The 72,089-nt window shown below is 36.0% G+C and overlaps 4 protein-coding genes across 4 annotated transcripts in view; 2 read left to right on the forward strand and 2 right to left on the reverse strand.

Moving 5' to 3' along the window:
- The first annotated feature begins 2,693 nt into the window (after positions 1 to 2,693).
- Positions 2,694 to 5,951, forward strand: LOC117330994 (golgin subfamily A member 8S-like). The gene is made up of 7 exons (XM_033889588.1): positions 2,694 to 2,771; positions 3,001 to 3,391; positions 3,889 to 3,911; positions 4,098 to 4,690; positions 4,808 to 4,831; positions 5,123 to 5,146; positions 5,326 to 5,951. Exons 2-7 carry the CDS (start codon positions 3,100 to 3,102, stop codon positions 5,366 to 5,368), a joined length of 999 nt encoding a protein of 332 aa, XP_033745479.1. The 5' UTR covers positions 2,694 to 2,771; positions 3,001 to 3,099; the 3' UTR covers positions 5,369 to 5,951.
- A 15,407-nt stretch (positions 5,952 to 21,358) lies between these two features.
- Positions 21,359 to 46,821, reverse strand: LOC117331416 (amidase-like). The gene is made up of 11 exons (XM_033890120.1): positions 46,711 to 46,821; positions 46,160 to 46,267; positions 45,187 to 45,301; positions 44,647 to 44,819; positions 44,144 to 44,283; positions 43,193 to 43,393; positions 42,668 to 42,742; positions 41,714 to 41,870; positions 40,881 to 40,943; positions 30,811 to 31,098; positions 21,359 to 21,675 (listed from the first exon to the last, which is right to left on the reverse strand). Exons 1-11 carry the CDS (start codon positions 46,721 to 46,723, stop codon positions 21,488 to 21,490), a joined length of 1,521 nt encoding a protein of 506 aa, XP_033746011.1. The 5' UTR covers positions 46,724 to 46,821; the 3' UTR covers positions 21,359 to 21,487.
- Positions 46,822 to 49,753: 2,932 nt separating this feature from the next.
- On the reverse strand, positions 49,754 to 55,678 carry LOC117331417 (prostaglandin reductase 1-like). Its single transcript, XM_033890121.1, has 9 exons — positions 55,500 to 55,678; positions 53,185 to 53,230; positions 52,740 to 52,799; positions 52,247 to 52,417; positions 51,738 to 51,855; positions 51,389 to 51,541; positions 51,065 to 51,170; positions 50,219 to 50,337; positions 49,754 to 50,008 (listed from the first exon to the last, which is right to left on the reverse strand). Exons 1-9 carry the CDS (start codon positions 55,606 to 55,608, stop codon positions 49,898 to 49,900), a joined length of 993 nt encoding a protein of 330 aa, XP_033746012.1. The 5' UTR covers positions 55,609 to 55,678; the 3' UTR covers positions 49,754 to 49,897.
- A 9,836-nt stretch (positions 55,679 to 65,514) lies between these two features.
- Positions 65,515 to 72,089, forward strand: part of LOC117331418 — a 21,520-nt gene continuing 14,945 nt past the window's right edge. The window contains exon 1 of the mRNA XM_033890122.1: positions 65,515 to 65,718. The gene's annotated coding sequence lies outside the window, so the exon portion shown is untranslated. The remainder of the gene's footprint in view (positions 65,719 to 72,089) is intronic.

A 72,089-nucleotide genomic window follows, 5' to 3' on the forward strand; every position in this document is an offset into this window, starting at 1 on the left:
CAACTATTTCCACGTTCTATGACTTGTCAGTGATGTTAGGGACACCACACAGCTATTTCGTTGGTTAGGACTCGTCGGTGATGTTAGGGACATCACACAACTATTTCCACGTTCTATGACTCGTCAGTGATGTTAGGGACATCACACAGCTATTTCGTCGTTCTAGGACTCGTCAGTGATGTTTGGGCATCACACAGCTATTTCCACGTTCTATGACTCGTCAGTAATGTTAGGGACATCACACAGCTATTTCGTCGTTCTAGGACTCGTCAGTGATGTTAGTGACTTCACATAGCTATTTCGTCATTCTAGGACTCGTCAGTGATGTTAGGGACATCACATAGCTATTTCGTCGTTCTATGACCAGTCAGTGATGTTAGGGACATCACACAGCTATTTGGTCGTTCTATGACTCGTCAGTGATGTTAGGGACATAACATAGCTATTTCGTCGTTCTATGACCAGTCAGTGATGTTAGGGACATCACACAGCTATTTCGTCGTTCTAGGACTCGTCAGTGATGTTAGTGACTTCACATAGCTATTTCGTCGTTCTATGACCAGTCAGTGATGTTAGGGACATAACACAGCTATTTCGTCATTCTAGGACTCGTCAGTGATGTTAGGGACATCACATAGTTATATCGTCATTCTAGGACTCGTCAGTGATGTTAGGGACATCACATAGCTATTTCGTCGTTCTATGACCAGTCAGTGATGTTAGGGACATCACACAGCTATTTGGTCGTTCTATGACTCGTCAGTGATGTTAGGGACATCACACAGCTATTTCGTCATTCTAAGACTCGGTTCATCATCACCTATACATCATTGGCTTACCTACTTACTTCATCATGTCAGAATTTTGCGACGAAACATTGGCTCTGTGGGTGGTATATTGAATCCTTTTAACATCGATAACAATTCTAAGTTGTTATGTATTAGAGAGTTTCGTTAAAGCGGCTATACATGTATAAATCACTGTAGGAAAATATTATCAGATCGGCGTTATATTTTAAAAAGATATTTCCTACAACTAAGAGAGTGTCCCTTAATTACAAAAATTAAAAGTATTTAGTAAATTCCCAAGTCAGTGATTACTGTATAGACTCGTGTATCGCTATATCTGTAGCTCATGTCACTATGTACAAGAAGAAATCATCGTTTAACTAGTAACAATTCTAAAGTTATAGTCGATTTAGCGAACACAATGTGACCATTATCAATATATCAATAGGTCAGCCGACATTGTGTTAATTTGGCAACATTAGTAATTAATACTCATTGTTTTGTAAAGTCAGCTCTAAGGTCTAACTTGAGGGGCCCAGTTTGTGTGTTAAATAACCCAGTTCCGTGTACTGTTGTAGAGGGAAAATGGACGCCCTGAAATACAGTATACAACGTATTACTTCTAATATAGATAAATACTATATAAAATACATGGACAGTAGAGACAAATTCGTATGCCTAGATTATAATATTTACTAACTTATCATCGTATACGCTCATAATACCTACGACTTATCTATCTGAAAATACCCTCCACATTCAGGCGAAGTTACTGTGTAAAATTGCCAAACCTGAATAGCGTATCAACCCACCGATCTGCTCTCTACCGAAATTACAACCCCGAATTATATCTAACACTACGAAACTATACCCCCTCCCCCTTTCATATCTATATATTATGTCTATATATATTTAACAATAAAAAACAATTAAAGGACCAATCATTTCAAAGGATTCACACACACACACACACACGGGGGGCAATGATCAAAACAGTAGAAGCTATGAACAGGTATGCGAAGACAATAATATTGAGCACTCGGAGACAAACGACCAGCCTGCTGTCAGTACCAGGCATTTAACCTTCGTGGGATTCAAACTCTCGACCCAGAGGTGAAGGGTTAGTGAAAAAATGAGGGGACACTGTAACTACTCGGCCACCGCGGACCCACAACGTTTGAAATGCATTTCAACCAATATAGAGTGGTATGCTATTGTCCTTATGTATCATACATCAGATAAAAATTCAGAATGACTATGCATTTTGTAGAACAGTTTGATAGGTTAGAAGGGAATAATTAGCAATATAAGATGATGTAATTTATAAAAAGTACTAGCATTTCTATTAAAGGCATTGTCCAATAAAAATGTCTCCTGCTATCGATACCAGGAGGTCTTTTATGAGCTATTGTCTTTATACTGCACTGACCTAATTAATCAAGGCCATTTAACATACTGGGGATTCACCTCACACTCATGTGTGACGACCTTTCGTAGAGAAGTGTACGACCAAGTTTCTGACCAAGTTTCTGACTGAGTATATACAAGAGTGATGTTCAGTTGTCTGTGTGACGTTCCTACCAGTCTATCAAATCAGGTCTGAAAAGACTTTGAGCCACTACGATCAATCTTCCACTGTTGATACTAAAATGATTTGAAAAGCCATCGCATATCATTATGAATATCATAAAACACAGAGTCCAAACTACTACAGTGTCAACACACGCTCAATAAGGAACCGATGTGACTCCGCTATCAAATGGCCGCTATCTAGCCAATCAATCTTGATTAAGGAATACTATTTAAATAGAGCTGGTTACGATCTAATTGTTGGGATTGAATTAGGCATAATATATCCGTGTAATTAATCTACATTTGAAGTATCATAGTTTATACGCAAGTATATAATTTGAACGAAGGAAGCCATTTGAAAGCCAGCTTAGTACATGAAATGCTACATAACAAGTTAGAAGTAACAAAAAGGTACGTTTGTAATTAGTAAGTAATAACTTTATATAAATGTCAAACTGAATAATGCATTTGAAGACTGATTCGTTATCACTTTGATATTCTTATCGTGTGTGATAGAAAGTAATAACATATTATTTAGATACATAACATGTTACTATTATAAATTGATATCTGTATTTCGATATTGTCAATATATAAACAAATTGCAAATATTGTAACCATTAATGATTATACATTTTAGCTATTAGAAGGATTGTACGACAGACACTTACAGGTTTAGAAACCTTACTAAACTGGCTCCAAGTTCTAACCAAAGACATTTCGAAGAACAAAGGCCAAAATGTCGAGTCAGCTGAAAGCTCAGACGGATATCAAAATTACAACGTCCGCCATGCAGAGGAACTGGAAGTTGTTGAAACAGATTCACGTGAATGACATCCTTGACACGATGATAGAAGAATCTCTGATAACCATTGATGCCAGCAGAAATGTATTAGGGAAGGAAACAGAGAGCCAGCAAGCGGAAGCACTCCTTTATCTAGTATTTCGTAAATCACAGCCTTACCTGGACGCTTTTATGGCGATTCTTGCTGGCAATGGATACGATTTTATCGTCCAAAAACTTCAGGAAGGTAATGTTAACACTTTTTACTGTTTTTAATTTTGATGTTTCAAATGTGTCGTTTATTCAGCAATGTTTAATATTCATATATGTGTATATATCCAAAAATATAATATGGATATTCAAGATTCATAAACAACGGATTTAAAAATATTGTTTACTTTGTTGAGTCTTATTGCAGCGTATTTTTGAAGATGTCTTCGTAAAACTGCAACTATTGCATAAACAGGGCGTATTACATGAGTGACTATGTAATATGGAACCGTTAGGCTGATATCATATAATATTATTAACGAGTTTAATTAATTATATATTATACAGCCACATGTGTAAGATTTTGTTAATCACAAAACTTGTATTTATCATATATGCGACGTCATATATTCATTATGATGTCATAAACTATTTATGGGTAGAACATACCATTAATGTGATAAATGCGGTTCTTGGTGCATAAAAATATATTTCAATGCTATGCATATCAAACCTGTCTCCTTTATTCTACAGATCAGGCTGCTGAAGCTTCAAACGTAAGTTACATTTATACATAAAATAGTCTTTTAATAATCATATTAGGTAAAATTCGGTTAATTATTGATATGATCAATACTTTGACTTTTTAAGATTTTCATTTGAGAATAAATGGGTTAACTTTCATTGTTTTCATTGCCTTTATCAGGATTAATGATGTTTTTATTGATCACTTTTTGTAACAGTTATTGGATTCAACATTGGATGACCGTCGACCTAAAACATCCGGGCATCCATTGCGAAGGAGTGATAGTGGGCCTTTTTCTGTCCAACGACAGCTTAGTGATGCCGTTCAATCCGACAAAGAAAACTCTACCAGAAAACAAATCATAGACGAATTGAAAAATGAACTGCAACAACAACAAATGGAATTGATGCAAAAACAATTCGAATTATTTAAACAGCATCAGTCAGAGGTGACAGGAAGGCAAACGCTGGAATTGCGAAAGCACAATACAGATATCATTAAAGCAGAGTTTTCTAAACTGAAACAAAGCGAAGATCAGCAGAAGGAAAACGAAGCCAAAATAGAAAGGTTGGAAACACAGCTTAAAGCCTTACAGAGCAAGCTTGAACAGGAACGCACTAAAACAAAGAAAGAAACAAAAAACTTGAATGATAAAATCATAGAGCTTCAAAGGCAGAGAGATGAATTGAAAGTGGAGTTAACACGGGCAAAAAGAGAATACACCGACTCACTGAAAAAAGTCAAACAAGAGAATTTGTATCTTCGAAACCAAATAAGGCATGACAAAAGTAGCCAAAACCGAGATAACAGGTAAATTTAAGATTATTTATGCTAGAATCTTGAACCCAACACTGCAGTTAATCTGATAAAATTTATTTACCACGTAATTTGTAAACTTATTTATTTTTCACACGTTTGTCTTTTCAGTAATCAGAAGATAATAAAAAATCCGTAAGTAATAGAACATTTTTTCTTAATCTCAATTTGTATCTTGTTAATTCAAACAAATATCAGTGGTTATCATGTTGTATGAGAGAATGATCAGAGACTTAAACATGTTACGTATTACGTTATAGTAAAACGGACCAGTTGATCAAGCTATTATAACGCATATCAATGTGGTGTTTAAATTGGAACTAATTTCTTAACTTTTTAAATTGAAGAAACACTCACTCCTGTATTTGTGAAACATGTATTTCTTCAACTTGCTTTATGTGTAAAGCTTCCATACTTTTCTTACAGATTCACCACCCCTTTGAACCCAAAGTAAGTAGAAAAGATTTTGAGACTTTGTTTGGAGTTGGACTTTTAATAAATCAAAATCACTTTTGTTTTTCAAGAGAAACGCCCATTTCACAAAAGAAAATAATTTGAATATGCTGTCAACGTATTTATATTAAGAATATCTGACATCATAACAACGATGTTTTATTTAAAATTTACAGGTTGGCCCAAGCACTGGAGGATGTACGAAATAGGAGAAGGTGAATCGTAGGTTCCGAGATCAACATCATCTATACACATTGTACAATAGTTATCATTAAGTTATTAAAACACAAGGATCTTATACCACACAACAAAATTATATTTTACCACTGGTTTTTCTGTAGATAGCTAACATTCGTAATCAGGAATGTGATGTCTTAATTAGGTTTCAGTTTTGTTGTTCCGTTTGTTCAATTGATAGCTTGATGTTTTACTTACTAGTAATATCGTTGGAAAGTATAGTGTTATAAGAATGAAATATAAGAGATGACTGACAAATATGGACAATGGTGCAAGAAGAAAGATCATTCTGCTTTCAAAGAATGAATGTCATTGGAATTATGATTACAAGTTCCACAGCATTATATGTGACGTTGTTTTCTATTAAACAATGTAGTTTTCATTACAGACCATACATGGATTAAATACACTGTGAACTGTTGTTTGAAGTCGCTGGCGTGCTGGTCGTCGGTGAAGCGTACCTGTACTAGGGGAGACAACTTTGATAGACCATTATGTAAACAAATTGTCGACTGAAGAAATTTTGCGGCAGTTATGAGTCTTACTTTAATAAAATTGCCTTTTTGTTCATGCTTTATTTTATTTAAGGTATAAGCTTTCACATATCAAGTAAATATTACAGACCGCCAAAGATTATTGGATATTACAAATAGTATATATTAAAGCTACCTTACAACACTTCCTATCTACATAAATATCCCAACGTACGTTTGCTTTCATAAGCGCTTCTTAAGAGTCAATGAAGTACACTTTTTTTATTTAGTTTAACAACGTAGTGGGTTTCTACAAAATGTATCGCATTTCAATGTTTATCCTCCGTGTTCAATTGCGTAGGTCATTTAAAAGCACATAAAGGTCATCGTGTATTCTATCAATAACCTGCCATTTCAGAAATATCATTAAAGCTATCGGTGCCAGTAAAAAAGCGCCCATTTGAAATTTTGACACGGGATATCTCAGAAACAATTTTTAAATACTGAAACTATATTGGTGTTCAGATCTCAGTTGGAATCTTTTTAACTTAACTGTCAGCTTTAATAAACGTCACCGTCGAATGGGGCTAGATGATATTAGGAGAATTTAATGGACCGGGGATTACTTGTACGACACTTACATTTGTACTGTGATGTACTAGTATAGCAAATATACATTATGTACTGTGGCTTACTTGTATAACACATATACATTATGTACTGTGGCTTACTTGTATAACACATATACATTATGTACTGTGACTTACTTCTATAACACATATACATTATGTACTGTGACTTACTTGTATAACACATATACATTATGTACTGTGGCTTACTTCTATAACACATATACATTATGTACTGTGGCTTACTTGTATAACACATATACATTATGTACTGTGGCTTACTTCTATAACACATATACATTATGTACTGTGACACACTTGTATAACACATATACATTATGTACTGTGGCTTACTTGTATAACACATATACATTATGTACTGTGACTCACTTGTATAACACATATACATTATGTACTGTGACTCACTTGTATAACACATATACATTATGTACTGTGACTTACTTGTATAACACATATACATTATGTACTGTGGCTTACTTGTATAACACATATACATTATGTACTGTGGCTTACTTGTATAACACATATACATTATGTACTGTGACTCACTTGTATAACACATATAAATTATGTACTGTGACTTACTTGTTTAACACATATAGATTATGTACTGTGGCCTACTTCTATAACACATATAGATTATGTACTGTGGCCTACTTCTATAACACATATACATTATGTACTGTGACTCACTTGTATAACACATATACATTATGTACTGTGGCCTACTTCTATAACACACATACATTATGTACTGTGACTCACTTGTATAACACATATACATTATGTACTGTGGCCTACTTCTATAACACACATACATTATGTACTGTGACTTACTTGTATAACACATATACATTATGTACTGTGGCTTACTTGTATAACACATATACATTATGCACTGTGGCTTACTTGTATAACACATATACATTATGCACTGTGGCTTACTTGTATAACACACATACAGTGTGTACTGTGGCTTAACCTTGTATAACACATATACATTATGTAGTGTGCTTACTTGTATAACACACATACAGTGTGTACTGTGGCTTAACCTTGTATAACACATATACATTATGCACTGTGGCTTACTTGTATAACACATATACATTATGTACTGTGGCTTAACCTTGTATAACACATATACATTATGTACTGTGGCTCACTTGTATAACACACATACAGTGTGTACTGTGGCTTAACCTTGTATAACACATATACATTATGTACTGTGGCTTACTTGTATAACACACATACAGTGTGTACTGTGGCTTAACCTTGTATAACACATATACATTATGTACTGTGGCTTAACCTTGTATAACACATATACATTATGTACTGTGGCTCACTTGTATAACACACATACAGTGTGTACTGTGGCTTAACCTTGTATAACACATATACATTATGTACTGTGGCTTACTTGTATAACACATATACATTATGCACTGTGGCTTACTTGTATAACACACATACATTATGTAGTGTGCTTACTTGTATAACACACATACAGTGTGTACTGTGGCTTAACCTTGTATAACACATATACATTATGTACTGTGGCTTAACCTTGTATAACACATATACATTATGTACTGTGGCCTACTTCTATAACACATATACATTATGTACTGTGGCTCACTTGTATAACACATATACATTATGTACTGTGGCTTACTTGTATAACACATATACATTATGTACTGTGGCTCACTTGTATAACACATATACATTATGTACTGTGGCTCACTTGTATAACACATATACATTATGTAGTGTGCTTACTTGTATAACACACATACAGTGTGTACTGTGGCTTAACCTTGTATAACACATATACATTATGTACTGTGGCTTAACCTTGTATAACACATATACATTATGTACTGTGGCCTACTTCTATAACACATATACATTATGTACTGTGGCTCACTTGTATAACACATATACATTATGTACTGTGGCTTACTTGTATAACACATATACATTATGTACTGTGGCTCACTTGTATAACACACATACATTATGTACTGTGACTTACTTGTATAACACATATACATTATGTACTGTGGCTTACTTGTATAACACATATACATTATGCACTGTGGCTTACTTGTATAACACATATACATTATGCACTGTGGCTTACTTGTATAACACACATACAGTGTGTACTGTGGCTTAACCTTGTATAACACATATACATTATGTAGTGTGCTTACTTGTATAACACACATACAGTGTGTACTGTGGCATAACCTTGTATAACACATATACATTATGCACTGTGGCTTACTTGTATAACACATATACATTATGTACTGTGGCTTAACCTTGTATAACACATATACATTATGTACTGTGGCTCACTTGTATAACACACATACAGTGTGTACTGTGGCTTAACCTTGTATAACACATATACATTATGTACTGTGGCTTACTTGTATAACACACATACAGTGTGTACTGTGGCTTAACCTTGTATAACACATATACATTATGTACTGTGGCTTAACCTTGTATAACACATATACATTATGTACTGTGGCTCACTTGTATAACACACATACAGTGTGTACTGTGGCTTAACCTTGTATAACACATATACATTATGTACTGTGGCTTACTTGTATAACACATATACATTATGTACTGTGGCCTACTTCTATAACACATATACATTATGTACTGTGGCTCACTTGTATAACACATATACATTATGTACTGTGGCTTACTTGTATAACACATATACATTATGTACTGTGGCTCACTTGTATAACACATATACATTATGTACTGTGGCTCACTTGTATAACACATATACATTATGTAGTGTGCTTACTTGTATAACACACATACAGTGTGTACTGTGGCTTAACCTTGTATAACACATATACATTATGTACTGTGGCTTAACCTTGTATAACACATATACATTATGTACTGTGGCCTACTTCTATAACACATATACATTATGTACTGTGGCTCACTTGTATAACACATATACATTATGTACTGTGGCTTACTTGTATAACACATATACATTATGTACTGTGGCTCACTTGTATAACACATATACATTATGTACTGTGGCTCACTTGTATAACACATATACATTATGTACTGTGGCCTACTTCTATAACACATATACATTATGTACTGTGGCTCACTTGTATAACACATATACATTATGTACTGTGGCCTACTTCTATAACACATATACATTATGTACTGTGGCTTAACCTTGTATAACACATATACATTATGTACTGTGGCTTAACCTTGTATAACACATATACATTATGTACTGTGGCCTACTTCTATAACACATATACATTATGTACTGTGGCCTACTTGTATAACACATATACATTATGTACTGTGGCCTACTTGTATAACACATATACATTATGTACTGTGGCTTACTTGTATAACACATATACATTATGTACTGTGGCTTAACCTTGTATAACACACATACATTATGTACTGTGGCTTAACCTTGTATAACACACATACATTATGTACTGTGACTCACTTGTATAACACATACATTATGTACTGTGGCTTACTTGTATAACACATATACATTATGCACTGTGGCTTACTTGTATAACACATATACATTATGTAGTGTGGCTTAACCTTGTATAACACATATACAGTGTGTACTGTGGCTTACTTGTATAACACATATACATTATGTACTGTGGCCTACTTCTATAACACATATACATTATGTACTGTGGCTTAACCTTGTATAACACATATACAGTGTGTACTGTGGCTCACTTGTATAACACATATACATTATGTACTGTGGTTTACTTGTATAACACATATACATTATGTACTGTGGCTTAACCTTGTATAACACATATATATTATGTACTGTGGCTTACTTCAATAACACATATACATTATGTAGTGTGCCTACTTGTATAACACACATACAGTGTGTACTGTGGCTTACTTGTATAACACATATACATTATGTACTGTGGCCTACTTCTATAACACATATACATTATGTACTGTGGCTTACTTGTATAACACATATACATTATGTAGTGTGGCTTAACCTTGCATAACACATATACACTATGTACTGTGGCTTACTTGTATAACACACATACAGTGTGTACTGTGGCTTAACCTTGTATAACACATATACATTATGTAGTGTGCTTACTTGTATAACACACATACATTATGTAGTGTGCTTACTTGTATAACACACATACAGTGTGTACTGTGGCTTAACCTTGTATAACACATATACATTATGTAGTGTGCTTACTTGTATACCACACATACAGTGTGTACTGTGGCTTAACCTTGTATAACACATATACATTATGTAGTGTGCTTACTTGTATAACACATATACATTATGTAGTGTGCTTACTTGTATAACACTCATACAGTGTGTACTGTGGCTTACCCTTGTATAACACACATACATTATGCAGTGTGCTTACTTGTATAACACACATACAGTGTGTACTGTGGCTTAACCTTGTATAACACATATACATTATGTAGTGTGCTTACTTGTATAACACACATACAGTGTGTACTGTGGCTTACTTGTATAACACACATACAGTGTGTACTGTGGCTTACTTGTATAACACACATACAGTGTGTACTGTGGCTTACTTGTATAACACACATACAGTGTGTACTGCGGCTTACTTGTATAACACACATACAGTGTGTACTGTGGCTTAACCTTGTATAACACATATACATTATGTAGTGTGCTTACTTGTATAACACACATACAGTGTGTACTGTGGGTCACTTGTATAACACATTTACATTATGTACTGTGGCCTACTTGTATAACACATATAAATTATGTACTGTGGTCTAGTTCTATAACACATATAGATTATGTACTGTGGCCTACTTCTATAACACATACAGATTATGTACTGTGGCCTACTTCTATAACACATATAGATTATGTACTGTGGCCTACTTCTATAACACATATACATTATGTATTGTGGCTTACTTCTATAACACATATAGATTATGTATTGTGGCCTACTTCTATAACACATATACATTATGTATTGTGGCTTACTTCTATAACACATATAGATTATGTACTGTGGCTTACTTGTATAACACATATACATTATGTACTGTGGCCTACTTCTATAACACATATAGATTATGTACTGTGGCCTACTTCTATAACACATATAGATTATGTACTGTGGCCTACTTCTATAACACATATACATTATGTACTGTGGCCTACTTCTATAACACATATACATTATGTACTGTGGCTTACTTCTATAACACATATACATTATGTACTGTGGCCTACTTGTATAACAGACATACATTATGTACTGTGGCTCACTTGTATAACAGATACGTTATGTACTGTGGCTTACTTGTATAACACATAGATTATGTACTGTGGCTTACTTGTATAACACATAGATTATGTACTGTGGCTTACTTGTATAACACATAGATTATGTACTGTGGCTTACTTCTATAACACATAGATTATGTACTGTGGCTTACTTGTATAACACATAGATTATGTACTGTGGCTTACTTCTATAACACATAGATTATGTACTGTGGCTTACTTGTATAACACATAGATTATGTATTGTGGCCTACTTCTATAACACATATACATTATGTACTGTGGCCTACTTCTATAACACATATACATTATGTATTGTGGCTTACTTCTATAACACATATAGATTATGTACTGTGGCCTACTTCTATAACACATATACATTATGTACTGTGGCTTACTTCTATAACACATATACATTATGTATTGTGGCTTACTTCTATAAAACAAACTTTAAAGATCAATACCTCGAATGGCTCGATGATCTATCGCAGTGGTTATTTTTCGAATGTCATTTCTTAAGTTATGTAATTAACAAACCTCGGGAAATATGGAACTTTAGGAAAATATATCGCGCATGCAAATGCGGTAGTGTTAAGGAGCCGAAGGGTTCATGGTTGTTATATCAACTTCTACCAATAATATTACTCTTACTGAATCTTATTGTATTTTCTAGCAATATCTACATGTCATGCGATTGTATCTGTATTCTCTGTTTCGAAATTTACTCGAAAATTTGGCATTTGGCGTAAAAACTTAAGATATTGCAGCAACAGTTTCTTAGGGGCTAGTGTTAAAAGAATGGCCGCTAGTTGGTCAATAATTTATGGATAAAAACTGCTAGGAGCAGATGCTAAAAACCATGTTCAGACCTGGTGATAAGAGTTTTATTAGGGGCTGGTAAAATCTCTGTGCAGACTGAGTGGTAAAAGTTAACTTAAATCCATACATTCCATATCTATATATATACACACAACCTAATTCTCTATCAGTATCGATCGATTGAGAAATACCTGGAATTGCACTTCCTCAATAACGACTATACCGTTGTGTGGTGTAACCAATACAGAAGAGCTAAAGACGACGACATACCTAGTCGGTATAATCAGAACCAACCGAGTTTACCGGGTCCTGATTTAGTATTGATACATTCATGTTTGATGCCAATATCAACAACTACCTGGTAAGTTTCAAATCGGTTATAAAAACCTATTTCATCTTACTTATGATGCTCACACTTCCCTGTCCGTTTAATTCAAATCGAGTATAACAATCTATTGTATCTGACATAGATACTCTCATTTCTCTGTCTATATAGTTAAATAAAACTCCGATTTCCAAGTCAATATAAGTGAATTGCGATATTTCATCTAATACATTTTGATGTAAAATGGATTTTGTCAAACATATTTAAATTAACTGTGTATATCCGTTTCACTTCAGTATTTTCTCGTTATATTTCTTCCTTCTAGAATTGATCTGTGTCGAGTCATAATATAAATGTCTGATTGTCATTATATATATTTATAGTCATAACTTTAAACTAGACAACCATCTGGAAGTACAATAAAGTATAATGGATTGTGTATGACTTGATAAGAAATTTGTAGGTGTGTTTTGAAAATCATCGATCGCAAAGTGAAGTAGCGTATCGAATTTTATTTGAAAGTTATAATCGAGCTATTATTAATACAAACAAAATGCTATATCAGAATACTGTCTAATTCTCTGAACCGTAAAATGTCACGTGGACCTCGTTATTTATTTTTACGTACAGTATATGAAGACAACATAGCATGCTTTCTAGAGTTAAGAGTCTGAAGGTTTAGTTAACTTTAACGTCACAAACATACAGCATGATAACAGTGCTGTAAAGCTTTTCCTGTGGCTAGCAATGGTATGAAAGTCAACAAGTATTACAGTACACGCAATCACAATTGATGCAAATGAAATAAGAAATCCTAAAAAAGAAGACAAACCATTTTTTGGAGAACAACAACATATTATGTGACCAACAACACGGATTTAGACCCTCCAGATCCTGTGAAACATCGAACTCTCATCAAACAACATTAACAAACAGACAGACATCGATCATCATTATGGACTTTGCAGCCCTCATCACACACTAAAAACATGCGTTTGTACCCCAAAAACAAACAAAATAACACAACAATAATCACTGTAAATAACGTCTTTTCATGCTTCTGCGTTAAGACATAATCATCAGTAATGGAGGAGCCCCTGTAACTCAAAGGTATATCAGATTATTAGCATCCGTCACTGACCACGATGACAGTGATGTAATCAATGTCTTAAAACTGATTGATTTTTTTCAGCTGATAAAAGGTAACAACAAGTGTTGAGGACAGACAATCCTGTAAGTCGCAACCATCGAAATATCGACTCAACGTTAAAACGAAATGGATATAAAAGTTACAACATATGTCTTACAAAAGAACTGGTCATTGTTGAAGCAGATACGAGTCAAAGACATAATTGACCCAATGATAGAACAGTCCCTTATAAACATTAGTGACAGCAAAAGTATACAGAAAAGGGAGACGGAAGACCAGCAAGCAGAAGCTCTCCTTTATATACTTTTTTCTAAACCACAAGAATACCTTGACTCTTTCATAGCCATTCTTACTGAAAATGGATACAATTATATAGTTCAAATACTTCGTAAAGGTAAGATTTCTCATACATTTTAAGTTAAATCATTTGTTAATTCTTACATGAATTTTTGTGTGAAGTCAATTTCAATTTCAACAAAATTTTATTGACTTTCAATATGTCCAAAAATTGACAACAGGCTACGTCTATTTAAGTCCTTTCCAAATTATTAAAATCAAATTAATATTTACATGCGTTATTCTGAACAAGAGAAACTGAAACAAGAGGTAGAACTCAAATTAATTTGAGCATTATAGAAATTCATTAAATCAATTCTCATCATACCATTAAGGCAGATTTACTGATGAGATGCTACGTTCGGATTCTGTGGGAAACAGGTCATACAGTTCCTATGTATAAACACATCGACCATCTACCCAACAGAGATGCAAGACAGTTCATCAGCATAAATATAAAAGCAATAGATAAATCATCATTGTAATGTAGTAAAAAAAAAAAAAAAACACAAAAACACAAAAATTAAAACCCACATTGTTGTCACATAGCAATATACACCGAGCCCCGTCCATCAAATAATTAAAATCAATGTTAATTATAATTTACATCATGATACATGATAACTTTATTGTTTCACTCAAGCAGTTGTCAGGGTGTTATTTTATATTTATTACTTGGTGATTTCATGTATCAAAGAAAAGTACATGTAGTGCTGTGGCGATAATTCTGTAGTTGTGTGATAGGCGGGTATAAATGTTGTATTAGAGGGGTAGCCGAAAAAGTAATAGTCTTCACAATGTAAGAATAAATGCGCACAAAAAAAATCCAAATATCTTATAATTATCCATTACAAATACTACTTTGGGAGACTGTGTGACACATCGATACTTAATTCACAAATATAAACATGATGTACAAAGGAATAAATACAATTCGTGGGCGGCATGACTGGAAACTGGATGGGCAAGGAAGACAATTAAATATCAGGCTATATAGACAATACAACAAAATAACAACTAAACATACCTTTTACAAGGCTATGGCATAAGGCCGGATCATCGTTAAATATGTTAAAATAGTTGTGAAGTCAAATAAGAAATTAGAATATTGCGCATCTGCCAGGTATACAAGGCAATCGTCTAATCGTTAATTTGTTTCCATGGTTTAAACTGCCATTATAGGTTTTCTTCATCAATTCTTGACAACATAGATGTTATAATCCATGATATGAATAACATAAACATCTACCCAGTAACTATGTAGGCATTTATTTAGGCTTACTGAGGTCTTTGGTTTATTGGTTTGGTTTATTTTGTTTAACGTCCTATTAACAGCTAAGGTTACTAAAGTATTTAAGGACGGCCTCCCTTGCGTGCGACATGCATGCGTGTGGTGAGTGCGTATGTGTGTTTTGGGAGGCTGCGGTATGTTCGTGTTAAGTCTCCTTGTGATAGGCCGGAACTTTTGCCGATTTATAGTGCTACCTAGACACCCAGCAGGACACCCCACCCGGTCACATTATACTGACAACGGGCGAACCAGTCGTTCCACTCCAAATATGCTGAACGCTAAGCAGGAGTAACAACTACCATTTTTAAAGACTCGGCCAAGGGACAGAACACAAAGCCTTCAAGGGGCGAACGCTCAACTAAATGCCAAAAGTGAGGCATTGTCAAGGGAGACATTAGGAAGAAGAAAGTTGTTAAGAAGAGAAAAGATAAGATCCCAAGTTTAGTCGCCTCTTACGATCATACAATGGGGGCAGCAGGTACAATTCTTACATCCTATCTGCAGGGCAGTTACTGAGGTCTAAATCTTTAGAGAAATTATACTTACATGTATATTTATCAACTACTGAGGTCTAAATCTTTAGAGAAATTGTATTTACATATATATTTATCAACTATGGACAATTGCTAAGGTCAATATACTGACCATGTAGAATCATATATTGGCCGGGGGAAAACAGACATGAAAGATATGGTGGAAAGGGAATTATTTCTAAGAAGAAGCAAAGCAAACCAGGGGAGAAAAATGGTGGAACAGTCGTTACATGCATTTTTGTTTGCTAAGTTTATCGGCCCGAGAACCGCCATTGTCATTTTGAGGCGATGTATCTATGTAGTAGTTGTTGACTACCTCACTGAACAACAAACGGAGACCCCTTCGCATGTCATTCAGAGCAATAAGGGTAAAGTGTCTTGACCATGGACACAACTACAATAACACAGACCGACCGACCGAAATTGCAGTTAAACATGTGGTTCCAAAAGCAATAATTTGTCAAAAAGACTCAGAGCGGAAGATAAACTTTTATCAAAGGGATTCAAATACACTCATAAAACCATAAAACGGACATCAAAGCATAAGGTTCGAACTAAGAGAACTGTACGACAACAAAAAGAAAACGAGAATAGTGATCACGAAGAAGTTGATCTCATGAAGAATATATATTTCTACCACAATACGCTGTGTTATTCCACTCTCAAGCCATTGTAAAATGTGCCGACTAGTGGAATATGACTTTCCGGTCTTTTGATTGGTCAAGAATTCGAACTTTGACCCGAGCTGCAATTGCTATTGACGTCATCAATAATCGAATGACGTCACATCACCGGGTCCCGGCTGTCAGCTGTATACATTATTTGCATACGCGAAATTAGACTTAGCCACGTTTCCCTTTAATTCAAGCCGATATAAATGTGGTAGAAACAAGTCACACGGTTCGTAATTTTTGGATATGATATTTATTTCACACTCGCTAAAGTTCGTGTCTTTTGTTACTTTTAAAAAATAACTTACGAGTGTGAAATAAATTCCATATCCACCAACCACTCGTTATGTAACCTCTATATATTCAATCCTAAGAAATTAAGTAATAATACATTGGATATGCAGAAAACATGCCAAGAATTTATGAACAAAGCAATAAGATATAAAGCGATCTTACAAAGGAAGAGCGGAAAGTCGCATTAAATGACGAACGATAAAGTGTTATCATCAAACAGGCTGACAAAGGCGGCGCGGTAGTTCATGCAGTAATGGAAACAACATTCTACAATAACAATTCAATATAACATGCTAACAAAGTAATAATACTGCAAACAATATTAGAAAATATCTGTAAATCTATCAATGATCGTTTGTCATCTACTGATATAACTAAGAATGGCCAATACCAATAAACCAATTTTGAGTGCGAAAGTTGCTTTTAGGAGTACAGAAAAAAACATAAGAAAGGTGAAATTCAAAGAAGCTATAAAGTCACACAATTAAGAAATATACGTACAATGTACCTACTCTCAAGACGTATAGACAAGTTGCTGGGGGACCAAACGCACCAGCACAAAGACATAGCAGTTTGATAGATATTTTGCTCAAATAATTATGTAGATAATTAAAATGTGAAAGATGGTCTAGTATGGAACGCCATAGCTGTCACATATGACCTTAAAATAATATATTAATTGATATTTTCATTATATCATTACACTTTATCAATATATTATTCGATTTTATCATTATATTATTCAATTTTATCATTATAGTATACGATTTTGTCGTTATATTATGATATGTTGTCATTATATTATTTGAGTTTATAATATAATGATAAAATTGAATAATATAATGATAAAATTGAATAATATAATGATACAATCGAATAATATATTGATAAAGTGTAATGATATAATGAAAATATCAATTAATATATTATTTTAAGGTCATATGTGACAGCTATGGCGTTCCATAGTCTAGATTCCTTTCGACATCAAACGAAAACGCCCAAACAGTAACTTTACATAGGATATATTACACTAGAGTGTGGACTTATAGCAGTACTGTTTGGAATGAGAACTTCACAGGAAAAACTAACAGTAGATTTAATAGGAAATTTGAATTGGAAGCAACCGCAATAGTTTTGAAAAAACAGTATATTCTCAATGGTGAACATTTTCTACAAATAAGAGGAACAAAAATTGGAACCATGATGGCCCCAACGTACGCAACCCTATTTGATTGCCATTGGGAATCGAAAGTACATTGTAAAATAATTAGAAAAGATATTTAGATGACTGCTTTAATATATCGCTTCGTGATAGGAAAAATAAACAACATTCAAAAACCTTCTGAATACCCTAGACACGAACATTAAATCACTATTGATATTAATTAATGTTCTCGTATGAAAGAATGGATATACATTTATACCAGATATTTATTTAGCCAACTGAAACGCACTAATGCCTCCATTTAGGATCATGGCAACATTGACAGCACCATTCCTTATAATTTAGCAAGTGCAAGCGGCGCCATTGTAAGCAAAGAGGACACCAGGGGAAAAAATGTCTCAACGAGTTAAAAACCTACCTCAAGTTACACCATAACCCAGCAGGAATAAAAGAGGACAGCACAAAAAAATGCAACTTCAATAAGCAGAATAACATATCTTATTCCATAATCAACAAAACATCAAAAATCGGAACATAGGCCTGTATACCAATTGAACAATTTACCGAAAGAAGATTATAATGCAAGGCAAATTTGAAAACAAAGTTTCAATGTTTCTGAGATCTCGGGTTCGGGTACTCAAAAAAGTATGAATGTACCAGAATAAAGAGACATCAAATGAACATTTCGATATTTGTGGACGAAAGCGAAATGATAACAATATATATCTATATCTCATCCCTTTAACGTCATAATAGATAATCAAGACATTATTGATTACGTCATTATTGTTTGCCATGTAGGCAGCCGTGATTTGATAGAAAAGCGCTTATGCTTTACCAATCGGTTTGCTTCCAATTTTATTATTTTTCTATTTATATCCAGAGGGAAAAACCTAACCTGAAGAAACCAGCAAAGAATGAATGCTGTTAGAAAGTCGACCGAATTTTGCTATTTTACTTGTATGACAAATTTTACCAATACATTTCACTCCTGCTTCGCATTCATAAAGAATATTTATATACCTTTCATTAATCAGATTGTCCATTCATACTCATGAGATATACGTTATATTCCGACGGGAAACCATTCCAAATATATTGATATAATAGGATTGAAAAATTAATGATGGAAAGTAAAAAAGGAAATGGGATGATTTTATAAAAACAAACGAATAAAGGAAGTTTATGAGACTTTCTACGAGACGTCCCATGGAAATAATATACTGAATCATTATACACATTGCTTGTTTTCCCCACAGATCCAGCTGCTCAGACTCCCAAAGTAGGTTACGCTTATCTTTTTTATTGCAATGAATTATTTCAGTAATGAGGAAAAGGTAATCCGCAAATTAATTATGAAATCTCGTGATGTGTCAAATCAATGAACGAGTTAAAAAATCGGAAAATCAATAGTGTCAAAAAGTACGGGAATCAGTTACAAGATTTATGACGTCACATCTTTTTGTGACGCTACGTATACTCCACGTCAACTTGTCGGGGCCATTTTAAAAAGACTTATCAACGCAATTTAAGCGTTTTCTGCTGTTATCGGAGAATCTGTGCATGAAAAGAAAACGTCAAATGATTTTTTTGTCAAACATAGTCTGAATATTTCGGAAATACAGCAAAATAACCAATTTATATAGATCTTCGCTTCGATTGGAAATTCGGCAAGTTTCAATGAGGTGGATTCAACGGTTTGCTCTGATTGGTCAAAAACGAAAAAATTCTATTTTCACTCCAAAACTTATATTTTCACTGCAAAATCTTATATTTTCAATGCTCATCACGGCAGTGAAAATAAAACTTTTATTAGTTTCACAAATTTCTATATTTCACTGGCAAAAAAGCAAAAAAAAAATACTTATATTCAATAGGCTAGAGTACTAATTCATGCGGAAGATATATCACGGGTTTGATCAGCTCTACTATCAAGAAGGCCTAGTTATATCAGTGTTGGTCATGCTACAGGAAGGATAACTCCAGGACAGAAACGAATGGAATTTAGTGGCATTTGTATGAGAAAAAAGCCATGTATATAAATCAAATACATTAACGGCTTTCGAGAGAACAACATAGTGGGATAGTTATTACAACATTAACTTTTCTAATTTTCATTATGTATGGAGCTACAAGTTAGATGAATGTTTATGACAAATTTCATTACAAATTAATTGATAAATCTACTGTTATCCAGTCCTTTTTAGCTGAAGCAGTAGGCTGCTTTATTTTGAAATTGCAACGTCAATTATGAAAATCTCGTGAGATCTCGAGCTATTTATAGGGCAGCTCCCCCTTTAAATGATAGTACCACCATCGTCTGGAATGTCAACCAGGTATGTAGCTGTAATAGGTAGTACCACCGTCGTCTGTCGTGTAAGTCAGGTATGTAGCTGTAATAGGTAGTACCACAATCGTCTGTCGTGTAGGTCAGGTATGTAGCTGTAATAGGTAGTACCACCATCGTCGGTCGTGTAAGTCAGGTATGTAGCTGTAATAGGTAGTACCACCATCGTCTGTCGTGTAAGTCAGGTATGTAGCTGTAATAGGTAGTACCACCATCGTCGGTCGTGTAGGTCAGGTATGTAGCTGTAATAGGTAGTACCACAATCGTCTGTCGTGTAGGCCAGGCATGTAGCTGTAATAGGAAGTACGACCATCATCTGTCGTGTAGGCCAGGGGCAAATAAGGCAGGCTACGGCAATGTGTGCTGATACCCGTGTACCTACATTGTGGAGACGGGCAGTGTAGTATAGTTAGTTTGGGGTTGCAGAAGTGGTCAGAGTATAATTACTAGTTCAATTTGTTACGAAAGTTGGGCTAGTATATGATTACGAAAGTATTACAAAAGATAACCACACGTTTTTACGTTTATTGTAATCAATTACACTTATTAAACGAATTTTTCGCCAGTTTTGTCTTTCATTATGAAAAAGTTTATGAATCGCATTGGCGTAGCCAGGATTTTCAACATTGTATATTATATTCTATGTTCGTTCGATTGCGTACGCCATTTGAAGCACAACGAGGTCATCGTGAAGTCTTCCGACAACCTGTATCCCGACCGGAAGTCCAGTGAGTTCAGAATTACCAGCATTTAGGGACAGCGCCGGGTGTCCAGTAGCGTCGAATGAGGCCAGATTATTGGATATTTCCATGCAAGCCTTCAGTCTCTCTACAAAGAAGATTAATAAAGTAATATTGTCATTCAAAACGTTCTAGAACTGACCACTCCATATGTTACCAAGGTGATATTAAGTGGTTTGAAATTCAACATGTACTGTTTAATTAAAAATAATTATTTACCTCCGTATATAAGTGAATCAAAATGAGGTTTTAAATGCTTAAATTCGTATGATGTGCATCAAACAACTGCCACAACTATGCTACATGTATTTTCAACATATAATCTTTACCTTCAGTAGTATATGTAGTCTGGATTGTACGGTGTGTGTACTACCTTTACAGTACTATACAGTACGGTGTGTGTACTACCTTTACTGTACTATATAGTACGGTGTGTGTACTACCTTTACAGTACTCTATAGTACGGTGTATGTACTACCTTTACTGTACTATATAGTACGGTGTGTGTACTACCTTTACAGTACTATAAAGTACGGTGTGTGTACTACCTTTACAGTACTATATAGTACGGTGTGTGTACTACCTTTACAGTACTCTATAGTACGGTGTATGTACTACCTTTACAGTACTATATAGTACGGTGTGTGTAGTACCTTTACAGTACTATAAAGTACGGTGTGTGTACTACCTTTACAGTACTATATAGTACGGTGTATGTACTACCTTTACAGTACTATATAGTACGGTGTGTGTACTACCTTTACTGTACTATATAGTACGGTGTATGTACTACCTTTACAGTACTATATAGTACGGTGTGTGTACTACCTTTACAGTACTATATAGTACGGTGTGTGTACTACCTTTACTGTACTATATAGTACGGTGTGTGTACTACCTTTACAGTACTATATAGTACGGTGTGTGTACTACCTTTACTGTACTATATAGTACGGTGTGTGTACTACCTTTACTGTACTATATAGTACGGTGTGTGTACTACCTTTACAGTACTATATAGTACGGTGTATGTAGTACCTTTACAGTACTATATAGTACGGTGTGTGTACTACCTTTACAGTACTATATAGTACGGTGTGTGTACTACCTTTACAGTACTATATAGTACGGTGTATGTAGTACCTTTACAGTACTATAAAGTACGGTGTGTGTACTACCTTTACAGTACTCTATAGTACGGTGTATGTACTACCTTTACAGTACTATATAGTACGGTGTGTGTAGTACCTTTACTGTACTATATAGTACGGTGTATGTACTACCTTTACAGTACTATATAGTACGGTGTGTGTAGTACCTTTACTGTACTATATAGTACGGTGTATGTACTACCTTTACTGTACTATATAGTACGGTGTGTGTACTACCTTTACAGTACTATATAGTACGGTGTGTGTAGTACCTTTACAGTACTATATAGTACGGTGTGTGTAGTACCTTTACAGTACTATATAGTACGGTGTGTGTACTACCTTTACAGTACTATTTAGTACGGTGTGTGTACTACATTTACAGTACTATATAGTACGGTGTGTGTACTACCTTTACAGTACTATATAGTACGGTGTGTGTACTACCTTTACAGTACTATATAGTACGGTGTGTGTACTACATTTACAGTACTATATAGTACGGTGTGTGTACTACCTTTAATGTACTATATAGTACGGTGTGTGTACTACCTTTACAGTACTATATAGTACGGTGTGTGTACTACCTTTACAGTACTATATAGTACGGTGTGTCTAGTACCTTTACAGTACTATATAGTACGGTGTGTGTACTACCTTTACAGTTCTATATAGTACGGTGTGTGTACTACCTTTACTGTACTATATAGTACGGTGTGTGTATTACCTTTACAGTACTATATAGTACGGTGTATGTACTACCTTTACTGTACTATATAGTACGGTGTGTGTAGTACCTTTATAGTATTATATAGTACGGTGTGTACTACCTTTACAGTACTATATAGTACGGTGTGTCTAGTACCTTTACAGTACTATATAGTACGGTGTGTGTACTACCTTTACAGTACTATATAGTACGGTGTGTGTACTACCTTTACTGTACTATATAGTACGGTGTGTGTAGTACCTTTATAGTATTATATAGTACGGTGTGTGTACTACATTTACAGTACTATATAGTACGATGTGTGTACTACCTTTACAGTACTATATAGTACGTTGTGTGTACTACCTTTACAGTACTATATAGTACGGTGTGTGTACTACCTTTACAGTACTATATAGTACGGTGTGTGTACTACCTTTACAGTACTATATAGTACGGTGTGTGTACTACCTTTACAGTACTATATAGTACGGTGTGTGTACTACCTTTACAGTACTATATAGCACGGTGTGTGTACTACCTTTACAGTACTATATAGTACGGTGTGTGTAGTACCTTTACAGTACTATATAGTACGTTGTTTGTACTACCTTTACAGTACTATATAGTACGATGTGTGTACTACCGTTACAGTACTATATAGTACGGTGTGTGTACTACCTTTACAGTACTATATAGTACGGTGTGTGTACTACCGTTACAGTACTATATAGTACGGTGTGTGTACTACCGTTACAGTACTATATAGTACGGTGTGTGTAGTACCTTTACAGTTCTATATAGTACGGTGTGTGTACTACCTTTACAGTACTATATAGTACGGTGTGTGTACTACCTTTACTGTACTATATAGTACGGTGTGTGTACTACCTTTACAGTACTATATAGTACGGTGTGTGTACTACCTTTACTGTACTATATAGTACGGTCTGTATACTACCTTTACAGTACTATATAGTACGGTGTGTGTACTACCTTTACTGTACTATATAGTACGGTCTGTATACTACCTTTACAGTACTATATAGTACGGTGTGTGTACTACCTTTACTGTACTATATAGTACGGTGTGTGTACTACCTTTACAGTACTATATAGTACGGTGTGTGTAGTACCTTTACAGTACTATATAGTACGGTGTGTGTACTACCTTTACAGTACTATATAGTACGGTGTGTGTACTACCTTTACAGTACTATATAGTACGGTGTGTGTACTACCTTTACATGACTATATAGTACGATGTGTGTACTACCTTTACAGTACTATATAGTACGGTGTGTGTGTACTACCTTTACAGTACTATATAGTACGGTGTGTGTACTACCTTTACAGTACTATATAGTACGGTGTGTGTACTACCTTTACAGTACTATAATGTACGGCATGTGTAGTACCTTTACAGTACTATATAGTACGGTGTGTACTACCTTTACAGTACTATATAGTACGGTGTGTATAGTACCTTTACAGTACTATATAGTACGGTGTGTGTACTACCTTTACAGTATTATATAGTACGGTGTGTAGTACCTTTACAGTACTATATAGTACGGTGTGTGTACTACCTTTACAGTACTATATAGTACGGTGTGTGTAGTACCTTTACAGTACTATATAGTACGGTGTGTGTACTACCTTTACAGTACTATATAGTACGGTGTGTACTACCTTTACTGTACTATATAGTACGGTGTGTGTACTACCTTTACAGTACTATATAGTACGGTGTGTACTACCTTTACAGTACTATATAGTACGGTGTGTGTATTACCTTTACAGTACTATATAGTACGGTGTGTCTAGTACCTTTACAGTACTATATAGTACGGTGTGTGTATTACCTTTACAGTACTATATAGTACGGTGTGTATACTACCTTTACAGTACTATATAGTACTGTGTGTGTACTACCTTTACAGTACTATATAGTACGATGTGTGTACTACCTTTACAGTACTATATAGTACGGTGTGTGTAGTACCTTTACAGTACTATATAGTACGGTGTGTGTGTACTACCTTTACAGTACTATATAGTACGGTGTGTGTACTACCTTTACAGTACTATATAGTACGGTGTGTGTACTGCCTTTACAGTACTATAATGTACGGTATGTGTAGTACCTTTACAGTTCAATATAGTACGGTGTGTAGTACCTTTACTGTACTATATAGTACGGTGTGTGTAGTACTTTTACAGTACTATATAGTACGGTGTGTGTACTACCTTTACAGTACTATATAGTACGGTGTGTACTACCTTTACAGTACTATAATGTACCGTATGTGTACTACCTTTACAGTAATATATAGTACGGTGTGTGTACTACCTTTACAGTACTATATAGTACGGTGTGTGTACTACCTTTACAGTACTATATAGTACAGTGTGTGTACTACCTTTACAGTACTATATAGCACGGTGTGTGTACTACCTTTACAATACTATATAGTACGGTGTGTGTACTACCTTTACAGTACTATATAGTAGGGTGTGTGTACTACCTTTACAGTACTATATAGTACGGTGTGTGTACTACCTTTACAGTACTATATAGTACGGTGTGTGTACTACCTTTACAGTACTATATAGTACGGTGTGTGTACTACCTTTACAGTACTATATAGTACGGTGTGTGTACTACCTTTACAGTACTATATAGTACGGTGTGTGTACTACCTTTACTGTACTATATCGTACGGTGTGTGTACTACCTTTACAATACTATATAGTACGGTGTGTGTAGTACCTTTACTGTACTATATAGTACGGTGTGTGTACTACCTTTACAGTACTATATAGTACGGTGTGTGTACTACCTTTACTGTACTATATAGTACGGTGTGTGTAGTACCTTTACTGTACGATATAGTACGGTGTGTGTACTACCTTTACTGTACTATATAGTACGGTGTGTGTACTACCTTTACTGTACTATATAGTACGGTGTGTGTACTACCTTTACAGTACTATATAGTACGGTGTGTGTACTACCTTTACAGTACTATATAGTACGGTGTGTGTACTACCTTTACTGTACTATATAGTACGGTGTGTGTACTACCTTTACAGTACTATATAGTACGGTGTGTGTACTACCTTTACAGTACTATATAGTACGGTGTGTGTACTACCTTTACAGTACTATATAGTACAGTGTGTGTACTACCTTTACAGTACTATATAGTACGGTGTGTGTACTACCTTTACAGTACTATATAGTACGGTGTGTGTACTACCTTTACAGTACTATATAGTACGGTGTGTGTACTACCTTTACAGTACTATATAGTACGGTGTGTGTACTACCTTTACTGTACTATATAGTACGGTGTGTGTAGTACCTTTACTGTACTATATAGTACGGTGTGTGTACTACCTTTACTGTACTATATAGTACGGTGTGTGTAGTACCTTTACTGTACTATATAGTACGGTGTGTGTACTACCTTTACAGTACTATATAGTACGGTGTGTGTACTACCTTTACAGTACTATATAGTACGGTGTGTGTACTACCTTTACAGTACTATATAGTACGGTGTGTGTACTACCTTTACTGTACTATATAGTACGGTGTGTGTAGTACCTTTACTGTACTATATAGTACGGTGTGTGTAGTACCTTTACAGTACTACATAGTACAGTGTGTGTACTACCTTTACAGTACTATATAGTACGGTGTGTGTACTATCTTTACTGTACTATATAGTACGGTGTGTGTACTACCTTTACAGTACTATATAGCACGGTGTGTGTACTACCTTTACAGTACTATATAGTACGGTGTGTGTACTACCTTTACTGTACTATATAGTACGGTGTGTGTACTACCTTTACTGTACTATATAGTACGGTCTGTATACTACCTTTACAGTACTATATAGTACGGTGTGTGTACTACCTTTACTGTACTATATAGTACGGTCTGTATACTACCTTTACAGTACTATATAGTACGGTGTGTGTACTACCTTTACTGTACTATATAGTACGGTGTGTGTACTACCTTTACAGTACTATATAGTACGGTGTGTGTATTACCTTTACAGTACTATATAGTACGGTGTGTGTACTACCTTTACAGTACTATATAGTACGGTGTGTGTACTACCTTTACAGTACTATATAGTACGGTGTGTGTACTACCTTTACATGACTATATAGTACGATGTGTGTACTACCTTTACAGTACTATATAGTACGGTGTGTGTGTACTACCTTTACAGTACTATATAGTACGGTGTGTGTACTACCTTTACAGTACTATATAGTACGGTGTGTGTACTACCTTTACAGTACTATAATGTACGGCATGTGTAGTACCTTTACAGTACTATATAGTACGGTGTGTACTACCTTTACAGTACTATATAGTACGGTGTGTATAGTACCTTTACAGTACTATATAGTACGGTGTGTGTACTACCTTTACAGTATTATATAGTACGGTGTGTAGTACCTTTACAGTACTATATAGTACGGTGTGTGTATTACCTTTACAGTACTATATAGTACGGTGTGTGTAGTACCTTTACAGTACTATATAGTACGGTGTGTGTACTACCTTTACAGTACTATATAGTACGGTGTGTACTACCTTTACTGTACTATATAGTACGGTGTGTGTACTACCTTTACAGTACTATATAGTACGGTGTGTACTACCTTTACAGTACTATATAGTACGGTGTGTGTATTACCTTTACAGTACTATATAGTACGGTGTGTCTAGTACCTTTACAGTACTATATAGTACGGTGTGTGTATTACCTTTACAGTACTATATAGTACGGTGTGTATACTACCTTTACAGTACTATATAGTACTGTGTGTGTACTACCTTTACAGTACTATATAGTACGATGTGTGTACTACCTTTACAGTACTATATAGTACGGTGTGTGTAGTACCTTTACAGTACTATATAGTACGGTGTGTGTGTACTACCTTTACAGTACTATATAGTACGGTGTGTGTACTACCTTTACAGTACTATATAGTACGGTGTGTGTACTGCCTTTACAGTACTATAATGTACGGTATGTGTAGTACCTTTACAGTTCAATATAGTACGGTGTGTAGTACCTTTACTGTACTATATAGTACGGTGTGTGTAGTACTTTTACAGTACTATATAGTACGGTGTGTGTACTACCTTTACAGTACTATATAGTACGGTGTGTACTACCTTTACAGTACTATAATGTACCGTATGTGTACTACCTTTACAGTAATATATAGTACGGTGTGTGTACTACCTTTACAGTACTATATAGTACGGTGTGTGTACTACCTTTACAGTACTATATAGTACAGTGTGTGTACTACCTTTACAGTACTATATAGCACGGTGTGTGTACTACCTTTACAATACTATATAGTACGGTGTGTGTACTACCTTTACAGTACTATATAGTAGGGTGTGTGTACTACCTTTACTGTACTATATAGTACGGTGTGTGTACTACCTTTACAGTACTATATAGTACGGTGTGTGTACTACCTTTACAGTACTATATAGTACGGTGTGTGTACTACCTTTACAGTACTATATAGTACGGTGTGTGTACTACCTTTACAGTACTATATAGTACGGTGTGTGTACTACCTTTACTGTACTATATCGTACGGTGTGTGTACTACCTTTACAATACTATATAGTACGGTGTGTGTAGTACCTTTACTGTACTATATAGTACGGTGTGTGTACTACCTTTACAGTACTATATAGTACGGTGTGTGTACTACCTTTACTGTACTATATAGTACGGTGTGTGTAGTACCTTTACTGTACGATATAGTACGGTGTGTGTACTACCTTTACTGTACTATATAGTACGGTGTGTGTACTACCTTTACTGTACTATATAGTACGGTGTGTGTACTACCTTTACAGTACTATATAGTACGGTGTGTGTACTACCTTTACAGTACTATATAGTACGGTGTGTGTACTACCTTTACTGTACTATATAGTACGGTGTGTGTACTACCTTTACAGTACTATATAGTACGGTGTGTGTACTACCTTTACAGTACTATATAGTACGGTGTGTGTACTACCTTTACAGTACTATATAGTACAGTGTGTGTACTACCTTTACAGTACTATATAGTACGGTGTGTGTACTACCTTTACAGTACTATATAGTACGGTGTGTGTACTACCTTTACAGTACTATATAGTACGGTGTGTGTACTACCTTTACAGTACTATATAGTACGGTGTGTGTACTACCTTTACTGTACTATATAGTACGGTGTGTGTAGTACCTTTACTGTACTATATAGTACGGTGTGTGTACTACCTTTACTGTACTATATAGTACGGTGTGTGTAGTACCTTTACTGTACTATATAGTACGGTGTGTGTACTACCTTTACAGTACTATATAGTACGGTGTGTGTACTACCTTTACAGTACTATATAGTACGGTGTGTGTACTACCTTTACAGTACTATATAGTACGGTGTGTGTACTACCTTTACTGTACTATATAGTACGGTGTGTGTAGTACCTTTACTGTACTATATAGTACGGTGTGTGTAGTACCTTTACAGTACTACATAGTACAGTGTGTGTACTACCTTTACAGTACTATATAGTACGGTGTGTGTACTATCTTTACTGTACTATATAGTACGGTGTGTGTACTACCTTTACAGTACTATATAGCACGGTGTGTGTACTACCTTTACAGTACTATATAGTACGGTGTGTGTACTACCTTTACAGTACTATATAGCACGGTGTGTGTACTACCTTTACAGTACTATATAGTACGGTGTGTGTACTACCTTTACAGTACTATATAGTACGGTGTGTGTACAACCTTTACAGTACTATATAGTACGGTGTATGTACTACCTTTATAGTACTATATTGTACGGTGTGTGTACAACCTTTACAGTACTATATAGTACGGTGTATGTACTACCTTTATAGTACTATATAGTACGGTGTGTGTACTACCTTTACAGTAATATATAGTACGGTGTATGTACTACCTTTACAGTACTATATAGTACGGTGTGTGTACTACCTTTACAGTACTATATAGTACGGTGTGTGTACTACCTTTACTGTACTATATAGTACGGTGTGTGTACTACCTTTACTGTACTATATAGTACGGTGTGTGTACTACCTTTACAGTACTATATAGCACGGTGTGTGTACTACCTTTACAGTACTATATAGTACGGTGTGTGTACTACCTTTACAGTACTATATAGTACGGTGTGTGTACTACCTTTACAGTACTATATAGTACGGTGTGTGTACTACCTTTACAGTACTATATAGTACGGTGTGATACAGTTGTATATGTTGTACCTTGAGCTGAACTGTCAGTAGTAGGTAGGTCCCCTGCCGTTTTTGACAGTGTTGGCATTACGAGGACATCGACATCCTTGAGTGCGTCATCGTAAGCTTTTTTCAACACTGGGACGAGGTTTTGTGATCTGGCGTAGAATTTGTTCTGATAATTTCTTCTCATGTATTCACCGAGAATTCTTCTCATCTTTAAATTGATCGGGAGGTCATAAGGCCGAAGCGTGGACCCTCTGGCCATTGCTTCCTGCAATGACACAGGATAGTAACCCTTCCATAAGTAACCAGTTCCTGTAAAAAATATCAATAAACAACTAGATTTGATCAAGATCAAAACACGGGATTTCCAACAAGAAAATGATCGCTGACATGTTCTCATTCTGACGAACGCTTTTGTACGTTTTACCTACGATTTCTCTTCGTTTTCTCTTCGCTTCCCTTCTTTAAACAATATTAAAATAACGTTATCTTTCACATACGATGAAAATACACCGTTTTAAAAGAATTTGAATTTTTCGATTTTGTATCATTTGACCTCCGTGAATCGTATATCTCGTACCTTGTATCGTGTTTACTGTACTGTGAACCATGTATCCCGTACCTTGTATCGTGTTTACTGTACTGTGAACCGTGTATCCCGTACCTTGTATCGTGTTTACTGTACTGTGAACCGTGTATCCCGTACCTTGTATCGTGTTTACTGTACTGTGAATCCCGTTCCATGTATCGCGTATCCCGTACTGTATCATGTATCCTATAACATTTATTGTCTTAACCGTCCAACAAGAAAATGATCGCTGACATGTTCTCGTTCTGACGAACGCCTTTGTACGTTTTACCTACGATTTCTCTTCGTTTTCTATTCGTTTTCTCTTCGCTTCCCTTCTTTAACCGATCAGTTGACCTTCTAACGTTGCAAACATCTTTAAAATAACGTTTTCTTTCACATACGATGAAACTATTTTGAAAATTTGAAATTTTCGATTTTTGATCATTTGACCTTTGTGACCTTGAGCCAAGGTCAACATCAATGAAAAGCAATTAAGTTTGTAGCCCTTTGTCCAAGCTATCACTGTACCAAATATCAAATCTGTATGTGTAAAGATATAGGAGTAAATGGAAATTAAGTGCATTTTTGGGATAAATTTGAATTTTGGCGGGAAAACCAACATTTTTCAAAGTGCCATTTCTACGTCATTTTTTATCGCACGACCATAAAACTTGCACCGTTTGTCATGATTAATCATGCGTTTTCCGATTCATATAAAAAAATTAGTAATTTTGAATTTTATATTTTTGACCTTTTTTTGACCTCATGCTTAGACCTTGACCTTGAGATATTTTTTGATAACATGTATAAGAAAAAAGTTAGCGCCGACCATGATCTACAAGATGCACTGATTGTTTAAGAAATAAAACGAACAGAAAAAGAGCCTGACCCAAAAGATTTCTTTTCAATTTTATTTTTTTCGATAATTTGACCTTGAATTAAGGTCAAGGTCAATGAAAAATAGTATTTTTTTGTAGCTACTCTTACATGCTATTGTTGTGCCAAATATCAAATCTGTATGTGTATAAATGAAGGAGCTGAAAATTTTTTAGTAATTTTTTGCCGATTTTTGAATTTTGGCGGGAAATTTTTTAAATTTTCAAAGTGCCATATCTCCGTCATTTTTTATCCGATTATCAAAAAATTTCCACATTCCGTCTCAGTGCATCAAACTCTTTCGTTTTGAATGAAAAAAAATTCTTCGATTGAGAATTTTTTTTTCGATATTTTCTTTACCCCTTGGCGAGGTCGTGACCTTGACATATTCTCTGATAAGATGGCATGGAGAAAAGTTAGCTCTGTCCCTGATCTACATAACACACTGAACGGGAACGAAATAGAACGATCCGTTACGAAGTTAGGATCGTTCAAAAAACGTCCAAAAATGTTCTATTTATAGATCTGTGACCTTGACCGTTGAACGTATGAACATAAAATTGCACCAAGAACGACAACTTGATATTGTCTAGCATGTACTAAGATATGAACGTTCTATCTGCATTCGTTTTTGAGAAATTTTGGTCACAAAAAAAGTGTTAAGAATAATAATAATAATAAGAAAAAACATAACAATAACAATATGGATTTCCATCCGAAATGGAAATCCCTAATAAGTAGGCACTGAAGATATTCTCACTTACTTGTGTATATGTTCTAACAGACTTTTGATATTGCTTGTATCAAGAATGTTCACTGTTTTAAATTATATGTATTTAGAATACAACTTAAAGATACGTTTGTTACGTCGGTATATAAACAGTACAAAACTAATTCAGTAATTAGGTTAAAATAATTGAATAATTAGAATCTGTTATTATATAGTGTAGTTGATTCACTTTAAAATTTAACCGTTACGTCAATGTTTCCTATTAAAGTAATAAAACCAATGAACATATGTAACCTATCACTTCAAAAGGTGGATTGTAACACAGTATACCGTGTCCGGTATATATAACCTATCACTACTAAAGGTGGATTGTAACACAGTATACCGTGTCTGGTATATATAACCTATCACTACTAAAGGTGGATTGTAACACAGTATACCGTGTGAGGTATATATAACCTATCACTACTAAAGGTGGATTGTAACACAGTATACCGTGTCCGAGACCATATATAACCTATCACTACTAAAGGTGGATTGTAACACAGTATACCGTGTCCGGTATATATAACCTATCACTACTAAAGGTGGATTGTAACACAGTATACCGTGTCCGAGAACATATATAACCTATCACTATTAAAGGTGGATTGTAACACAGTATATCGTGTCCTAGACCATATATAACCTATCACTACTAAAGGTGGATTGTAACACAGTATACCGTGTCCGGTATATATAACCTATCACTACTAAAGTGGATTGTAACACAGTATACCGTGTCCGGTATATATAAACTATCACTACTAAAGGTGGATTGTAACACAGTATACCGTGTCCGGTATATATAACCTATCACTACTAAAGGTGGATTGTAACACAGTATACCGTGTCTGGTATATATAACCTATCACTACTAAAGGTGGATTGTAACACAGTATACCGTGTCCGAGATATATAACCTATCACTACTAAAGGTGGATTGTAACACAGTATACCGTGTCCGAGATATATAACCTATCACTACTAAAGGTGGATTGTAACACAGTATACCGAGTCCAAGACCATATATAACCTATCACTACTAAAGGTGGATTGTAACACAGTATACCGTGTCCGGTATATATAACCTATCACTACTAAAGGTGGATTGTAACACAGTATACCGTGTCCGAGATATATAACCTATCACTACTAAAGGTGGATTGTAACACAGTATACCGTGTCCGGTATATATAACCTATCACTACTAAAGGTGGATTGTAACACAGTATACCGTGTCCGAGACATATATAACCTATCACTACTAAAGGTGGATTGTAACACAGTATACCGTGTCTGGTATATATAACCTATCACTACTAAAGGTGGATTGTAACACAGTATACCGTGTCCGAGACCATATATAACCTATCACTACTAAAGGTGGATTGTAACACAGTATACCGTGTCTGGTATATATAACCTATCACTACTAAAGGTGGATTGTAACACAGTATACCGTGTCCGAGACCATATATAACCTATCACTACTAAAGGTGGATTGTAACACAGTATACCGTGTCTGGTATATATAAACTATCACTACTAAAGGTGGATTGTAACACAGTATACCGTGTCTGGTATATATAAACTATCACTACTAAAGGTGGATTGTAACACAGTATACCGTGTCAGAGATATATAACCTATCACTACTAAAGGTGGATTGTAACACAGTATACCGTGTCTGGTATATATAAACTATCACTACTAAAGGTGGATTGTAACACAGTATACCGTGTCAGAGATATATAACCTATCACTACTAAAGGTGGATTGTAACACAGTATACCGTGTCCGGTATATATAACCTATCACTACTAAAGGTGGATTGTAACACAGTATACCGTGTCCGGTATATATAACCTATCACTACTAAAGGTGGATTGTAACACAGTATACCGTGTCTGGTATATATAACCTATCACTACTAAAGGTGGATTGTAACACAGTATACCGTGTCTGGTATATATAACCTATCACTACTAAAGGTGGATTGTAACACAGTATACCGTGTCCGAGATATATATAACCTATCACTACTAAAGGTGGATTGTAACACAGTATACCGTGTACGGTATATATAACCTATCATTACTAAAGGTGGATTGTAACACAGTATACCGTGTACGGTATATATAACCTATCATTACTAAAGGTGGATTGTAACACAGTATACCGTGTCCGAGATATATAACCTATCACTACTAAAGGTGGATTGTAACACAGTATACCGTGTCCGAGATATATATAACCTATCACTACTAAAGGTGGATTGTAACACAGTATACCGTGTACGGTATATATAACCTATCACTACTAAAGGTGGATTGTAACACAGTATACCGTGTCTGGTATATATAACATATCACTACTAAAGGTGGATTGTAACACAGTATACCGTGTCCGAGACCATATATAACCTATCACTACTAAAGGTGGATTGTAACACAGTATACCGTGTACGGTATATATAACCTATCACTACTAAAGGTGGATTGTAACACAGTATACCGTGTCTGGTATATATAACATATCACTACTAAAGGTGGATTGTAACACAGTATACCGTGTCCGAGATATATATAACCTATCACTACTAAAGGTGGATTGTAACACAGTATACCGTGTCCGAGAACATATATAACCTATCACTACTAAAGGTGGATTGTAACACAGTATACTGTGTCCGGTATATATAACCTATCACTACTAAAGGTGGATTGTAACACAGTATACCGTGTCCGGTATATATAACCTATCACTACTAAAGGTGGATTGTAACACAGTATACCGTGTCCGGTATATATAACCTATCACTACTAAAGGTGGATTGTAACACAGTATATCGTGTCTGAGACCATATATAACCTATCACTACTAAAGGTGGATTGTAACACAGTATACCGTGTCCGAGATATATATAACCTATCACTACTAAAGGTGGATTGTAACACAGTATACCGTGTCCGAGACCATATATAACCTATCACTACTAAAGGTGGATTGTAACACAGTATACCGTGTCCGAGATATATATAACCTATCACTACTAAAGGTGGATTGTAACACAGTATACCGTGTCCGAGACCATATATAACCTATCACTACTAAAGGTGGATTGTAACACAGTATACCGTGTCCGATATATATATAACCTATCACTACTAAAGGTGGATTGTAACACAGTATACCGTGTCCGAGATATATAACCTATCACTATTAAAGGTGGATTGTAACACAGTATACCGTGTCCGAGATATATAACCTATCACTACTAAAGGTGGATTGTAACACAGTATACCGTGTCCGAGATATATAACCTATCACTACTAAAGGTGGATTGTAACACAGTATACCGTGTCCGAGATATATAACCTATCACTACTAAAGGTGGATTGTAACACAGTATACCGTGTCCGAGATATATATAACCTATCACTACTAAAGGTGGATTGTAACACAGTATACCGTGTCCGAGATATATAACCTATCACTACTAAAGGTGGATTGTAACACAGTATACCGTGTCCGGTATATATAACCTATAACTACTAAAGGTGGATTGTAACACAGTATACCGTGTCCGGTATATATAACCTATCACTACTAAAGGTGGATTGTAACACAGTATACCGTGTCCGAGATATATATAACCTATCACTACTAAAGGTGGATTGTAACACAGTATACCGTGTCCGGTATATATAACCTATCACTTCTAAAGGTGGATTGTAACACAGTAAACCGTGTCCGAGATATATAACCTATCACTACTAAAGGTGGATTGTAACACAGTATACCGTGTACGGTATATATAACCTGTCACTACTAAAGGTGGATTGTAACACAGTATACCGTGTCCGAGACCATATATAACCTATCACTACTAAAGGTGGATTGTAACACAGTATACCGTGTCCGAGATATATAACCTATCACTACTAAAGGTGGATTGTAACACAGTATACCGTGTCTGGTATATATAACCTATCACTACTAAAGGTGGATTGTAACACAGTATACCGTGTCCGAGACCATATATAACCTATCACTACTAAAGGTGGATTGTAACACAGTATACCGTGTCCGAGATATATATAACCTATCACTACTAAAGGTGGATTGTAACACAGTATACCGTGTCCGAGATATATATAACCTATCACTACTAAAGGTGGATTGTAACACAGTATACCGTGTCCGAGACCATATATAACCTATCACTACTAAAGGTGGATTGTAACACAGTATACCGTGTCCGAGACCATATATAACCTATCACTACTAAAGGTGGATTGTAACACAGTATACCGTGTCCGAGATATATAACCTATCACTACTAAAGGTGGATTGTAACACAGTATACCGTGTCCGAGAACATATATAACCTATCACTACTAAAGGTGGATTGTAACACAGTATACTGTGTCCGAGATATATAACCTACCACTACTAAAGGTGGATTGTAACACAGTATACCGTGTCCGAGATATATTACCTATCACTACTAAAGGTGGATTGTAACACAGTATACCGTGTCCGAGAACATATATAACCTATCACTACTAAAGGTGGATTGTAACACAGTATACCGTGTCTGGTATATATAACCTATCACTACTAAAGGTGGATTGTAACACAGTATACCGTGTCAGAGATATATAACCTATCACTACTAAAGGTGGATTGTAACACAGTATACCGTGTCTGGTATATATAACCTATCACTACTAAAGGTGGATTGTAACACAGTATACCGTGTCCGGTATATATAACCTATCACTACTAAAGGTGGATTGTAACACAGTATACCGTGTCCGGTATATATAACCTATCACTACTAAAGGTGGATTGTAACACAGTATACCGTGTCTGGTATATATAACCTATCACTACTAAAGGTGGATTGTAACACAGTATACCGTGTCAGAGATATATAACCTATCACTACTAAAGGTGGATTGTAACACAGTATACCGTGTCTGGTATATATAACCTATCACTACTAAAGGTGGATTGTAACACAGTATACCGTGTCCGGTATATATAACCTATCACTACTAAAGGTGGATTGTAACACAGTATACCGTGTCCGGTATATATAACCTATCACTACTAAAGGTGGATTGTAACACAGTATACCGTGTCTGGTATATATAACCTATCACTACTAAAGGTGGATTGTAACACAGTATATCGTGTCCGAGACCATATATAACCTATCACTACTAAAGGTGGATTGTAACACAGTATACCGTGTCCGAGTATATATAACCTATCACTACTAAAGGTGGATTGTAACACAGTATACCGTGTCAGAGATATATATAACCTATCACTACTAAAGGTGGATTGTAACACAGTATACCGTGTACGGTATATATAACCTACCACTACTAAAGGTGGATTGTAACACAGTATACCGTGTCCGGTATATATATAACCTATCACTACTAAAGGTGGATTGTAACACAGTATACCGTGTCCGAGATATATAACCTATCACTACTAAAGGTGGATTGTAACACAGTATACCGTGTCCGGTATATATATAACCTATCACTACTAAAGGTGGATTGTAACACAGTATACCGTGTCCGAGATATATAACCTATCACTACTAAAGGTGGATTGTAACACAGTATACCGTGTCTGGTACATATAACCTATCACTACTAAAGGTGGATTGTAACACAGTATACCGTGTCCGAGATATATAACCTATCACTACTAAAGGTGGATTGTAACACAGTATACCGTGTCCGGTATATATAACCTATCACTACTAAAGGTGGATTGTAACACAGTATACCGTGTCCGAGATATATAACCTATCACTACTAAAGGTGGATTGTAACACAGTATACCGTGTCTGGTATATATAACCTATCACTACTAAAGGTGGATTGTAACACAGTATACCGTGTCCTAGACCATATATAACCTATCACTACTAAAGGTGGATTGTAACACAGTATACCGTGTCCGATACCATATATAACCTATCACTACTAAAGGTGGATTGTAACACAGTATAGCGTGTCAGAGATATATAACCTATCACTACTAAAGGTGGATTGTAACACAGTATACCGTGTCCGGTATATATAACCTATAACTACTAAAGGTGGATTGTAACACAGTATACCGTGTCCGAGATATATAACCTATCACTACTAAAGGTGGATTGTAACACAGTATACCGTGTCCGAGATATATAACCTATCACTACTAAAGGTGGATTGTAACACAGTATACCGTGTCCGAGATATATATAACCTATCACTACTAAAGGTGGATTGTAACACAGTATACCGTGTCTGGTATATATAACCTATCACTACTAAAGGTGGATTGTAACACAGTATACCGTGTCCGGTATATATAACCTATCACTACTAAAGGTGGATTGTAACACAGTATACCGTGTCAGAGATATATAACCTATCACTACTAAAGGTGGATTGTAACACAGTATACCGTGTCCGGTATATATAACCTATCACTACTAAAGGTGGATTGTAACACAGTATACCGTGTCCGAGACCATATATAACCTATCACTACTAAAGGTGGATTGTAACACAGTATACCGTGTCCGGTATATATAACCTATCACTACTAAAGGTGGATTGTAACACAGTATACCGTGTCTGGTATATATAACCTATCACTACTAAAGGTGGATTGTAACACAGTATACCGTGTCTGGTATATATAACCTATCACTACTAAAGGTGGATTGTAACACAGTATACCGTGTCCGAGACCATATATAACCTATCACTACTAAAGGTGGATTGTAACACAGTATACCGTGTCCGGTATATATAACCTATCCTTACTAAAGGTGGATTGTAACACAGTATACCGTGTCTGGTATATATAACCTATCACTACTAAAGGTGGATTGTAACACAGTATACCGTGTCAGAGATATATAACCTATCACTACTAAAGGTGGATTGTAACACAGTATACCGTGTCTGGTATATATAACCTATCACTACTAAAGGTGGATTGTAACACAGTATACCGTGTCCGAGACCATATATAACCTATCACTACTAAAGGTGGATTGTAACACAGTATACCGTGTCCGAGATATATAACCTATCACTACTAAAGGTGGATTGTAACACAGTATACCGTGTCCGGTATATATAACCTATCACTACTAAAGGTGGATTGTAACACAGTATACCGTGTCCGGTATATATATAACCTATCACTACTAAAGGTGGATTGTAACACAGTATACCGTGTCCGAGATATATAACCTATCACTACTAAAGGTGGATTGTAACACAGTATACCGTGTCCGAGATATATATAACCTATCACTACTAAAGGTGGATTGTAACACAGTATACCGTGTCCGAGATATATATAACCTATCACTACTAAAGGTGGATTGTAACACAGTATACCGTGTCCGAGATATATAACCTATCACTACTAAAGGTGGATTGTAACACAGTATACCGTGTCCGGTATATATAACCTATCACTACTAAAGGTGGATTGTAACACAGTATACCGTGTCCGGTATATGTAACCTGTCACTACTAAAGGTGGATTGTAACACAGTATACCGTGTCCGGTATATATAACCTATCACTACTAAAGGTGGATTGTAACACAGTATACCGTGTCCGAGATATATAACCTATCACTACTAAAGGTGGATTGTAACACAGTATACCGTGTCCGAGATATATATAACCTATCACTACTAAAGGTGGATTGTAACACAGTATACCGTGTCCGGTATATGTAACCTGTCACTACTAAAGGTGGATTGTAACACAGTATACCGTGTCCGAGATATATAACCTGTCACTACTAAAGGTGGATTGTAACACAGTATACCGTGTCCGAGTGCTCCACAGGCATGGGATCCCTCTACCGTGATTGGTACAAATATGTCTGTCCCTGAAAATAATAGAAGAAAGCTGACACGAATAATAAAACGGGATAAGCTGCCATGGGAATGACTTCTACGACTTAGACAAAGCAATAAATATACTTAGTCAAAATATTTCTTAAAATATTGAAAAACATGAATCCGTTTTCCTGAATAACAAAATATCAATCTAAGCTACCAGAAGTAAAAAGGTTGTCACACAACTTAGCGGGGAATTTAAATCCAGAAAATCCTTTCACTGTTACCAATTACGCGGATTGGCAGTGATGATGCTGTCTTTATAATTGTGTGTTCCGCGGCTTTATCCTGTAGCTAACTTGGAATACCTATTATGTCTCCTACTGGCTTGTAGCGACAACGATAAATACATTCGTTCATTTTTGCTATGTATTGACAATGAAATGGAATAATATTTGGTTTTCAAAAGCTCAATTTCTGACCTTCGAGGAAGAAGCCTACATAACAGGATATCAGGACATTCGGTTTGACGAGGATTATGGAAAAAGTTTTATTTTTAATAGACATTGCATTTTGAAAACATAAACTTACCAGCATTTGTCTTGATTAACATGACGGGTGCCATTGATAAAGAAAATTTTCCTTGATTGTCGTATTATTCTGGTATGTTTTCAAGCGCCTCCGTGAAAAATGTTTAGACTGATTTTGACCTCATATCTGAGTTAGAATAACGTTTTGTTTACAACTGATTAATTTGTAATGGCGTAATATATATAAGTGTATATAATTGACGAAACAACCAATTGTTATATATACATACCTACATTGTGGATAGGTATAGATACATCCTTCAGCACAACCCCGGCATCGGAGAGTTTTGACAACTTATCTCTAACACATTTATTGACATGATCATCCACTCCTAGGAAGCCTTCCTTGAGAACTCCCACTTTCCTTCCCGACACGTCCTCGCTAAACTAAACACAATTGATTTCAAACATTGATGATCTACATGTTTTACCTGTGTCCTCTCTGAAAAAAATCCTCCAGATTTGTAATACCATTAATATACATCTACACTACACCTGTGTCCTCTCTGAAAATAATCCTCCAGATTAGTAAAACCATTAATATACATCTACACTACACCTGTGTCCTCTCTGAAAATAATCCTCCAGATTAGTAAAACCATTAATATACATCTACACTACACCTGTGTCCTCTCTGAAAATAATCCTCCAGATTAGTAAAGCCATTAATATACATCTACACTACCTCTTTATAATGTTGAAAATATTCCTATCTACTGATATGAATCTTAGTTATAACATATATCTATTATCACAGTTACTGAGAACAATAACCGATTCTACATCAGTACGTGGACATATATACGATCAAGTTACTAATTAGTATTATCATTACTAACATACCTTAAAGGGTTGTATATTGAATGAGATACGGAGACATACTAGTTAGGTATAAGACTGATATATCAATTCGCTAAGAACGATCATAATGGATATCCTTATCTAACCTGAACTAATATTGAGATGATTGTTACTATTTAATCTAAATCCCTATAGTATACCAATCTATCCGCGCTAAAGAGATGAGTACTTAATCAACTCATGAGTGGAAGACAACTGGTATTTATCAAATGGAAATTACAGTAGGGAACTGGTTTTGAGAAGAGACTTGCCTCACTTCTGCGTAGTTACTGAGCACTAGTATTTATTTGAAAAAAAAAACCAATAAGACTTGTCATACTTGCCAGTTTAGAATATGGCGGTATGGATTCGATCGGTCGTTGTCTCGGGTCCTTGTCATCATCGAAACCTGCTATGGCCTGTTAATAACAAAATATGGATTACAAAATAAGGCAATTAGAATAAATGTCGGTAAAAATAAGAATCGGGAATCATAACGATATTCTTTAATTTTGACTATTTCATGTAATCGATTTATCACGTGCAGGTTACAATGTTAAGATGTCCTATGTAATGCAGTTCTGCTACATTTTATTTGAAATAGGTTAATCATTTTGTTAAACGATATTATTCTCAATGATGGTCTACATCAATGACAAGAATTATCAATTGATACTGAAGCAGTAATGATATTTTATTTATAGACATATACAAGTCTGGTGAATTTTTCTGTTTTCTGATAACTATCTATAGCTTTCTTTAAGCAAATAAACATTTAACAAGAAAGGAACCATTTTATCCTCGTGTATACATTACAAACCCTTGGTCAATCGTATATACTAAGCCTAATCCACAATGTAAAGCCCTACCTCTAGAAGTAAGGCACAGTCCTCCACAGTCCTTGTCATTGGTCCCAGGTGATCTATCGTCACTGCCCCGCTCATAGCCCCAGTGTAGGGGATCAAACCATACGTCGGCTTCATCCCGACGATACCACAATAACTGGCCGGGGTACGAATAGAGCCTCCCTGGTCAGCTCCAATGGCCATGTCCACTAACCCTCGTGCTACCTAAATCAACCCGGATTGTTTGAAAAGACGCAAAGAAATGAAACGTATTCAGTGAAGAAGTGGTCAAAGATGCACAACTCAATATAAATTCTGTAACTCAATTTAAACTGTAACTCAAAATTAACTCTGTACCACAATATAAACTGTACGTCAATATAAACGGTACATCAATATAAACTGTGTAACTCAACATAAACTATGTAACTCATTATAAACTATGTAACTCATTATAAACTATGTAACTCAATATAAACTATGTAACTCATTATAAACTATGTAACTCATTATAAACTATGTAACTCATTATAAACTATGTATCTCATTATAAACTATGTAACTCAACTATGTTATTCAACATAAACTATGTAATTCAATATAAACTCTGTAACTCAATACAAACTCTGTACTTCAATATAACAATATAAACTCTATCTTATGTCGTCTGTATGTAACACCAGCACCTTTTCTATTCGTTGTTGATTTTTTTCATTTTGCAGTAGACATGAATCAACTCCCAAATATTATATGGCCGTTCCAATTTCTTTCCAATTCTGTTAAATTTGATGACTGGTGATAAGAAACTAGTCTTGCTAGTAAGAGATTACAATCTACAACTGTGTGATTTCTCTCCGTACTACAGCAACATAGATACAGGTGCATAGTAACGAGTAATCTGGAGTTGTATCGAAACTGTGTCTACAATACCACGTCATGCCAAATATATAACTTCCGTAATAATGATGGCATTACCAGAGATACACATCCAGAGCTAGAGCCCCCAGCATCCTTAGTGGGGTCCATTGGGTTGACAATAGGACCAGTGGATGAGGACCAGGACCCCCCGCTAAGACACATGTCGTCACAGGCCGCCTTACCAATAATGTGTCCACCTTAAAGACAAAGAGTACAAAATGTGTCTCTATAAAGTGAGTATATTGTTTTTATAGACAATCTCGGTTATGGCGGTAATAACAGGATCGGACCAGATGTTATGATTGACATAGAAGTTAAGTGTGAAAGATTGAAACGTAATTCAAAGTACTATTTTATCTCGCACTTTTAAGAATTCTAATCAAAAGGTCATGTCATTTCCATGTAAATTCCTGTGTGTCCTGCCTGTTTAATGGTATTTTACTGATATTACAGTAAGTAAAAGATCTCGACATTGCCATGGAAATGTTGGTGTTATTGTTGACGTCACTTCAGACAGATAATGATGTAAAGAAGTATTGGGTTTCACCATCCCAGCTTACCAGCGTCCAGCACTCTGGTGACGACCGTGGCGTCAAACTCGGGAGTATAGCCCTCCAGTAGCTTGGTGCCATGCATCATAGGAACCCCAGCCACAGCAATAGAGTCTTTAATAGCCACCGTCTTACCGACTAGTAGCCCAGTGTCCGCTCCTCTTATGTCACATCTCCAGTACCTGTAGGACCAAAGGTCGTACAAGGAAAGCTTTAACTTCATTATGAAAATTGGTTTAAACATCAGCGTATTTATAAATGGATGGATATTTGAACCTTTAAAGACTGAAATTCGAGTAAATGGATTCACAAACTTCAATTCAGAGACAACTTAGAATTAATCATGAATGCATTGTAATGCAATAGTAAAATCAACACAAAATTGGAGAGAGAGAGAGAGAGAGAGAGAGAGAGAGAGAGAGAGAGAGAGAGAGAGAGAGAGAGAGAGAGAGGGGGGGAGAGAGAGAGAGAGAGAGAGAGAAGAAAAAACCCAAGGTATGTTATTATCTCAAAAGGGCGTCAGAGTAAGAGCTAGAACTGTATACATACCAGGCATTATCGAATTGTTCCCGGTGTCCAGGAAGACGTGGGTAATGGACAGGAATTTGTGGATCAGGCAGCTCATATACTGTCTGGTAGGACTTCAACACCCCTTTGTAGTGGTCTAAATCAATAATACACCGATTCATATCGTCAAAGTTCCCTTGATAAATAATATACATCAACATATCCTTACAGTTCTCCTAATTAACTAGATATGGACACACATCCCTATAGTAATAGGTAATAATTGATATACTTACAAATATCATTATACAAGTAGCTTTCTTAATCAACACTGTACATACAAATATCCTTATAGCTCCCTTAATTAACACTGTACTAATACATATCCTTATAGTTCTCTAAATTAAACATATATTAATACGTATCCTTCTCTCTCTCTTTCTCTAAATCAACACTATACGGACACATATCCTTATAAATCCCATCAATTAACACTATACTGACACATATCCTTATAATCCCATTAATTAACTCTATACTGACACATATCCTTATAATCCCATTAATCAACGCGATACGGACACATATCCTTATAATCCTTAATCAACACGATACTGACACATATCCTTATAATCCTTAATCAACACGATACGGACACATATCTTTATAATCCCATTAATTAACACGATACTGACACATATCCTTATAATCCCATTAATTAACACTATACTGACACATATCCTTATAATCCCATTAATTAACACTATACTGACACATATCCTTATAATTCCCTTAATTAACACTATACTGACACATATCCTTATAATCCCATCAATTTACACTATACTGACACTTATCCTTATGTAGTTCCCTTGAGTAACACTATACTGACACTTATCCTTTTGTAGTTCCCTTGAGTAACACTATACATCCCTAGTAGTGCTGTAGATACCTTAGGAAACATTACATTGCTCTATATCAAGAGACTTCAGAGAGAAAACAATGTTTGATTTACCATAGAAAGCTTCTTCCTCTTCAGCTGTACATTTCAGATTTAAGTCATTGGAGAGTTTGTGTATCTCCTCTTTGGATGGCTGTAGCACAGCTGGTGCATGTAGGAGGCCTGCAATATTTACTCTCTCTATTGAACGTCTATGTCGGTATTGATATAATATATATGCAAATAAATGATAAACAAATACTAACGACTGTTTATAACATCGGGTATTGGACTTATAAAAGTAGATATAAAAGTAAAAGGTCAGAGTAGATGACACAGGACCACATCAATGTAACAATGACAAATGCATGGCCGATTTAAGTTAGATATAACTAGAGGACGGCTATACCAGTGTATGTACACATCCCATATAATGACAACAGTAGTTATATATAACACCGGCGGACGGCTATACCAGTGTATGTACACATCCCTTAATAGTTGCTGGCAGCCTGTTTATTACCTAACAAATATGTAGGAAAGCTGTTTTTGTCATCTATTTATGTTCCTACTCTAGTTTCACTTTAGGCGGTATTAAGTGTAGCTATATACTGGTAAGTACATACCTGTCTTCTCCATCTTCGCTGTGTCAAGGTCACCAGCTTATCTTATATAGGTCATCCTTTTACCCGTCAGAGCAGTATGGGCTACCACTTGTTTGTGTATTATAAAGGCTGATGGTATTCTATTTAACAATCACATGTATCATAATACAATCTAATACACTAGTCTTTCACATATACCTAGTGATTTTTGAATACATATTACTATTTCAAATATTAATCACGCGTTTTTGATGAAAAAAAATTATCGAGACTTTTAAATCAACAAATCAACATTTCTAATATATATCGAACTTTGATTAACATTGAGAGACATTTCCAGACAGGAGAGCAGAACTAACCGTTAGACAAAGGTCGCACCGATGTACTCAGTACAGATATATCAACCAGAAATAGATGACTCTGTAATTTAACGAAGATATCCCTGCTACAACTCTGGTAGAAATTATCAATTTAAATACAGAACTTACGGTTAGTTTTTACTATTGTAAACGTCTAATTTCAGAACTGATACCCAGTCATGGTTACAAGCATGAAGAATTAGTTATTGATAATTGCCCGTTTAATGGCACGCACTTCTTTGGTGATCCCTCACAACCATACTCACTATTAGGAAATTATCGTTTTAACCGAGTAAGCGAAAGTAGACCCTGTTTTGGACCGATCTTGAAATTCCGTACACTTTAATATCACTATATGTAGCTATACTTTCCTAGGTAGCATTTGATACAATGGTGATTTTGCGGAGTTATTACTCATTTTCAGTATTTTTATACTAATTTAAAAGGGTCCCTCTGTTCTGTTGATACTCATATGTCTAAAAATCATCCATATTCTTAAATGACATGTATGTATAGCTATCATCGACATTTTTAGATAATAAGTTACTGTTTCGGACAGATAAACAGATCGATAACTTCATTTAACTCCAGTTGTATATAATGTGGATTTTTTTTTCAACTGGGTAATCATTAATTATTCAAAAGAAGTATATATGTATGTACATGTATTCTGAATAAAATTTTATACAAAAAAACTTACTGTTTGAAGAAAAGATTAAATGGTTAACTGTCATTGTAGCTGCAAAAACGAGTTTGGTTGTGTACTATTGATAAAACTGTATTATAAAATATACTTAACAAAACATAATTTGGTGATCAACATTACTATGATATGCCATAGTATCGATCAACGACTGTCCGAAAATGATCTTAATGAATGAAGTTTTCGGGACTGGAGTAGGGATGGTAATATACTGCACCATGAAGACACATTTAAGGTATTCTACGTTGCAATTTGTATGTTGTGTGTAAAGACACTTGCTGAAGTGTATTTTTTATCACATTTTAAATCGGTCTACCATCTGGGCCCAGTTGTTCAAAAGGTGATTAGCTTAATCACTTGATTAGTGAATATCTCATTTCTTCTTTACTTCAAAACCTGAGTGTGTGCATGTCTTAAAATAGGCAGGTAGGAAGAGAGTGACAAGTGTTACCGTTTCATGAAATTTGATTTAGTACGTTTACCAGAAATGATTTTATCAGGATTTTTTAAACTGTTGATTAACCTAATCCGTGATTAAACTAACCGGGTCCTGTTGGTGGGTTGTGGGCGCTGTGCCTCTGTCTGTTGGCTATCTGACCTTGTATGTCCTAGCACAGAAAATTGTATTGCATGCATGAGCCCTGACTCAGCTACTTCCATTTAAGAAACTGATGATGAACGAACAGGAGGCTGACAGCGACTCGGAGAGTCATCTTGGATCTAGCACTGACTCTCAGAAAATATATGTCAAATACCTTTCTCAAATTTCAAAAACTTGTTCAGAATGCAATGGTCTTTAGCAATGCATTTCAGAACTTATGAACAACCCATTATTTTGGCAATGGAAAAAAGATTTTGTCAGAAATTATTTGTTGGATCATTCTACAATTTCACGATTCTTTATGGACTCGTGATGGTCATGTTAAATTATGGGGTGGATTTTCAACTTTCACATCAAAGTTACCCCTTGCCCTAACACGTTACAATTTTATATTGGATTCTAATCAGTAACTGCAATGATACTTCGACTTAGCACGACGATCACCAAGACATCGTCTTTATTCACAATAAATAACTATTATTGACTCAATACAACGGATAACTCAAAACATTCTATAATTATACGTTTCGATAAGGTCGATCTATTGTTTAATTAACATGATATAAGTATCAAATGAGGCCAAAGTCCGAAATCAAAAGACTATAATTATTTTATTATAAAAAACAATTATAGATAAATCAGAGATACTTCATTATGAAATTTTAATTATAAATTTTACGCACTACACAATCCAAACAGCAAAACTTATACATCAAAAATGAATTTATTGCGTTAATTTATAAAAACTATAACCATTTTTAGTGCTTCAAAGACACTGCCTCTCGCTCTTGCAACTGTGTGCAAGATATTGGATTTTATTAGCCAAGGGCAAATAGCTCAAAATGTTTTGAGGATACACTCAGTTAATTATCCTTTTCATCAACTTTTTTTTCTATTTCTAGCACGAGAGGTCGATTTTATTTTCACGTGGAGTAATGCGACATCACTCCACGTGAAAATAAACCGGCCTCTCATTTAAGTGTTTATCCCATCAGACATTAAAGAACTGAGAAAAGTTTAATTTTATAATAACAGTAAAAACATGTGTACTGGGGTAAATACTATAATTTTTTTTTTTTGGATCAAAAAGATAATAAACTGAACTAACCCATTTGTTTCACAAAATTTTGTCTGTGTCACATTATAAATGCTACAAGAATAATGATTTGTGTTTGCAGAATGCCAATGAAGGTTTATTTCACGCTGGGAGATCATTTAACTCATCCTGGCGTACTACTGTTGGCAGAAAAACCTTAAGCCATTCCTGGGTGTCGTGTAGCTGAGAGCCCCATTATTGACATATCTGCTTACAAATTCAGGTGTTTAGTATACAGACAGTTACTTGGTCAGACATAGTGATACATCAACTAAGGAGTTTAAAGCGACCACAAAAAACAAATCCTGTTTCGATTGATTTATTCTAACATCTTGTAAATGTGAAGGAATATTATACAATTGTATTTTGTATATGTTGTTCCAACTTATCAGGTTTTATCCAAGACTTGAGATTTTAGTTCTGTTCCGTTAAGGTCGAGGTTATTCGAATTAAGCAGAAATAATTGCTTTCCCGGTGTTGGCTCCATCAAACAGTCCCGTAAAGGCCTCGGGCATCTTCTCGATACCTTTGTATATTGTTTCTTTGTACTTGATTTTCCCCTGAAAAAAAAGTTAATTATGTTTATTTGTTTGTGTTAGTCATTAATTGTCAAAAGAGTAAGACAAAACAGAATATACAACTTTTCTTGTGTAGGCGCTACACGAATTATACTTCTTAACACACATTGTTCCAAGTTTAATTGATGTAATAGGGTAATGTTATGATAACGTTTAATCTGTATATTATTATCTTTAATATAAAGAATGAACCTCTTTGATCCACTGTGCCATGGCTTTTTCTCCCTCTGCCCATCTTTGAAGCCATCTCATCACGATAAATCCCTCAATCTTCAACTGTTTACCGAGGATAAACATAAATGGGTAGTCACCTAGGATATAACAAAACAGAGACAAATAATGATAGATTTACTTCAAGATGTTCCAGAATACAGACGTATGACCAACCATACAATTCCACAATAATCTAGATAAACATCCGAGCCGTGGTTTATTGATTATCTATAAGGAAACATTATAATAATTGTACAGCTATGGGTATCCGGGCTACTACTCCTTGAATCGAGATATTTTATGCGAATACAAAAAATCCCGGCTACGTTTATATATATGGGTCATAGATACACCACTGATACTTACACTGCCCTCAAAAAGATCTGTTACACTTAGAACGTTTAAAGCAAATGGCTAGCAAACAAAATTTGAGAAAAAGTATTGTAATATCCGTAAGATAAACAGTCTGTAAGTGATGATTGCAAATTATTTGAAAAATATCTCCTTCTTTGAAGATGCAGGGAGAGGGAATTGAGGGTCTTCTTTTCCATAATGTTCAAAATTAGATAAAGAGGTTTTTTTTTACTGTAGCAAATAAAAGTAATTGTTTAACTGATTAACGGTAAAAATATAAGAAATGCATTTTTGAAATTTTTTATTAAACAAAAAATTTCCAGAATGTTGCATTTTGAGGATATCCATTGTAACAAAACAAATTCACTGTTGAAAAACCCATTACACAACCATTACTTAGAACTGTATGTGGAAAGGACAGAAAACAAACAAATAGTAACGTCCGCCATGGTATAAAAACAAAGCTACTACCTTTTGGCGGTTCCTTGTTGTTGTAAGCAGATATTTGTCCGCATATCGAAACTCGGCCGAATGTTTTCATGTGTTTTAGTGCTGTAGCCGTGAAATCTGCTCCGATCTAAAACACAACAAGTAACTATGATAGTGACATCACAACCTGTCACACATGACTTACAGACTGAGAGAGTTCCTTGGATCACCCTAAAATAGGCATCAATCTAGATCGACTTACTAGTATTTAGGAAGCGTGCATTTTTGCACCTGTAAACGCGATAGAACGGGACAGGTTTAGATAAAACCTCAAAATTCATATATCGAGTAGCATCATCCACTCACATTATCAAAGAAACAATCAAACCCGTCCGGAGCGGCCGCCTTCAACGCCTCGGATAGATCCACGTTCTTGTAGTTGAAAACTTCATCAAAACCTAACTCCTTCAGCCATTTACATTTGGCATCAGTTCCAGCACACCCAACCACTTTGCATCCCTGTTAAATACAATTCAAACTATGACATAACATTCTGCAACGTTGTACTCTATAACGCAATATTATTAATGTATGATGTTCATTTAACAGAGCGACACGATGTCGTTACAAGAAGAAATTTCATTTATTCTTGTTCTGTTATAACTCCAGTAAGCGACGGAATATGTTGGTATCACAATATATCATTAATCCTTACTTTTATTTTGGCAATTTGTCCGACCAGACTGCCCACTGCCCCAGCGGCGCCATTGACAAGTACCGTTTCCCCTTCCTTCGGTTGGCAAATCTCCAGGAAACCAAAGTAAGCCGTCATACTGTACAAAATGGCTGAATCTTACCGGATAGCAAATAGATACAGACAAACTTCTCAAAGAAATGTTTTAGAGCTAAAACAATCGTAATAGGTTGTCTTTTGTATGCAAATACATGTACAAATATATAATATCAAATGAACACCATTCCCGGCAACAATGATTTTGCATGAGTAAAAGTTCTTTTTCACAGTACAGCTGTGTAGATATTTAATCAGTCACATATGTAGTGGGCGATAGCTAAGACACTAACCGCTAAACGATAAAAAAAACTAAGCATATGCATTATATAATTTAATGAGCTCGTTCGTGGTTGCAAAAACAAAGATGGAAGTACATATAAAATCAGCGATAAGATATTTGTCAATGAACACATCATACGGCACATACTTACCCGGGCATGCCCATGGTACCAAGGGCTAAAGATAAAGGGAGATCACCCATTTCCGGCATTTTTATAACTCGCGGAGATGGTTCGTTTGAAAGAATGGTATGGGTGCGCCATCCTGCGTATACCCGAACGATGCTTCCAACGGGATGGTTGGAGTTTTTACTGGCGATCACCCTGTGTACGAATATAACACCAGTTAGGCGCTACTTTTACATTATATGATTGAGTGATACGACTTTCTGTCCTTCCTCAGTCATTGATTGTCCATATACAAAGGTTTTCAGAAGGACAGCAGTTATTCCGGCTCAATTCGAATCACAACGACTTTAATGGAACAGAGATTCAATCACAAACGATTTGGGGTGATTTTATTTTTTATTTATTTATTTTTTTTTTTTTTTACAAATTTTAATTCAATACTTCACTGTACTGCGAATAGTAAATATAACAATTATAGAATAACTAACTCAGTTTGATAAATTGAGAGCCTTCTTACTTGGCTATCTGTTCTCCTGGCATACACTGTCCCGGCCCAACTTGTCCAAGCTCGCTCGTCCTGTGGAGATAAAGTACAACCTAAAGTATGTTTGGCTTGTCTGTAACGAATGGTCCTGTTCTTCCTTTAATAAAGGCACAATCATCACTGGGACTGTTAACATCACTTAACTGAGGGCGCTACACAAAGTCTTATTTCAATTGCAGCATTTAAAGTAGGATATCTCATCGTAAGCCAATTAGATAATCTCAATAGTTTGCTTCAATTAGTGGAACTGATATTTAACGACTCAATCTGGAAATGCATATGAAATTAACTTATACATGAATCCCAGCAGATCTCTCTCTATATTCGTCTTGAGCTATTCCATGTTTGTTTATTAAATGATATAACGGATTAGGAAGCACCTCTAATGACAAACTCGTCATGTACCATTGAACATTACCTCATGTACGGATCAACAGTCCAGTGAAGCGCTTCGGTCAGGTATTCTGAAAATGGAAAACAAAACATGTGTTAAGTTAGGAGCAAACCTACGACATCAGGGTCGGTATGTTTAATAAAGTATGGTTTCAGTGACACTGCCTCGATTACCTGTTGAGAACGTGACAGTATAACTCGGGCCTTACTTAGATTTACAAACTGTTGAGGATGTGACAATATTACTTGGGCCTTACTTAGATTTACAAACTGTCGAGAACGTGACAATATTACTCGGGCCTTACTTAGATTTACAAACTGTTGAGGACGTGACAGTATAACTCGGGCCTTACTTAGATTTACAAACTGTTGAGGACGTGACAATATTACTCGGGCCTTACTTAGATTTACAAACTGTTGAGGACGTGACAGTATTACTTGGGCCTTACTTAGATTTACAAACTGTTGAGGATGTGACAATATTACTCGGGCCTTACTTAGATTTACAAACTGTTGAGGACGTGACAGTATAACTCGGGCCTTACTTAGATTTACAAACTGTCGAGAACGTGACAATATTACTCGGGCCTTACTTAGATTTACAAACTGTTGAGAACGTGACAATATTACTCGGGCCTTACTTAGATTTACAAACTGTTGAGGACGTGACAGTATAACTTGGGCCTTACTTAGATTTACAAACTGTTGAGGACGAGACAATATTACTTGGGCCTTACTTAGATTTACAATCTGTTGAGGACGTGACAGTATAATTTGGGCCTTACTTAGATTTACAAACTGTTGAGAACGTGGCAGTATTACTTGGGCCTTACTTAGATTTACAAACTGTTGAGGACGTGACAGTATAATTTGGGCCTTACTTAGATTTACAAACTGTTGAGGACGTGACAGTATAATTTGGGCCTTACTTAGATTTACAAACTGTTGAGAACGTGGCAGTATTACTTGGGCCTTACTTAGATTTACAAACTGTTGAGAACGTGACAGTATTATTGGGGCCTTACTTAGATTTACAAACTGTTGAGGACGTGACAGTATTACTCGGGCCTTACTTAGATTTACAAACTGTTGAGAACGAGACAATATTACTTGGGCCTTACTTAGATTTACAAACTGTTGAGGACGTGACAGTATTACTTGGGCCTTACGTAGATTTAGAAACTGTTGAAGACGTGACAGTATTATTTGGGTCTTACTTATATTAAGAAACTGTTGAAGACGTGACAGTATTACTTGGGCCTTACTTAGATTTACAAACTGTTGAGGACGTGACAGTATTACTTGGGCCTTACTTAGATTGACAAACTGTTGAGAACGTGACAGTACAAACTGTTGAGAGCGTGACATCATTACTTTGGTCTTTCCTAGATTAAGGAATGATTGAGAACTGGAAACAGTTTTTTTCTTGAACCTAAGTATCTTATAACGTATGAAACACGAACTGAACAAATACTCACCGCTAATACACATACACGGTAACAGTGGAATGTGGAGAAGAGAAAGACAACGTGAACCGTATACATATATCGATACTCCGAATATCCATGTATCGAAAATTAGTTTGTTAAAAGAATAATGCAGTAATATGGTGCAGTTTCAGTACATCATTTTCATATACTTATTCTTTTAGATACGATTCATTATAGTAACCATATAACTAACGAAATTCTTACTTGATATCCTCAGTTCAGACAGCTATACTTATGTCAATGCCAGTTTTTTTCCAGAATAATACTATCACCTTCTATTGATTATAGATTTAAGAAAATATCTGAAGAAAATGCATAAAAACGATTGGCTGAATCTACAGCGTAACAAACTATACTTAGCTATATATTTACCTCTGAAATATAGACCGGTGTGAGTAAACTTACTGTCCTTTGGCTGTTTAATTGTTTGGTTAGCCTAGGTAGACCTAGATTAGATTTCGACCTCCTGTACTGACCACGGTGTGTGTACATATCTGTTCTATATTCCACTTCAGACACAAACGGTCTATATTCAAATGACATCGTTAGTTTGATTAACTTACACGTGAAATGTCACAAACGTCGGTCAAAGCTTCGGATGACGTGAAAAACCAAACCAAATTACCTATATGAGTATAATCTCCCTGGCCGCATATTGAATTATAGGTGAGACGTTTGTGCGTACAACAACTTGATGTATAAAAGTGGATATATCGAATGATCAGTGGCAAATAATAGTGTTTGAAAGTCTGCTAACGGGTGCATATGTCAAAATAAAGTCACATGTTGCAAAGTAAATGCATATAAAACTATCATATACGTTATTATAATAATATAAAATCGGCCATACCACCATCTTTGAGGGTGTCAGAGACCTCCTCCTCAACAAGCGCGAAATTAGACTTTTCCACTTTTCCATCAAACTTCGTTTTAAGCGTCCAAACTTTGCCTTTCACCATGTTTCACGAGCAGTTGATCTGTAAGATATGTGGTAGGAGGCGCAGGTCTCAAAGTGTAACGGCGGGACCAGGGTGGGCCAACCGGCCTACTGATAACGGTATGTAAATTTATTATCCGTGTGTCACCAAGGATATTTAAACAGCTAGTTTTCTATCCTTGATAAACTACTCAATATTTTTTTATTAGTTACACATATAAATTTCCACTTATAAGGGTAATCACGTTTGATTACACTGTAGCATGGATATGTTGTCTACTGTTGCAATGTTATGTAACAATTCGTTGTAACACTCGAATATTGACACCACGAATGGAAACATGGTGTAATAGTATGGTCTCTCTCGATTACAAGCCAGTCAGACATCATGATGTATAGAGTATGTTAGCTAAGGGAGGTTCGGTGATTAACAAATCTTACCATTGCTACGATAGCAAGAGATTGATGAAAACCCCAATAGGCTCTCCAAAATACAAAAAGACATTTTTTTATCATTCTCATACGAAAGGAAATATGAATTAGATCAGCTATGTATGAAATATGAGTTGAACATAAATGTTTATCAATATTGTAAAAAAAAAAGCAAGCACGTGGCTAATATGAGGACTTCGGTCTGATGAGAAGTGTGAGTTATCAATCTGTATTACTGTCTCATTTTTAAAACGTCATTGCGTGGGTTCGGAACAAAATGATCACTAGAAGGTGCCCTTTTTATACGTTTATGCATCGTGCAAGCCGCTTGGTTTTTCGACAACAATTGCCATTGTCCCGATTGAGTAACTTCGGAAGTTTTTCTTGAGCTTTTAGCACATATCGTGTATGTAATTAGAGAGTTTATGTGATTGTGACCTCTAGGTTATCACAGTGTATGTGATCGTAACCCCGGGGGTATCACAGTGTATGTACCCGTAACCCCAGGGGTATCACAGTGTATGTGATCGTAACCCCGGGGGTATCACAGTGTATGTGATCGTAACCCCGGGGGTATCACAGCGTATGTGATCGTAACCCCGGGGGTATCACAGCGTATGTGATCGTAACCCCTGGGGTATCATAGTGTATGTGATCGTAACCCCTGGGGTATCATAGTGTATGTGACCGTAACCCCTGGGGTATCATAGTGTATGTGATCGTTACCCCGGGGGTATCATAGTGTATGTGATCGTAACCCCTGGGGTATCATAGTGTATGTGACCGTAACCCCTGGGGTATCATAGTGTATGTGACCGTAACCCCTGGGGTATCATAGTGTATGTGATCGTAACCCCTGGGGTATCATAGTGTATGTGACCGTAACCCCTGGGGTATCATAGTGTATGTGACCGTAACACCTGGGGTATCACAGTGTATGTGATCGTAACCCCTGGGGTATCATAGTGTATGTGACCGTAACCCCTGGGGTATCATAGTGTATGTGATCGTTACCCCTGGGGTATCACAGTGTATGTGATCGTAACCCCTGGGGTATCACAGTGTATGTGCCCGTAACCCCTGGGGTATCACAGTGTATGTGCCCGTAACCCCAGGGGTATCACAGTGTATGTGATCGTAACCCCTGGGGTATCACAGTGTATGTGCCCGTAACCCCAGGGGTATCACAGTGTATGTGCCCGTAACCCCAGGGGTATCACAGTGTATGTGCCCGTAACCCCAGGGGTATCACAGTGTATGTGCCCGTAACCCCAGGGGTATCACAGTGTATGTGATCGTAACCCCGGGGGTATCACAGCGTATGTACCCGTAACCCCTGGGGTATCACAGTGTATGTGATCGTAACCCCGGGGGTATAACAGTGTATGTGGTCGTAACCCCGGGGGTATCACAGTGTATGTGGTCGTAACCCCTGGGGTATCACAGTGTATGTGATCGTAACCCCTGGGGTATCACAGTGTATGTGATCGTAACCCCGGGGGTATCACAGTGTATGTGGTCGTAACCCCTGGGGTATAAAAGCGTATGTGATCGTAACCCCTGGGGTATCACAGTGTATGTGATCGTTGCCGTGGGGTATCACAGCGTATGTACCCGTAACCCCTGGGGTATCACAGCGTATGTACCCGTAACCCCTGGGGTATCACAGTGTATGTGATCGTTGCCGTGGGGTATCACAGCGTATGTACCCGTAACCCCTGGGGTATCACAGCGTATGTACCCGTAACCCCTGGGGTATCACAGTGTATGTGATCGTTGCCGTGGGGTATCACAGCGTATGTACCCGTAACCCCTGGGGTATCACAGCGTATGTACCCGTAACCCCTGGGGTATCACAGTGTATGTGACCGTAACCCCTGGGGTATCACAGTGTGCGTAATCGTAACCCCTGGGGTATCATAGTGGATGTGATCGTAACCCCTGGGGTATCACAGTGTATGTGATCGTAACCCCTGGGGTATCACAGTGTGCGTAATCGTAACCCCTGGGGTATCATAGTGTATGTGATCGTAACCCCGGGGGTATCATAGTGGATGTGATCGTAACCCCTGGGGTATCACAGTGTATGTGACCGTAACCCCTGGGGTATCACAGTGTGTGTAATCGTAACCCCTGGGATATCACAGCGTATTTGATCGTAACCCCTGGGGTATCACAGCGTATTTGATCGTAACCCCTGGGGTATCACAGTGTTTGTGATCGTAACCCATGGGGTATCACAGTGGACGTGGTCGTAACCCCTGGGATATCAGTGTTTGTGATCGTAACCCCTCGGGTATCATTGCGTATGTGACCGTACATAATAATATAAAATTAAATCGGTCATACCACCATCTTTGAGGGTGTCAGAGACCTCCTCCTCAACAACCTCGAAATTAGACTTTTCCACTTTTCCATCAAACTTCGTTTTAAGCGTCCAAACTTTGCCTTTCATTATTTTTCATGAGCAGTTGATCTGTAAGATATGCGGTAGGAGGCGTAGGTCTCAATGTGTAACGACGAGACCAGGGTGGGCCAATCTACGATGGCCGACAGCGGCCGCCAATAACAACTACAAAGTAATTGATTTGTGTACATGTACATTTTACAACTTGTCATGTACAGTACAACTACTCAATATTGCATAATACGTACATGTACATTTTGCAACTTGTCATGTACAGTACAACTACTCAATATTGCATAATGCGTACATGTACATTTTGCAACTTGTCATGTACAGTACAACTACTCAATATTGCATAATGCGTACATGTACATTTTGCAACTTGTCATGTACAGTACAACTACCTAATATCCATTAACATTCCTAACATTCGAATCCAACATTCCACGATTTGACGGTATGAAATTGAGGTTACTTGGTGTAGGAGGATACGTGTTACATAGGGTAGAGCACGTGGTGACAAACTTATATTCCGAATGCCTTATAGTCCAAAGGCACAACAGTCCAAAGACTCGATAGTCCGAAGGCCCATTGGTCATAAGGCCCAATAGTCCGAAGGTCCGATAGTCCGAAAATATGTAATATTGTAATGTGGATAAATGGTTTTATACATGTACATGTATGAATGGTTTCCCATTCAATATAAACAAAAAACAAAACAAAAAACAAAACAAATAACAAAAACAAACTAACAAACAAAACAAAACATTATATGTATTATATGCTTATTGATGTTTCCACTGAATAAAATATTGTTTAAACTAAAAAGCGTGGGGATTAGTAGATCTTTCATAATCTTTGAGTCTTTTGGTCAGTTATAGGGCCATTTTTTTTGATGCTGTGAATGATCCTTAAATTCTAGTTGCACACATGTATTAGTGGCAATTCAAGATGCTCACTCACGCTCTCCGAATTTATATTCATCGCGAGATTTGTCACGGAACCGAGAACGAGGCTATAACAACGTGTGCTGAACATAAACTACATACATGGTCGTTGTTTACATGTCGAACATACGTGACCTTTGCCTAATGATGCTTTTATTTAAACATATTAACATAATATTCACATAATACCAAGGTAACTGAACGGAATAAACAAACATGGTTAACATTTAAATACTCAATTTTAAAATGTAGCAATATGCATACAAAACATCGATAAAATTTTAGACCGGTGAAGTTGACAATGTTCAAAAGCTAATCAGCACTCCAATAGACGTCCGGCAAAATCGGAATTCGAGTCTATTCCCTTTTCTTTTCTCGCTAAGTTCCAACGAATCATTTCCTTTTCTAAGGAAATACTCGGGTTTTGTCGATTCCACTCACTTTTGGCAGAATTTGTCTGCGTTTTCCCAGGTCTAAACGCTTTCGGTGTTCCGCCATTTTGTATGGGCTGTAAAACCCGCCGTTGCATATTGAGGGACTAATTTTCAGAGAAACTTGGCCGGCAGACACAGTTATTATTTTTGGGAATTCCCCGTATACTTTTATAAATACACATTTTCTTTCAGTTTCTGATTCACGATAGTCTGTTAGGTATGTATCAAGTCCGAGAACTGTAAAAAGCTCAAAATGTTTGTGTTCACGCGCCAAGAACTCTTTCTGCGCATGCCACGCATGCTTTTTATTCTGTTTATTTCTGTTGATTTTTTCGCTCCAAATCTTTATCTGTGAAAGTTTCTTTTGAACCATTTGATTTTGAATTTGTCTTTATCTTTAATATCTGATTTTTCACAATAGGGTTAAAACATATTTAGTAAAAATTTGAGTAATGCTAATAAAAAACTAAATATAAACATTACTGCAAAACGTGTATTAGTATATTTACCTATTACGGACTATCGGGCCTTCGGACTATCGAGCCTTTGGATCCAATTGATATTAACATCATGTTAATAAAATTTGTTGAAATGAAATGAAATATAAAAATATTGAGGAAAACCCCAATAGGCTCTCCAATATACAAAATGACATGTTTTATCGTTCTCATATGGAAGGAAATATGAATTAGATCAGCTATGTATGAAATATGAATTAGATCAGCTATGTATGAAATATGAATTAGATCAGCTATGTATGTAATATGAATTAGATCAGCTATGTATGTAATATGAATTGACCAAAAAGCTTTATCAATAGTGTAAAAAGCAAGCACATGGCTAATATGAGGACTTCGGTCTGATGAGAAGTGTGGGTTATCAATATGTACTACTGCCTGGTATCGGAACTAAATGCTCACTAGAAGGTGCCCTTTTCATACTTCATGCATCACGCCAGGCGCTTTGTTTTTCGACAATGTGATCGTAACAGCTGAAGCATCACCGGCGTATGCGGTCGTAACCCCTGGAATTTCACAGTGTATGTGATCGTAGAGAATTTGCAACAAGTCTTAGATGCTCTCAAGTCTTATAACACTAATTATAGTTTTAACTTGAACATTGACAAGACGAAAATAATGGTCTTTAGAAACGGCGGAAATATTAGAAATTACACAAAGTGCTTTTGAAATGAAACTGAATTACAAATTGTAGACCAATTTAATTGTTTAGGGATGCTTTTCAGTTATAATGGTAACTTTTATGTTACCCAAAAGCATGTGGCTGAAAAAGGCAATAAAGCATATTATGCTATTTATAATAATTTCAAAAATCATGATTTTAACATTAATACACAATGTTCTGTGTTGGACACATGTAAATAGCATACTTAGTTACAGTGCCGAGGTATGGGGTTTCCATAAAGCCTTAGATATTGAAAAGATACACATTATTTTATGTAAAAAATACCTGTAATAATTCAGTATATTGTGAACTCGGAAGATTACCATTGTCAACATACAGAAAACTTCGCATAATTAATTACTGTTGAAACTGCGGAATTCAGATAATTGTATTTTAAGAAAATGCTATGAGGAAAGAATAAGATCAAATGACAGTTGGATTTTAAACTTACGAGCCGAATTAGATAAATTTGGATTAACTTATCTTTGGAATGAAATAACAAGCAATTATAAGGAAGGCTTATAAAATTATTGAAAATATATTTTACGACGTTGATCGTTAAGATTTTCTATCAAACATACAATCAATTCCAAAGGTTTTTTTTATACATACATACATCTTATTGATAATTTTACACTACAATTATATTTAACCAGACCTATTAGTAGTTCTTACAAAAAGAATATAGCACGTATTAGACTAAGTTCACACAATTTAAATATTGAACAAGGACGGTATAGAAACCGTCCTAGAGATCATAGGATATGTGAAGTATGCAATTCTAATGACATTGAGGATGAATTTCATTTTCTTCTAAGGTGCAATTGTTATACTGATTTAAGGCAAAAGTACATTAAGCCATATTATTACAGACGTCCCAGTGTTTTTAAGTTGATCCTTCTGTTAAATACCCTGAATATTGGAGAATTAAATAAGTTAGGAAAATATATATCTTTTTGTTTTAAGCGCCGAAATAATTATATATAATTTTGCCTTAAGATAGGTTGATACAAACACATCAGAGCTGTACTTTCATTTAAATTGTATATCAGTTTAAAAGACATGTCGAATGGTTGAGATTGTATAATTATATGATATCAAGTATATATCACTGTACTTCCTGTCTACAAACCAGTGGCCCTTATAAAGCAAATATGAATAAATATGTAAAATCGTATATGTATATAATTAAAGTAGGCAGCGGCACTATTTACTATTTCTATAGTACATGTACTATCATATCATGCTTGTATTATCAATGAAACATATTGTATACTGTATTACTTTATTATGCATTTATGATATATGTATATTATTTATACTTAATAAATGTGTCAGTGTTCCTATAGATTTTATCCTGAGGTTTATATCGAGGATATGTATGAAGAATTCTTATGCATTTTTTTTTCTGAAATGAAAATATAGTGGTCAATGTAATGAATGTTGAAGTAACAGTGTATAAACACTGTTATCATCATTTAATATGAATGACATCATCTAAGTAAATTGTGCTATTATTTAATGATATACCATGTAATGTGTTCTTCTTTGTAAAGATATATATGTAAATTGTTGGTTGATATAATATAATGGTATGATTGTCCATCACTATCTGTACTATTGTATTATTGTAGATGTCTACTCTCCAATGTGTCATGTAACACAAGGTAATAAAAAGAATCTGAATATGAAAAAAAAAGAATCTGAATCTGTAACCCCAGGGGTATCACAGCGTATGTACCCGTAACCCCAGGGGTATCACAGCGTATGTACCCGTAACTCCAGGGGTATCACAGTCTATGTACCCGTAACCCCAGGGGTATCCCAGCGTATGTACCCGTAACTCCAGGGGTATCACAGTCTATGTACCCGTAATCCCAGGGGTATCACAGTGTATGTGCCCGTAACCCCAGAGGTATCACAGTGTATGTGTCCGTAACCCCAGGGGTATCACAGCGTATGTACCCGTAACCCCAGGGGTATCACAGCGTATGTGCCCGTAACCCCAGGGGTATCACAGTGTATGTGCCCGTAACCCCAGGGGTATCATAGTGTATGTGCCCGTAACCCCAGGGGTATCACAGCGTATGTGTCCGTAACCCCAGGGGTATCACAGCGTATGTACCCGTAACCCCAGGAGTATCACAGCGTATGTACCCGTAACCCCAGGGGTATCACAGCGTATGTACCCGTAACCCCAGGGGTATCACAGTGCATGTGCCCGTAACCCCAGGGGTATCACAGCGTATGTACCCGTAACCCCAGGGGTATCACAGCGTATGTACCCGTAACCCCAGGGGTATCACAGCGTATGTACCTGTAACCCCAGGGGTATCACAGCGTATGTACCCGTAACCCCACGGGTATCACAGCGTATGTACCCGTAACCCCAGGGGTATCACAGCGTATGTACCCGTAACCCCAGGGGTATCACAGTGTATGTGCCCGTAAGCCCAGGGGTATCACAGTGTATGTACCCGTAAGCCCAGGGGTATCACAGCGTATGTACCCGTAACCCCAGGGGTATCACAGCGTATGTACCCGTAACCCCAGGGGTATCACAGTGTATGTGCCCGTAACCCCAGGGGTATCAGTGTATGTGCCCGTAACCCCAGGGGTATCGCAGTGTATGTGCCCGTAACCCCAGGGGTATCACAGCGTATGTGCCCGTAACCCCAGGGGTATCACAGCGTATGTACCCGTAACCCCAGGGGTATCACAGCGTATGTACCCGTAACCCCAGGGGTATCACAGTGTATGTGCCCGTAAGCCTAGGGTATCACAGTGTATGTGCCCGTAACCCCAGGGGTATCACAGTGTATGTGCCCGTAACCCCAGGGGTATCAGTGTATGTGCCCGAAACCCAAGGGGTATCGCAGTGTATGTGCCCGTAACCCCATGGGGTATCACAGTGTATGTGCCCTTAAGGCCGGGGGTATCACAGTGTATGTGCCCGTAAGCCCAGGGGTATCACAGTGTATGTGCCCGTAAGCCCAGGGGTATCACAGTGTATGTGCCTGTAACCCCATGGGTATCACAGTGTATGTGCCCTTAAGCCCAGGGGTATCACAGTGTATGTGCCCGTAAGCGGCATGCCTTTCTCATCCTAGATATCCATTCCTGTTGCCCTGATATAATTATTGATAAAGTAGGTCACAGTGACATAATTTTGTAATATTTGCTATCGGCATGCCTTTCTCATCCTAGATGTCTATTTCTGTTGCCCTAATGTAATTATTGAAAAAGTAGGTCACAGTGACATAATTTTGTAATATTTGCTATCGGCATGCCTTTCTCATCCTAGATGTCTATTTCTGTTGCCCTAATATAATTATTGAAAAAGTACGTCACAGTTACCTAATCTTGCAATACTTTTTATCGGCATGCCTTTCTCATCCTAGATGTGCATTTCTGTTGTCCTAATATAATTATTGAACAAGTAGGTCACAGTGACCTAATTTTGTAATATTTGCTATCGGCATGCCTTTCTCATCCTAGATGTCTATTTCTGTTGCCCTAATGTAATTATTAATAAAGTAGGTCACAGTCACCTAATTTTGTAATATTTGCTATCGGCATGCCTTTCTCATCCTAGATGTCCATTTCTGTTGCCCTAATGTAATTATTATATATAATTATTATACTAGAACATTCCTAGAAAATCTTCTTGATACGAAGCAAATAATATTGGAGTTATAAGGAAAAACATACTTTCAAAGATGGCGATCATGGCAGCCTTCTTGAATTTTATTTTCACTTAATACATATAAATATCTAGTCAGGACCTTCTAACTAATCTTTCAATGCGAATTTCAACGCTCTCGGTTAAAAAGGTTAACGGACGACGCACGCACGACAGACGCCGGACAATACCCCATGAACGTGAGCCTTTGGCTCAGGTGAGCAAAAAATGCATATCGGTTTTACTCCAGTTCACATCGGTAAATAGGATGTCACGTGTATAATGTCCCCGATGAGTAATTCGAGGGTTACCTCTTAGATGGAGACCTGGCCGAACACCTTTAACCCTACACCATTAACAGGGGTTATATACATCTATATCCCTGTGGGTATCAATGTTCCTAGTTTATCTGGAAGGCACATGTAATATTAATCTAATCATAACGCTTGACATTTCTGAATGATACCACTGAACCGTAAATCTGCTTCCGGCATTTTACATGTTGACGTCAGCCCAGAGACCTATCAGCTGCCTATATATACTAAATATAGGTCTCGGGTTTTACTATACTACAAAGAATTCCGAAATTGTACATATAAAACTAGAAAAGACATATGTTCTATCTGTTATAATATAAACATAAAGTTCTGTTAAATTTAATTGGATACCTGGCTGTTATCAATTTATTTGGTAAGAGATAACCTTAGCCTTGATCACCACACCAGCTTATAATTAATATGACCTGCTAGCGCTGTCAACCTTTGTTATAGGGGCCCCAGTGGATTTTCATAGTACCTGTATAGGGGCCAGAGTCATTGTTGATACAGATTTTTTTTATTTTAAATGGCCTCGATCGTTACATTTACCTGACGAACCTTATGGGTGTATTTAGTTATTTATAAGCCGAACTATCCGTTTCCTGTGGGCGAAATCTGAGGCAGACGTTAGAATAGCAGTGTGCAAATCGAACAAACCCCGTCATCATGTGTCGCTGGTTTCCGGTTAGGAAGTGTGCTGACCAACAATTTCTGCTGGGAAACATCATTAGGTAACTTGACATTTAAATTACTATAATGATCAATAGAAAACAATAATGTTGCAACTGTTGAAGAACTTGAAATTGGTGAAATGAGATAACACCGGAGATAAAATTCCTGCAAATGGAGATAACAATGCACGCAGTCGCCTAACTAACGTTATAACTTGCAGGTATCGCACAACTAAATTATTTTACTATATGTTATTACTAACGACTCCATCCCCCCAGTCGCACATTTGAAGTTCAAATAATGTAAAATTTATATCATATCAAGTTTGAAGATTTCTCTACCTGAAAATTATGTAATTGGATAGGTTTAATAGCATATTAGCCAGTTTCCTCTGGGCCTGACACCATATGAGGTCATTAAAACGATGTCTACGTATCATGTATGCAATATTTATCCCATATGTATGTCACAGACACAAATATATAGTATAATACGGTGTATAACACACAAAATACATGCCCATGTCGTTGTAGCACTTTTCTAGTCGTTTTTAAAAATGGCTGCCTAAAGGTTGATACAAAATAGTTGTCGTTATTTCAAACGGAACGAAATGATACGGACTTTGTTGTATTCCGCTTGTAGGACAAAGGTTGTAATCCATTTTTGTATTAACCGGCAAATCACGTGGTATTTTTACTATCACTAACGGCAGTATTGTCTGCTTGCGCTCTGCTCCGCTTCGGAAGAAGAAAACTTCATAATATGTGTTTGTTACGAAATTATTCTCATTTAATCATTGGATTATGGAAAGAAATATATATTGGACACCGTTGATCATTTAAATGTAAGTTGACACGCTATATTTTTGCAATAAACGAACTTTGAAAATTTCATCGTCAGCATCGGGAAAATCAGCTATGGGCAGTTAGAGGTTACACGGCGCCTGTCAAAAGTATCTCGCCGTGTAAAACCTCTAACATTGTTGGAGTAATGTCTGGTGTAGGCCAGAGCGCACTACCTATATGAAAACGTGGAATTTTCGACACCGTTTGATGTCGAGAAGAAGTGTAAACGCAGTAAAATGGGGCGTGAAATAGCATACCTTATATAGAGGATTGTATTATGATTAGTCAGTATCACCATATATACGAAAAAAATGAGATATTTATAATTAACCACAAAACACCCATTTTGTCCCAAATCAGTGTTCTATTCCGTCCTTATAAACCCTCGCTTTATGCTTATATCTATTATAGCTATAATAGTGATAAATTAATGAGTACCGACCTGTCTGGTTAGTAAATACTCAGTATACATAGAAAGTTTCAGCCTCGTATGAGCCGTAACCCTTCTATATCAACCTTGCCGGTGCTGATATTGTTTTATATTTAGAGATGAATTTATTTTTTGATACCACACCCGGAGTAACCTACATTTATTAGCCATCAGCCCAATACTCCTGAAAGATAGTCCGAAGTGTTTGCCAGAAACTAGGACAGGTGTCAGGATAGGGCTGATTAAGGATGTGATATTTAAAAATTAAATTGTCACATCAAAAACATTTTTCATATTTTTTTTTACCTTTGAAATAAAACGCTCAAAAAAATCCTTGATTCCAATTCCTCCAAAATCTCCATGCCAGTACATTGCTATCATTGTTTTAGGCAGATGACCTTGGACCACAATAATATTTCAAGGTCATTGTACATGAATGTAGTAAATATATGGGAATTTTAGGTTTGTAACTAAATATTTTTGCCTAGCTGATAATTAGCTGTTGCAGATCTAGAGATGAGCATAGATTTATACTGCAATATTTATTTTAGTGATAGAATTTTATTTTGACACTATTTCCATGTTTGTTTGTGTGCTATAGCCTAGGGAGTTAGTAGGCATGAGTGGTGTTATTTTTTTTTTTTTTTCATTTTTCCTGATAATTCAATGGGCCGATGATGGTTATAACACTAATAAGCAAGCCAAATCTGGAAGTGGCACCATCCGGATATTTATGTTAGCAATGTGTGCTTTGTATATCAAATTATTTTCCATGAAACCACATTTATTCCGTGCCACCAATATAATTGGTTTGTTTACATTTGGAAATTACTGGAAGGAATTTGATGTCTTCAAAGGGTGAGGGTGAGATATATCCATCATACTTCATCCATTGTCGTCCACTATTTACATTTTAAATTTTCAAGTCCCACCAGTCCCACACTGGAATTCAGCTAAAATTTGCCTTAAATGATCCTGAGACCCTGAGAAGGTCCTGGTGAAGTGTTGTTATCTTTTGGGTCAGCCTAAAATCCAAGGTGGCCACCAAGACGGCCATCTTGAAAACACATTTTTAACTTTTCTTGAGTTCTACTAGTGACGTTGAGGTAAAAATTGGTGAGGCTGTTGAGGAAAGGGAACCAAAAAATGTTATTTAAAAAAAAATTTTTGCTAATTTGTCATCATTCTTACCTGTCGGTAATTAGTAATGCTCTATTCACGTTAAAACCGTGCATTCTTATCCATGTTGTGTTTCTGTCTTGTTGTCCTTATGAAATCAATAAACTTCACAAATTATCATCAACTTATCGAATATATGTGATGAAATTAAACAAAATTTCGTATTAAGATATAAATATTGACTTACCAGACTAGTGCACACGACCGACACACAGGCCTGATCATGAGGATATACTAGTATAAAAGTCGGAATGGTCAGGATGTACAAGATTAAGTTTTTATCGTTGCCTTCAAGAAAACATTTTCGGTTTGAAAATTTACAGATATTTATCAAAATTTTAGATTTTAGATGTCAAAAAGTGGGGGGGGGGGCAATAGATATACCCCCCCCCCCCCCCCCCCCCCCCCCCACCCACACACACACACACACACACACACACACACACACACTTTTTGACATCTAAAATCTATAAAAAAGGAAAAAACTAACAAATTTTGATATTTATTTCGATTTCGATAAATATCTGTAAATTTTCAAAACCGAAAATGTTTTCTTGAACAATGGTTTTATTAATGTGTCATTTGAATAGATACATCCACTTATTCAGCTTGCATTCAATCATAATTTTGTTTCGTCTTTAACTGCATGTCTGCATTTTGCATTTACCGCTACATTTACCAATCACACGCTTCAACTTGACCAGTAACGCCACCTGTCGCGTCATATCCGGGAACAAAAGAAAATTATAAGGCTATGCCGAATAATATAAGGGCAATTTTCATCAAAGAAAAATTGAAGTTTGTATGAATTTCACTATTTTTTGTTTTTCACAATGTCACATTTTGTTGCATAGAAATTCCCAAATCAATTGACAATGGTGGAATCAAACACTCTTCATAGATGGAAGAGTCTTAAGGTGCTTTACCAAAATTGTAAATTTCATGACCCAGGGGTCTCACGTTTGCCCCTGGGGAGGGGGTAAACTTTGCTATAGTTTATATATGGAAATCACATTTTTGACTATAATTTGTTTGATTTCTATTGGAATTCATTCTAATTTGGTTAACATTATCAGCTTGGGATGGCAGTTTGAGGGTATGAACATGTTGCCCCTGACTGACCTCGAGGGGCTGATGGGCGGGGCTAAAAAGGGTCAAATTGACTGAAATTTCAAAAATCTTCTCCTCAATACCCAAATAAGGTAGAATCAAATACTCTTCATACTAAATTTATCAATTTAATGACCCTGGGGTCATAAGTTTGTTGCTGGGGAGGGGTTAAATTTTACTATAGTTTATATAGGGACATCACATTTTTGACTGATTTGTTTGATTTCTATTGGAATTAATTCTAACTTGGTTAACATTTTCAGCATCGGATGAAAGTTTGATGATATGTATAGCCCTAGGGGTTGAGGGGCGGGACCAAAAAGGGTCAATTAAATTAACTGAAATATTTCAAATCTCATGTGACCATTAAGGCCCATTGGCCTCTTGTTTATGTAGGCTTCCCTTCGTTTCTCATTTTATTATATATGTAACACAGTGGGTTTTGTGAGGTCAAAGGGTCATTTGGCTTTGTGCACTGTGCGTCTTGCTTTTTAGCCCACTATCATCAGATGCTTGGCTATTCAAATCGTCCTGCGTCATGATCAGTGGTCTGTCGTGCATCTGTCCATCCATATGTCCGTCACTCCGTAAACAATTCTTGTTATCACCATTTCAAATTTCATATGAAGCTTCCCCTTTGTCCCTGGTATTTTTGGACCAATCAGAAAAGATTGCCAACAGATAACCATCTTGGATTTTGACAATTAAAGTTTGTTATCGCTCTTTCTCAGAAAGTACTGAAGGGATATTTCTCAAATTTCATATGTAGGTGTGTAATTTACTTCCGGTGATCATGATAAAGCATGGAATGCAAGTGTGCGGATGTCAGACTGGAATGTGTTTGTACTGTGGACGGTAGTGGTTTGTTTAGGTAATGACCACTTTAATGTTATATTTTATGTTATCTTTTCTTCTTTTTCTCATTTATTCCCTTATCTCTTTTCTAACGCTCTTTACTTCGGGGGTGGAACTGGATCATATGTTCATATTAAGATATAAATATGACACAAATACAATTTTTGTCAGCTAATACTCAGGGCCTAAGAGACAAAATTAAACGTAGGGATGTTTTTTCTTATTTAAGGTCGACTAATAGTAATATTTTCTGCTTGCAAGATACACATTTTAGTGAAGAACAGGAAAAAATTATTAGAAGTGAATGGGGTTTCCAATGTTATTTTAATTCTTTTAAATCGAATTCTAGGGGTGTTGCTATTCTTTTTAAAAATAATTTTGAATTTAAAGTGCACAAAGAAAAGAAAGACGATACTGGCAATTTCCTAGCATTAAATATTGAGATTGAAAAATTTAAAATCACACTTACATGTATAAATTTATATGGTCCAAATAAGGATAACCCGGTTTTCTATGACACTCTTGTTGAAACGATTGAAAGTTTTGCTAATAGATATACCATTATTTGTGGAGATTTTAACCTGGTTCTTAATCCTAAGACTGACTATGATAAAAACTACAAGCATGTTAACAATCCTAAAGCTAGAGAAAAAATTTTGGAGATCATGGACAACCTTTCACTGGTAGATATTTTTAGAGAACAGAATGAAGATGTAAGACGATATACATGGAGGAAAAGCAACCCACTCAAACAGGCCCGATTAGACTTCTTTTTGATTTCTGAAAACTTAATTTCTAGTACTGAAAAATCCAAAATAGAACCAGGTTATAGATCTGACCACTCTTTTCCAACATTAGCTTTGAAACTAAACAAATTTTTCCCTGGTAAAGGAATTTGGAAATTTAATAATAGTTTATTACAAGAACAAGATTATTTAGATATGGTTAAAACCTGTATAGCTGAGACAAAAGAACAATACTGTACTCCAGTTTATAATTTACATAATTTGATGGATATTCCTGACAGTGAGATTGAGTTTGTTATTGATGATCAACTATTCCTAGAAACTTTACTTTTGCAAATTAGAGGCAAAACAATCTCTTTTTCTTCATTTAGGAAGAAACAACAAAATATTAGGGAAGACAATCTAAGAAAAATAATTCAGGAAATTGAGGAACAAGATGATATAGACACAGTAGAGTTAGAAGTTAAAAAAAGAGAACTACATGAAATTAGGGATAAGAAAATAAAAGGTAGTTTAGTAAGGTCACGTGCTAAGTGGGTGGAGGAGGGTGAGAAGCCTACTAGATATTTTTTAAATTTAGAGAATAGAAATTTTACATCTAAAATTATACCTAAATTAGAACTAGATAATGGAGATATAGTTACTCAGCAGGCAAATATTTTGAAAGAGGTCAAGAAATTTTATGAAAATTTATACAGTAATAACAATGAAATAGCAGATGTAAATTTGAATGAACTTTTAGAATCATATAACATAAATAAAATTAGTAAACAAGAATCTGACAATCTTGAAGGTCCAATCACATTGATAGAAGCTGGCAAAACTTTAAGAAATATGAAAAATAACAAAAGTCCAGGTATAGATGGCTTTACAGTTGAATTTTTTAAGTGCTTTTGGAAATATTTGGGTAATTTCATCGTTCGATCTATAAATTTAGGTTATAAACAGGGATCTCTTTCTATTTCACAACGACGAGGTATTATTTCTTGCATTCCAAAGGGAGATAAACCCAGACATTTTATAAAAAATTGGAGACCCATTACTTTGATAAGTGTTGTGTATAAAATAGCATCAGGTTCAATAGCAAGTAGAATAAAGACAGTGTTGGATAAAATAATTGATAAAGATCAAACAGGGTTTTTAGCAGGTAGATATATAGGGGAAAATACCAGACTAGTCTATGATATAATGCAGTATACAGAAGAAAATGATATTCCATGTATGTTTTTAATGATCGATTTCGAAAAAGCTTTTGATTCAGTGTC

This window comes from Pecten maximus, chromosome 7 (assembly GCF_902652985.1).
Source record: "Pecten maximus chromosome 7, xPecMax1.1, whole genome shotgun sequence".
Lineage (NCBI taxonomy): Eukaryota > Metazoa > Mollusca > Bivalvia > Pectinida > Pectinidae > Pecten > Pecten maximus.

What these genes read in the sequence shown, in the direction of transcription:
- LOC117331416 (XM_033890120.1), bottom strand. An exon ending in AGAGGAAGAAGCTTTCTATG is followed by an intron (nt 45,302 to 46,159) that starts GTAAATCAAACA and finishes TTATTGATTTAG; the next exon opens with ACCACTACAAAGGGGTGTTG. An exon ending in CACCAGAGTGCTGGACGCTG is followed by an intron (nt 44,284 to 44,646) that starts GTAAGCTGGGAT and finishes TTTGTCTTTAAG; the next exon opens with GTGGACACATTATTGGTAAG.
- LOC117330994 (XM_033889588.1), top strand. Translation starts at nt 3,100, where the DNA reads ATGTCGAGTCAGCTGAAAGCTCAGACGGATATCAAAATTACAACGTCC. An exon ending in AGGCTGCTGAAGCTTCAAAC is followed by an intron (nt 3,912 to 4,097) that starts GTAAGTTACATT and finishes TTTTTGTAACAG; the next exon opens with TTATTGGATTCAACATTGGA. An exon ending in CAGAAGATAATAAAAAATCC is followed by an intron (nt 4,832 to 5,122) that starts GTAAGTAATAGA and finishes CTTTTCTTACAG; the next exon opens with ATTCACCACCCCTTTGAACC.
- LOC117331417 (XM_033890121.1), bottom strand. Translation starts at nt 55,608, where the DNA reads ATGGTGAAAGGCAAAGTTTGGACGCTTAAAACGAAGTTTGATGGAAAA. An exon ending in GACAAATTGCCAAAATAAAA is followed by an intron (nt 51,542 to 51,737) that starts GTAAGGATTAAT and finishes TGTATTTAACAG; the next exon opens with GGATGCAAAGTGGTTGGGTG. An exon ending in TGGCACAGTGGATCAAAGAG is followed by an intron (nt 50,009 to 50,218) that starts GTTCATTCTTTA and finishes CTTTTTTTTCAG; the next exon opens with GGGAAAATCAAGTACAAAGA.